Here is a 71,903-nt window from a genome sequence, read left to right on the forward strand (position 1 = left end):
AATTCGAAAATCTAGTAAAAAAAAAAATTGGACCATTAACCTGTAATATAGTCACTCACGTACATGGTGCCTGGGCTCTGGATCCGCCTGAACGTGTCCTTATTTTGTTTTCTCAGAAAGTTGAGACGTTGAATATAAAATATCTCCCTAAAAACAAAGAATCAAAGAAACAATACGATGTTATTGAAAAGGGGGATGTTGTAATGTTCCCTGCGCATGGAGTTGCAGTTGAAGAGATGATGATTTTGAGTGAAAAAAATGTGCAAATAGTTGACACTACATGTCCGTGGGTTTGTTTCTAAGGTACCTTTGATTTCTACATATCTTACTTTTTGTTATACGTTGGGTGAAAATAGATCGGATTAACTCTTTTTTCAGTTTCTGGTAATTATCATACCTCCATAGTATGACATCCGGTCAGCAGAGTAAGTTATAGGCTCTGGGATCTACTATGGGGGTGATTGGTGCTAAATGTGCTGTTTACTTACAATGTTTTCAACCTATAAATCTTGCTATATTTGATTTGTAAGGTATGGACAACAGTTGAAAAGCACAAAAGCGGACAATACACGTTGATCATTCATGGAAATTATGATCACCAAGAGACAATAGGGACCAGATCTTTTGCTGAAAACTATGTAGTTGTTAGGAACATGGAAGAGGTGAGCCAATAAGCTCTTAAACATAAATAGTAATTATGATTTTTTCGTGATATATCATTCAACTTGTGGCTTGATCACAGTTTATATTTCAAATCCACAGGCAATGTATGTGTGTGATTACATTCTTGGCGGTCAACTTGATGAATCTAGCTCAACAAAAGAGGCATTTCTTGAGGTACGATTAATGTAGCAAAATAATTTTATGTAAATTAACCTTAGATTAATAAATATATGTTTCTGGTCACAGAAATTTAAAGATAAGGTTTCTGAGGGTTTTGATCCTGATAACCATCTGGTAAAAGTTGGAATTGCAAACCAAACAACAGTGTTGAAGGGAGTAACAGAGGAGATCAGTAGGTCATTGTTTCAATTTGAGTTTTATACTTTCTTCGACCATGGGTTAACATTGATCTGAAACAATTTTTTGAATCAGGAAAATTAGTTGAGCAAACCATGATGCAGAAACATGGGGTGGTGAACATCAACAACCACTTTATGAGTTTCAACACCATTTGCGACGCTACTCAAGTAAATCACTAGGAACTAGATAATAAGTTTTCTACCAATGTCGCCTTGAATAATTCTCAAATTTAATTTTTTGATGCTGCGTTCCAGGAAATATAAAATGTGTTTCTGGTATAATCATGCCTGTTCCTTGATGTAATGTTAAACTACAAAAATGTTAATACTTGCGATAAATATCTTAACAACCAAACTCTATCGAAGTTTGTCTTTTGAATTCAATAATGTCTTTTGCCTTCTTGAAGCATATTTATTGCTAGCTTGGAAGGCAATTTCATGTTGTTTGTTTATGCAAGGAACGACAAGATGCATTGGAAATATTGCTGGAGGAAAAGTTGGATGTAATGTTAGTGATCGGGGGCTGGAATTCTGATAATACTGGTCAGTTACAATTGATTTCTGAGAAAAGTAAGGCACCAGCCTACTGGGTGGACACTGAGGAGAGAATTGGTCCCGGAAACAGGATAACTTACAAGTTATCAGTAAGTTTTCAAATATTCTCCTCTTGACGAGGATCAGTTGATTTCCAGTTTTATTGTTCAAATCTTTCATACTGGAGTTTTACTGATTTCTAGTAACTTTTCAAAGCTTTTCTAGCACAAATCAAATCTTATTTTTGATATTTGTACAATAATGAGTTGGTTAAAATTTCCAAACTGGAGTTTTACACAAAAAATCCATGATTTTATTTTTTATTGTATTATGTAGCATGATGAATTGGTGGAGAAGGAAAGCTGGTTAGCTGATGGTCCCATAACTATAGGAGTGACTGCTGGTGCAAGTACCCCTGATAAGGTGATTTACTTATTTTCCTTTTCCTGGCGCGATTCATCATTTTTAATGATAGAGAAAACTTGAAGAACCAGGGTTTCATCCTTCTGAATATTACTACCAAAAGTGCATGAGCATAAATTTGAATATCTAAGCTAGAATTAATTCGATCTATTGTCATGGAAATGAACTTGATCAGGTTATAGAAGATGTCCTCTTCAAGGTATTTGCTATAAAGAACGGAAAGATATTGCAGCATGCCTAGTCTGCGCGCAAGTGCCAAACCAAATAACAGGACCCGGTACCTGGTTTGTATTTCAAGTAATTTATGGAAAGAAGAAGGATATTCAGCATCTTAGTCGGGTTTAATAAACTTGTGTTTATGAATAATGTACTGATGAATCATGATTAAAGTGTATGAACTATCACATATTTACATTACCTCTAAATGATTTGTGAATATGCATATGGAAGATTGCCTGTTCTTTTCCTGGCGTTTCTACAACATGCAAAGAGTGTTATAGAAGAAAGTACATAAGATACAAGAAACTAATTAAAGAGGATAAAATCTTTTCTGGAGAACCTTTTCCGGGAGAAATTTATCATTTAATTGTTACAGAATACAGAGCCTATTAAACATAACTATATAACCCAGTCGAATAACAGGAGTAACATCCTTAATAATGTTGGCCGAAGGAATTCAATGCAAATTGTTGCTCAGTTGCCTTCCACCTCGGTGTAGTTATTCTATATTAATCGGTAAATGGTAAATAATGTTGGAAGGCACTCAGGAGTGTTCTTCTCGGGGAATAGTGAAGTCTGAATCAATTATTTTCAACTGTCATACCAGGTTGATGAGCCAATAATATTATTATTAGACTATAGTTTTAGGAGATGATCTTTTTTGCTTAATTAGCCAACCCCTTCAAATGGGATTGTTGTCTTTTATTTATACTAAGTTCCAAATGGGCTCAAACCTTACAATGTGGGTCTTCTTGGGCTTTACATAATGTATTGTAATTATTCTAACTATAATTTCTTTGGGCCGTCTTGTCCTGGTCCAACATTAGTCCCCCTCCTTGTTTTGCGCAATATCTTTAGATTTGCGTTTTCGTGCTTTTCACCCTTGCGTTTTGAATTCCGAGATTTTTGTCTTGATACCTGAATAAAGTTAGTGACCGGACAAGATAATAAAATGAAGGGAAAAATCAGTGAAAAAACGAACAAATGAAGCAAAAGAAAAATAAGAAATAACTGTTAATTCGAGATAGGAGTCAACTGTGTGTGCCCGAAAAAAGAAAGGAATTAAACGCAATGCTTTTTTGTCTTGTTGTTTTTCTCTCTCCTTTCTTTTTCTTTTTTTTTTTTGGAAGGTATATATCCGTTCATGTGTGTTTTTGAATTTGTTTTTCCAGGTTTTTTTTTTGCAGATTTCCGGGCTAACCTGTTCGACTTCCTCTCCAGGCATCTAAAAGGGGATTGTTGCGCGTCCTTGGCTTGCATTGTAAGTCGTTTACTCTCTCTCTCTCTCTACCTTTTTCTTTTTATCTGCGGGTCGGTCGTGTTTATCTGTAGTTTACCAATTTATAATGGCCGACTTTCCTTCGTCGTCGTCGTCGCATAGTGCCACCAATCGGGACCCCGGGAAGCGACCGTTAGAGGAGGGTGACGAGGAGTCCGTTTTTAACTTGGATAATCTGGAGATCCCGGACCTAGGTCAGTGTGGATCTTTTGATTTCTTAGGGAGCGATGAGTTTTTGAAGGGGGTGCCTCCAGGTCCTATGCCCTCTCCACCCCTAAGTCCTCGTACCCTGGAACTTAGGAATAGAACGGTCGAGGAAAGTCTTCGGCTAGGTAGGATCGAATTTGAGAGCAAACCTAGTCTAAACTATCTTAGTTATTACATCACCGTCGATCCCCCTGCGAGTAAGTTGGAGAAGTACATCGACTTGTCTAATGGCTACCGGTATCGAGTGCCGACAACAGATGAGAGGGTTTGGATGATGCCCGAGTTCGGGATGCATGGGGTTGCGATGATAATGTTTCAGTTTGGTCTTCGTTTGCCGATGCATCCGTTCTTCCTGACGATGTATGAGGCTATCGGTTGCGGTCTAGGGCAGCTGACACCGAATTCTGTTGCTCAGTTAAGTGGTTTTGTGGCGCTGTGTTGTGATAAGGGTCGATCACCGACTCTGAAATTGTTTTTCTCTATTTATGGTGTGCGGTATTATGGTGGTCAAGTATATTTCGACTCCCGACATCGAAGGATGAAGATTGTTAGTGTTAGGTCATCGAACTCCGGTTATCACTCGCAATGGCTGTACGTTGGGGGTCCTGACTTGGAATTTGTAAAGCCTTGCGGGAAAGTCAGTCAGGGCACGATTGATTATTTAAATAACATGGAGAAGCACGATACTGCCTACCTCGATGAGTTTCATGGGTCGAGGACATGGTATACGCACTTAGATTTGAAGGACACTGGTTTTCTAGGGATGCACGATTGTAAGGGGGATGTATTACTTGTTATTGCCCTTATTTTGTTCATGCACTTAGTTTTTGTACTTGTCATTGTCGGCTCTTGCTTATTTTAATTTTCGTAAGTGCCTATATATAGGATGGCTGACTTGTTATTTTGTTTGTTTCTTTGTAGTGGAAGGTGTTTCATTTAAAAAGGTTTTAGACGGTGGGATTCGAGGAGGAATGGACAAGGCAATGATATTGTTGCTGCAGCGTGCCGCGAGGAAGCCTGCTGATGCGGCCAAGGCTGGACCGTCGGGGGTTCCTCATTCAGTTTCAATTGAGTTGCTCGATGACCAGGGAAATAAGGTAATTGAAGATAATGAGAGGGTTATTTTAGATCTCGTCCGCGTGGAAGGTAACCCCCGAAAGCGGTTTCGGAGGGAGAATGATGAGGTAGTTGTTGGAGGACGGGGGGGCGGGGTCGAGGTTGTGAACAAAACTGTGGCTATTGCAGGGGAAAGGGTTTATGGAAAGACCGTCGACCCTCGATCGAAGAAAGAGGTGATGAGGGTCGAGATTCAGCCCACGGAGCGATGGATGGGGGGATCAACCGTGCCCTTGAGAGCACTTAATCTCTTTAACTTACCTCAGGATTTGGTTGCTTATGATGGGAGGAAGCGTGAGGACCTTGTTGATCGATGTAAGAGCCGGGCTGGGCGGGTACGTGCATTCCCTTCTCTTTCTTTTCTATGTGCATGTTTCTTTGTTTTCATGTTCGGTCATAGTCGTTTATAGTCATAGTTGACGACCCTGTTTTCATGTCCCCCCTTTTTTTTGCAGTTTATTTCCGATTTTATGCATATACTGGAGGATTACCAAGCTGATGCTGATGGTGAGGCTTGTTCCAAGCTCGAAGCTGAAGTTGTTGCCTTGAAGGGGGAAAAGAAGAAGATTGCGGTGGGTTTTGCGGAACTCGAGCATAGGGTGGCTGATTTGTCTAAGGCAAATTCCGCATTGTCGAAAAAGGTTGCTGAGATGGAGGCTGTTGAGCAGGTGTCGAGTGGGCGGATACGAGAACTCGAGGGTCGACTGCTCGAGGTGGAAAGGGAGCTTGAAGAGGAAAGAAGCAAGCGCCAAGGCTTGGACCGACAGGTCGATGGAATGGATGGCTCCTACAAGTTGATCGTGAAGGAAAATGAAGATTTGAAGAAAGAAGTAGAGAAAGCTATTGAAAATATCGCTGGTGCTTTGGGCGACGGTTATGGACGATGTCTCCGACGGATGGAAGAGGCTGGTATTGCCGTCGAGGGTCATGCATTTGATGACTATCTTCGTGACTTGGCATCGAAGGGTGATAACGCATGAAGGCAGGGTATGCCCTGTGGTTTTTTGTAATCGAATTTGAATATTTTTATGTGTTTAAGAATTTTATTGAAAACACCGGATGATGGATTTGTAGGAAGTTTAAGGTATGCGATCCATTGTTTAAGTTTATTTCCATGTTGTAAGCAGTTACATATTGGCTGGTTTTAACATCTATTTGTCTCGAGTTTGAAATATTAAGCCGTTTATCAAGTTCGTGGTCGAGTGTTTACATTATGAGAGAGATTTTATTGCCCAGACCGTCGACGTGAAGAGGCTGTATAAACATTTGCCTAGAAATGAATGATTTTCGAGTCTCCGATTATTTGAGTTATATATATATATATATATTTAGTAAGGAGCGAAGAAAGTGAAAGTCTGTGCTTTTTCCAAATTAAAGGAATTTGTTCATCATAACCTAAACACCCCTCGGTGGGAGCCTCGTAACGACCCCCATTACATCGAGGGTTTGTCTTTGAAATGACATTTACTGCCTCAAGATAACAAGTTACAACTGAGATTAAATTACTGATAGAACTTTTTGAGGTGAATTCCATTCCAGGCATTTTTGATGGGCTTCCCGTCGAGGTGAGCAAGCTCATAGGTCCCCGTACTTACAAGTCTCGAGATCCGATAAGGGCCTTTCCATGCTGGTTTGAATTTTCCTGAGACAGTGGGTTGTGATGCTGCGGAATCTCTTAAGACAAGGTCGTTGACCTTGAAGTCTTTGGGTTTGACTTTTTTGTTGAAGTACCTTGCAGTTTTTTCTTGTTGGGCGATCACCCGCATCCGGGCTTCTTCCCTTGTTTCTTCTAACAGATCATTGTGAAGGCGAAGTCCGACGAGAGATAGAGCAGGATCGAATACGTCGACCCGTGGTGAGGTGAGACTTATCTCGACAGGTATGACGGCGTCGACTCCGTATGCAAGTCGGAAGGGAGTTTCGCCTGTCGCACTTCGGGGAGTCGTCCTATACGACCACAATACATTCGGGAGTTCGTCGACCCAACATCGGGGTATTTCTTCAATTCTTTTCTTCAGGCCTTGTAGGATGGTTCTATTTGTTACCTCTGCTAGTCCATTCGCTTGGGGGTATGCTACAGATGCTTTGATGTGCTGGACTTTTAATTCAAGCAGGGTCTCCTCAAATTGTTTTCCTATAAATTGAGTGCCATTATCAGAGACTAAGATTCTGGGGATCCCAAAGCGAAAGACAATGTATTCCATAAAGAATTCTATCATCTCTTTTTCTCGAATTTTAGCAAGGGGTTTTGCTTCGACCCATTTGGTTGCGTAATCCACAGCGACTACGATGTATTTGCACTGATTTTTGGATCTTGGAAAGGGACCCACAATATCTATTCCCCATTGGAAAAAGGGGCACGGGCTGAGAATAGAGTTTAGCTCAGTCGTGGGTCGACGGTTTACATTTCCATGCAGCTGACATGCTTGACATTTCTTGACGTAATCTTCACAATCTTTCCGGATTGTAGGCCAGAACAGGCCTTGTCGGATAACTTTGAGGGCTAATGTTTTCCCTCCTAGGTGCTCATCACAGATTCCCGTATGTATTTCTACGATCGCTTGGAGGGCCTCTTCTGGAGACAAGCAACGGAGTAGAGGCTCAGAGAGGGCACGTCGATATAACTCCGAACCCACAACACAGTAGTTCCTGGATTTGAACATGAGAGCGCGGGCTTCGGACTTATGCTCAGGCAACTTGTTGTCAATAATGTACTCAAGGAAGGGTTGGCGCCAATCGAGCCTAGCCTGGATTCGATTGACTGATACTTCGTCGATAGAGGGGGTCTCCAAAATGTCGACGTATGTTGGGCTGAGATTAGTGGGGAGGTTGGAAGAGGCTAGTTTGGCTAGAGAGTCGGCCCACTGGTTCTCCTCCCTGTCGACGTTTGACATTTTCCATGAAGGGAACTTGCTAAGAAGTTCTTGTGCTCTTGTTAAATATCGGGCCATCCTTTCATTATGCGTCTTAAATTCGCCACTTATCTGTTTGTAAACCAACTGAGAATCCCCAAATATGTCAATGACCTCTGCTTCGAGATCGGATGCGAGCTTTAGCCCGGCAATGAGTGCCTCGTACTCGGCCACGTTGTTTGTGGCGGAGAACCCGAACTTGAGAGCCTGCTGAATTTTGAATCCTCCTGGGCTGATTAATATGACCCCTGCTCCTCCAGAGCTGGATGTCGAGGAACCATCAACAAACAGAAGCCACGGACGAGACTGATCCTCTTCAGGTTTGTGTGTCTTGGGTTGGAACTGGCATTCGGCGATGAAATCTGAGAGAACTTGGGCCTTGATCGCCGTTCGAGGTTTATACTCGATGTAGAACTGGCTTAACTCGATGGTCCAAGCTGCGAGCCTGCCTGTTATGTCGGGCTTGTGCAGGATTCTTTTCAGAGGAAGATTGGTCAGAACATGGATTTCTCTCGCTTGAAAATAATGGCGTAGCTTACGACTCGCGACAACGAGAGCGTATACGAGTTTCTCGACTTGAGGGTATCTTGTTTCCGCGTCTCGAAGTGAGTGACTGATGTAATATACAGGAATATCTTTTCCCTCATCGACACGGACTAATACTGCCGCGACAGTTTCGTCGGAAGCTGAGAGATATACCCGTAGCGGCTCACCTGTTAAGGGTCGTGTTAAAACTGGAGGATTTGTCAAAAACATCTTTAACTCCGTGAAATTTTTTTCACAGTCTTCGTTCCATTCGAACTGCGATGATCTGGAAGCTTTTTTTATTGCAGAGAAAAATGGGAGGCATCTCTTTGAAGATTGAGGAATGAACCTTCGAAGCGCGGCTATACACCCTGTGAGCTTTTGTAAGTCTTTAATGGATCTTGGTTTGCTCATTTCTAGAATAGCTTTTGTCTGAGCTGGATCGGCCTCGATGCCTTTCTGGGTAACCAGGAACCCCAAAAATTTACCTGCAGTAAGGCCGAATGAACACTTTGCCGGGTTCAGTCGCATGTTATTTGCCCTTGCGTTGGTGAACGTTTCTCGAAGGTCTGTCACGTGGTCGGAGGTAGCTTTTGACTTTGTGATCATGTCATCGACGTATATTAGCATGTTTCTTCCTATCTGCGAGGAGAATATTTTATCCATTGTCTGCTGAAAAGTAGCGCCCGCATTGATTAATCCGAAGGACATTACTTTGTATCCAAAGACTCCCCTGTGAGTGATGAAAGCAGTTTGTTGCCAGTCATGGGAATCCATTTTAATTTGATTATACCCCGAAAAGGCGTCCATAAAGGACAGGAGTTCATTTTCCGCTGTGGCGTCGATGAGTTGGTCGATATTGGGCAAAGGGTAAAAATCTTTAGGGCACGCCCTATTCACATCTGAATAATCAATGCACATTCTCCACTTCCCATTGTTTTTTTAACCAGAACAACGTTCGATATCCATGTGGGGAATTGCACAGGCTCGATGAAGCCGGCGTCGAGGAGTCTGTCGACCTCTTGGTCGATGGCTGCTCTTTTCTCGGCCGAGAATATGCGTTGTTTCTGTCGCACAGGCCTGGTGTCCTTACTGATGTGCAGCGAATGTCGAGCAATGGTCTCTGGGATGCCACGCATGTCCCTCGGGACCCAAGCAAAAATATCGTAGAATTCCCGGATGAGGTTCGTGATTTCTTTTTTGAGATCTGATGAGAGGTTTTTGCCAATTCTTGTTGTTTTATCAGGGTTTCCTTCAAATACTTCTATATCTTTTGTTTCCTCGAGAGGGGAGCATGAATTGCTTGTGGATGAGTCGATCAATTCTCTTGGGTCGATGTCTAGCACTTGATTGACTTCTAACTCTTCCTCTGTCTTTTTTCTTGGAGAAACGATGGTTAGGTAGCATTGTCTTGCTGTTACTTGATCCCCAACCATTTCTCCCACGCCGAACTCTGTGGGAAACTTCATTTTCAAGTGGGAGATAGATGTTACCGCTCGGAGCGCGGTGATCGTTGTTCGTCCCAAAATGGCGTTGAAGCTAGAGGAAGCGCTAATCACATGGAATTTGACCATTTTCCAAATCTAACAGGGTGGGGAACCGAAAAGCACTGGCATATCGATAGTTCCTACAATGTGAACCTCATTGCCTGTGAACCCGTATAGCGGGGTTCGGGAGTTTTCGAGTCTTCGATTTCCTATGTCCATTCGGGACAAAGCATGGTGATATAACACGTCGACAGAGCTTCCATTATCGACCAACATTTTCTTAACCGTGTTGTTTCCCACACGTGTTGTGATGACGAGAGCATCTTGATGGCCTTCGATGAGACCGGGACGATAATCGTCATCATAGAAAGATATGACGGGGGAGGGATTCGCTCGAGGGCGTTTAGCTGTCGAGGGATTGACATTAAAGACTTCTCGAGCATAAACTTTGCGAGAGTTGTGAGAGAGGCCCCCGGCGGCTGCACCACCAAAAATAACGTCGATTACACGATCGTCTTCGCCTCGATGGTGACGTCTGGGTTCATCATCGTGCTGCACATAGTGGACAAGTTGCCCTCGACGAATTTTTCCTTCGATGAGATTGCTAAGTTGAAAATATTGCTCTGTTGTATGACCGGTGTCTTCATGATATTCATAATATCTGGAGCTTGGGGGTCTTCCTGGTTTCATGGGTCTTGGAGGGCGATAATCCGGTTCCGTTTTTAACACCGCCAAAATTGTTGTTTTCTCGGTGTTGAGTTTAGTGAACTCTTTTTCAGATCGATTGTGGGGCTGCCAATCTCTTTCTCTTCTATCCCTCGGGGGAAGGTCCGATGTGCGAGGCGGGGGCGACCTACGACGCTCTCGGCGCCTTTCCCTCGCAGGGGATCGTGGACTGTAGCTTCGGCGTCGCTCATATTTTGACGACCTCCGCGGAGATTGTATACAGCTTACCGCTTCTTGAAGCATCATGCGGTGTTCTATAATCTGGAACGCGGCCTGTAGGGTTTTTGGCCTTTTTCAAAGATCTCTTCTAAAAGGAGGCCATGCCTAGACTTATCAATACCCGCTGTCAGGAAATTGACAGCCATCTGTTCTATTAAGTCTGGAATTTCTGCTATCTCTTCTCTGAACCGGGTTAGAAAACTCCTGAGACTTTCGCCGGAGCGTTTGTAAGAACCCTGATTTTTGAAATATTTTAAAACTTCTGTGAATAGTAACTTGAGCTAATTAAGTAATACGTATGGGGATCATCATTAAATGAATAGTGGAATTTTGAGAATCCGAGATCATATTCTTGTTTATCGAGGAAAATAAGTGAATGTAAAAGCCGACGGAATTCGAAGATTCACAATTATACTACGTGTTTTCGTATCCGTAAAGAATGGCGTAGAACCGGGAATACTACGTAAAATAAATAATATATCAAGGTATTTCTATGATCAAGAGAAGGAATGGAATTGGTTATAGGATTATAAGCGATAAAAGAAATCGCTACGAAACAAGTCGTTATACGTGGAAACTATCGGAATGGAACGACGATTGCATTTACGATAAATAAACGAATGAGAAATTAAATCCCATGCAAGTTGGCCATGCATAACCAAGTCCTAACTAGTAGTTAGGAGTGTAACTAGATAATTAGAAGCTAACTAGAATAGTTAGTGGAATAGTGTTGAATAGTGATAGGAGACAAACAAGTACACAAGCCATACTTCTCCCTTTTCTCACTTCACCACACAATCAAACCAACCCATACCTTTGCCAAATTATTGTCAAATCTGCTGCATACATCCCATATATTCATTATACACTCCCACACTTTAGCCACAAAAGAAAACAACCACTTTTCCCTCACTTAAAGCTCTCCCATTTTTTATTCCAGCAGTTCGGATTTTCTGAGAAAGGGAGAAAGAAAAATTCATAACTCAAAATATACTCATTCAAATATCATGAAATTTTTACCATAGCTTCTCTATATCATGGGTAAGCTTCGTACCAAATTTCAGCCTCAAATTAATTTTTTGTAATTTTATAAAAATGTTTGAATGAGGTGCAGAAAGGTTACTCCGAAATTTTAACTTGTTTCTTGGTTTTGTTTCTTAAGGATCTAGCCCTTCTAAGTGTTTTCTAAGAAAACCAAGCCTCAATCATCCTATAACTAACCTTCCTAGTGTCCAAGAAGGTATAACTTTCAACCCTTTAAGGTTTTATGGTTGGATTTAAGAGTTATGTTTGTTGTAGTGTTAAGATCCAAAGGATTGTGTTTGTTTGAGTTTGTATTGATTATGTTCTTGCTAAAGGCTTGAGATGTTAAGTTTTAATCCATGTATGTGGTACTAGATAGAGCATATAAGGTTCATGTGGGTGGATCTTGAGAAGTACTTGTGTTTATGATGGTTATAGGTAGTGATTGTGTTAAGATCAAGTAGTAGAAATTGAGTTTGGGCATTCTTGCACTTGATCTGTTTTCTGCAGGACATTCGGCCATGAAAATGGTTAAAATTTGAAAACTACTGACCATGAATAGATAGATATTGTTTTTTAGTTTCTATACATGTGTAGATCATCATGAGGAGATTTACGGTTTAGGAGTTATGGTCATTTTAGTGTAAAATATTTCTGCGATTAGCCAACTGCACTTAAGTCCACTTGCATGGTGATTTTGAAGGACTTAAAATAATTCTGAGATTCTGGAAAAATTATAAAAAATGGATATGACAGTAGAGAAGACTGTACAAAAAGAATTTTGAGAAAATATTAATTTTTCGATTTTATAAAAATGTTTTGGTAAAGTGAGCGCAAGCGAGAAACGCATAAAAACCTAGTTTTGACGCGCGTTTTCTCACGTTCGAACTTAAAACTCGAAATGGACTTTCTAAAGCGAACGATCGATTTCAAAACTCGACCATGTTATAAAGTGAGAATATAAGTGTTGAGAATGTGACGATCGAAGATTCGTTATACTTGAGTAGTTGCGAAAGTTGCTTAATAAAAGCGAGACGTTAATCGCGTACTAACTTAGACCGTTGGTTCTTGTTTATAGATCGCCAACCAAACACCAGAGACCATACCACTTCGATTACTCGAGGCAAGTTTTCGAAACCCTATCTCATACTATCCATGCTATATATATACTGTTGTGATATTGATGCCATGATTTACAGTTCAAATATATATATATGCTTGTCTATGATATCAATGCATACGAATTATGCGATTGTTTACGAAAACAAATTTCATTTTACACGAGTATGAGAAGTTGAAACGTATTTCAAATATAATATATGATAATGGGAGTTGAAGATATTTTAATAACGATTTAATTCCGGAGAGAGCCGGACACGAAAGATTTCTATTTCGATAAACAAAGTACATTCGCGTAATATATATATCAAGCGAACGATTGAGATTTTGACTTAAACTTCGAGAAATATTGGTTTATTCATTTAAGGGACACCCTTACTTGATTGATTATTTTATAAAGCGATATTTAAGGGATTATTAAATATCCAGAAAGTATTTAAAAATATACTGAATAGTTTATAAATAATTTCACGTTATTTAATAAAGATTTAACTATTCAAAGAGCAATTATAGGATACCAAATCATGTTTTTGATTATTTGATTAAGGTGTCTCCATTCGTTGGACCTTATTCACAAAATATTTTGTATTTAAGGTTTTTATTAATTCATTGAACCTTAATTAGAAATACTTTGTACTTAAGATTTTATCAATTCATTAAATCCCTCTTATATAATTATGAGACCTTAGATATTTAATATCTTCGGACTTCTAAAAACTTATTTAAAAATAGACATAATTCCCAAAGGTACTTTCTAAATTATTCAAAACTCTTGAAAGAGATTAATTATTTGAAACGTATCAAAACCTTAGGGAACTTAGTCTTGAAGCATAAGAGTTTTGCTTCCTCGTTCAATAAAGAACAAGTGAGTAATATACGTGTCACCCTACTACAGATAAGGATTTGAAAATGATTTTAAATTCAAAAATCCTACAACTCCCAAAGATCAATTGAGTTAAAAGTGATGAATAAAACATCTTATTTACAGGTCAACTTTTAACGACCTATTCCTTCGAAAAAGGATTTTGAGCAAAAGATATAACTGTTTTGGGACTGGAATGTGGCCTGCCCGGCACAGAGTGGTATCGGGCAGTGACCAGGCGCGGAGTGGCGCATTATGCAAGCGCGGAGTGGCGCATTGTACGGTTATATGGTCTATGTGACCATTGACTTTCAGACTTGCACGACAATGGGCAACCACCGTGTAGTGTCTTGATGAGCCCAAAGGCGGCTAGGTTTGTATTCCTTCTACTAGTAGAGAAAATTTCGTATTCGGCTGATCACCGATACGTGGTTTATTCCAGTATAGTCCCTTTCTTCCATTTTGGAAAAACTGTTGTGAAATATACAACAGATAGCCGATAAGGCTGAGTTTTAAATAAGGATATTGATGAATATATATCAAATCCATTTGAGAAATCTGCTGATAAGGCTGAGTTTAAATAAGGATGTTGATGATTATATATCAAATCCATTTGAGAAATCTGCCAATAAGGCTGAGTTTTAAATTGGGATGTTGATGAATATATATCACACCCATTTGAGAATCTTGGTTCGAGTAACATCTTGAGATTTTGAAATAAAATGAGTACGAGTATAAAATGATTTTGAGAAAGAGATGAATACAAGTATTCAGTGGATATACTATTGTAGTTGATTTTGAGAATATTATAAATTTGATAAGCATATAAACTTTCAGAACGCTTTGGAGATACAAAGTATAATTATTGGTTTTATTTATCCTTACATACTTAATTATGGGGATATATACCTTGCTGAGCTTTAATGCTCACCCTTGCTTTTATATATCATATCACAACAGACTACCAGCATGGATCAGACCAGGACTGCTGTCCGTAGGCGGGTAAGGAACGCTCGTGAGTTCCGTAGGCTTTTTGTGCGCCAGCCCTGTCAGGTAGATAAGTGGAAATGATTTATTTGATAATGTTTCCAAGCATATAACCTGTGTGTATGTGAGTTTGAATAAAAGGTCGAGTAATATTGTGAAAAGAGAATTATTTAATTAATAAGTGATCGTAACGACCCGAATTCACGATCTTGGATTTGGGGGTGTTACAGAAATGGTATCAGAGCCAAAGGTTATAAGTCTTGGAAACAGTAAAAGTAAAATGGGTAGATTGAGGATCTAAAAGTTAACAAGAACTCTCATCGAGTTCGTAGTCGGATTACTATGGGGTAGTCGCGACGGTAGTACCCAAGGGGACCTTAGCCTTAAGAGTTGAGGCATTGGTTGAGTTATTAACAGTCGATTGAAAAACCAACATTAAGGGAAGAGAATGAGTTGTAGCACTCAGAGAAAAGATTGCTAAGAGTTATATGCGAAAGAGAGTCCATTGGTTGAGCCAATAGAGTTTGTTGATGGACTACCAGGAGTTATGTTGAAGTGTTTATGTGAAGTGTTATACGAAAATTGATGGAATCGTTTAAGATCGACATAATGAGGAAAGGAGAAAATTGTACATGATTTTTTTTATAATGTTGATATCGAAGTGGAGCTAAGTCTCCGGAGAAAGCGGGATGAAGACGATACCCCAATACCATAGGTTGATTGGAAAACCTGAGTCTTGCCACTCATAGCTCTTTATAGAGTGTCCTTGAGGAGACATATTAGGCAAGAATCAAGATGCTTAATTCTTTTACTATTAAGGTTATTACATTACCTGAATTGGTTGAAAGTATTGTTCCGATAATAAGGGTTCAATACATGACGAACAGCGATTCTACCAAGAAGGGTATTCGCTATACCATTGAGGAATCTATGTCCTATAAGGAAGATTTTAGCGTGTCCCAAGATGAGAATGCTATGCGATAATACGAAATCATTTCGTCCGTTAAGCCATTATGGTTCGACACGGAAAGCGAGAATCGACAGAATAATTTTTGAAAAGTTTCATGCTCCTGCAATCAACACAGCAAGCTCCGAACTACTAGAGGAGAAGACCAATAAGTCTGGTGCTGAATTCCAAGAGTGGGATGTCACTAGGAGCTACGTGTATATTCTCGACAGGATGTCGTCTTTTGTTAATGCATCAAATCAGGTGCGTGGGCACAACGTTGCGAGTAACTAAAGAGGAATGAAGAATGTATTTGTGACAAAGCGATTTATTAAGCGACTTTAACATAATGAGTAGAGACGTGAATAATGTTATATTGGTGATCTTTTATATTAGCATCAAGATGCCACCCCGACATATTTGGAAACTAGAGCAAACCCTGCTGAATTGGTAAACCAAAATAACCAAGAACACGAGGAAGTCGAATATAATGAATTCGGCTTAGAGTATGACAATGAAGAAGAAACTATGGATACTAACGAGGGGGAAGGCCAGAGAGGAAACCCCATGGACCAAATTATGAATCTTCTTCGAGAGAATTTAAATTGTCACCCTCAACCCAGGTGGATCATGTTCCAGTTACTAATGTCTTTAAGGCCTTTAAGTGGTTAAAACCCCCAGAAATTTCAAGGGACTGCTAACCTATTAAGGCCAGAGCTTGGCTGAAAGAAATGGAAAAAAAGCTTTGAGATAGTGCCCATAGAAGAGACGCAAAAGACTGTGTTCACCAATTATATGTTAAAAGGAGAAGCAAATTATTAGTGGGAACCTAAAGGAACCCTGGAGACTGATGTGATTATCACATGGGGAAAAGTATTTTCCAGGTTTATGGAGGCTCAGATGGAGTTGAAGTTTCTAGAGATTAAGTAAGATAAGATGTCAGTGGCTGTGTACAAAGCCAAATTTATTGAACTGTCGAGATTCGTGCCGGAGTTTGTGAACACGAAAGAGAAAAAGGCGAGGAGATTTCAGCAAGGGCTGAAACAATGGATTCAGGACCGAGTGTCATTACTTTAGATAACAGACTATGTGCAAAAAGGCCTCGATTGTAGAGGCAGAGAGTGAGCAAAGTCAAAAAGAGGAAGAGAGCAAGAAGAGAAGTTCGGAAGCCAAGGCGGCAGAGCGATAAACAGAAGTTTCCGATTAGGACTGAGAGGGGAGTGGTGTCCCAACCCGCAGTGGGTACCAGGTTCGCCACTACCGTAGCTGGCGGAAATAGCTTTAGCGAACCGGTAAGCAAGAGTATCGCCCAGGGAGGTGGTCAATATAAGACTACGTTTCATAACCAGTTTCGGTCACCCCTACAGGATCATAAGTCATGTGGGGAGAAACATCCCGGGGTATGTAATTGGGAAAAGAGCTACTGAGGTACTTTAATTGCAACCAACTAGGACATTATTCTAGCAACTTCCCCAACCTAGCTAGGGCGTGATAGCAGGTAACCTTTTACTCAATTTGGTAACTGCAAATATTCTGTTTAATTCTGAAGCAACTAAGTATTTTATATCGCGAGATTTTTGGCCAAGTTAAAACTTAATGTGATTCCAACGCGAGAATTATTGTGAATAAAAATAGTGAATCGAGAGGTTGTTCCAATTAATGAGATTCATCTAATCTGCAAGTGGGAACTAGGAGGGAAGGGCTTTAAGTTGGACTTAATTCCTTTCAGGCTGAGAGAATTTGGTGTGGTCTTAAAAATGGATTGGTTATCGAGCAATGGTGCTCAGATTGATTATAAAGGAAAGAAAGTTAAAATCTGAATGCCTAACGGCAAGAAAATTGTGATTAAGGGTCAGCGTCAGACCCAGAAATTTTTTAATATTGCTCAAGCAAAGCAATTATTAAGGAAAGATAGCAAAACGTATTTAGCATACGTGGCGGGTACCAAGAGAGAAGCCCCGATGTACGTGACATACCAGTTGTTAACCAGTTTGAGGATGTGTTTTCCAAAGACCTTTCAGGATTATCACCTGACTGAGAGATAGAGTTCGCTATCGAATTAGCATCAGGAACGGCATCAGTTTCAAAAAGCCCCATATAGGCTAGCCCCGGTTGAAATGAAAGAATTGACTTCACAGTTGCAAGAACTGTTGAATAAAGGAATGATGAGACCTAATGTGTCACCATGAGGCACACCAATGTTGTTTGTCAAAAAGAAGGACGGTAGTATGCGATTGTGCACATAGTATAGGGAACTGAATAAGCTGACTATTAAGAACAGATACCCTCTCTCTAGAATTGACGATTCGTTTGACCAACTTGAAGGAGTGGTACACTTTTTGAAAATCGATCTAAGAATGGGATATCACCAACTGAAGATTAAAACAGGGGACAAATACCGTATTTCGCACGAGGTATGGACATTATGAGTTCTTGGTGACGTCGTTCGGGCTAAAGAATGCCCCAGTAGCTTTCATGGACTTTGTGAATCGAGTGTTTAAAAAGTATTTGGACGTGTGCGTCATTATTTTTTTATTGATAATATTTTAGTCTATTCTAAAACGGAAGAAGAACATGCGGAATATCTGAGGATAGTGGTAGAAGCATTGAGAAGAGAAAAGTTGTTTTCCAAATTCTCAAGGTGCGAATTCTGGCAAAATGAAGTTCAGATCTTAGGACAATTGATGAGCAGCGAAGGAGTGTTAGTTGACCCTACCAATGTTGAGGCAGTATTCCAATGAGAAAAAAATAACCACACCTACGGAAGTAGGAACTTTTTGGGAATTAACTGGTTTTATGAGAGGTTCGTACGGGATTTTGTTAAGATATCAGGACCTTTGATTAGGCCTACTTGCAAAACGAAAAAGGTTGTGTGGAATGAAAAATGTGAGGAAAGTTTTCAGGAATTGAAAAGAAGTTTGGTAATATCCCTCGTGCTGGCATTGCCCGATGGAAAGGGTGATTTGTGATCTATAGTGATGCGTCACATAAAGGATTAGGATGCATGCTCATGCAGCATGGGAAAGTGGCTGCTTATGCCTCATGGCAGCTGTAGGAATATGAAGTAAGATATCCTACTCATGAATTAGAATTAGCAGCAATAGTTTTGCTTTGAAAAATTGGAGACAATATCCATACAGAGAAAATTATGAGATCTACACTAACCATAAGAGCCTTAAGTATATATTTACTCAGAAAGAACTCAACAGGAGACAGAGGAGATGGTTAGAGTTAATGAAAGACTATGTCGGTGAGATTTTATATCACCCAGGGAAGGCCAATGTGGTGGCCGATGCCCTTAGTAGTAAAGAGATACTCAAGATGTTGACAACGCCGGAGGAACTAGTGAGAGAACTCGAGGAGATGGAGATAGAGGTGAAGTCACTGGTAAAGGGACTGATGGACTAATTGAGATCAAATTAGAACTGGAATTGTTAGAAAAGATGGGACATTATCAGGAAGAGAAGATGAATGAAGAGTGAGAATCTTTGACTGAGAAGAAGTCAAATGTGAGAAAGATGAGAAGGGAATTATGAGGTATGCGAACCGGATTTGGATTCTGAATGTTCGAGAATTAAAAGATGAAATTTTACGCGAAGGACATAATTCTAGATATTCAATTCATCCTGGAGGTACCAAGATGTACCGAGATCCAAAGGAATATTATTGATGACCCAACATGAAAAGAGACGTGGCCAATTGGGTCAGTAAGTGTTTGACCTGTTAAAGAGTGAAGGTGGAACATCAGCGACCGAGGGGACTCCTACAACCCTTAGGAATTCCGATGTGAAAGTGGGAACAAATAGCCATGGATTCTGTGGTAGGATTTCCCCAAGCTAAGGCTAACCGTGATGCAATATGAGTAATTATATATCGACTGACCAAGTCAGCATACTTTCTTCCAATCAAGAAAACCTACATGGTGGATAGATTAGCAGAGCTATACATCAAGGAAATTGTGATAAGACATGGAGTCTCTGTAGCTATCGTATCTGACAGAGATCCCCGATTCAACTCCAGATTTTTTTGAGGAGCTTTCAGGAATGCTTATGAACCAAACTAAATGTGAGTACTGCATACCATCCCCAAACCGATGGACAAAGTGAGTGAATCATTCAGACATTGGAGTACATGTTGAGAAATTTTGTAATTGATTTTTAAGGTTATTGAGATGAACACCTATCTTTGATAGAGTTTGCCTACAATCATAGTTATCATGCGAGTATAGAAATGCCCCCACATGAGGCGCTGTATGGTCGGAGGTTCCATTCACCCTTGTACTGGGATGAAGTTGGTGAAAGAAAGTTACTAGGTCCCGACTTGGTGTAAAGAACGAGGGACATAGTTGAGTTGATCAGAGGATGACCGACAGCGTAAATATGCCGACTTAGCACGAAAAGACAGAGAGTATGAAGTGGGTGACCAGGTATTTTTGAAAGTGTCACCATGGGAAGGACTGATGAGATTTGGAAAGAAAGGGAAGTTGAGTTCCCGATATATGGGTCCTTTGAGATTTTGTGACAAATAGAACCGTGGCATACGAATTGGCTTTACCTCCAAACCTTCAACAGGTTCATAGTGTTTTTCATGTGCCAATGTTGAGAAAGTATAATGCGGATACCAAGAATATAGTGAAACATGAGTAAGTACTAGATCTGTCCTACATTGAGCAACCAGTTAAAATCATTGGTTGAAAAGAGCAAGTACTCAGGGACAAGAGTGTCAAGCTATTCAGATTCTTATTGAGACATCCCAAGCTTGAGGAGTCGACTTGGGAATTAGAGAGCCACCTGCGAGAAAGGTACCCCCATCTATTTGTGAGTTGATTCCGGGACGGAATCCTTTTAAGGGGGGGAGACTGTAAGAACCCTGATTTTTGTAATATTTTAAAACTTCTGTGAATAGTAACTTGAGCTAATTAAGTAATACGTATGAGGATCATCATTAAATGAATAGTGGAATTTTGAGAATCCGAGATCATATTCTTGTTTATCGAGGAAAATAAGTGAATGTAAAAGCCGACGGAATTCGAAGATTCACAATTATACTACGTGTTTTCGTATCCGTAAAGAATGGCGTAGAACCGGGAATACTACGTAAAATAAATAATATATCAAGGTATTTCTATGATCAAGAGAAGGAATGGAATTGGTTATAGGATTATAAGCGATAAAAGAAATCGCTACGAAACAAGTCGTTATACGTGGAAACTATCAGAATGGAACGACGATTGCATTTACAATAAATAAACGAATGAGAAATTAAATCCCATGCAAGTTGGCCATGCATAACCAAGTCCTAACTAGTAGTTAGGAGTGTAACTAGATGATTAGAAGCTAACTAGAATAGTTAGTGGAATAGTGTTGAATAGTGATGGGAGACAAACAAGTACACAAGCCATACTTCTCCCTTTTCTCACTTCACCACACAATCAAACCAACCCATACCTTTGCCAAATTATTGTCAAATCTGCTGCATACATCCCATATATTCATTATACACTCCCACACTTTAGCCACAAAGAAAACAACCACTTTTCCCTCACTTAAAGCTCTCCCATTTTTCATTCCAGCAGTTCGGATTTTCTGAGCAAGGGAGAAAGAAAAATTCATAACTCAAAATATACTCATTCAAATATCATGAAATTTTTATCATAGCTTCTCTATATCATGGGTAAGCTTCGTACCAAATTTCAGCCTCAAATTAATTTTTTTTAATTTTATAAAAATGTTTGAATGAGGTGCAGAAAGGTTACTCCGAAATTTTAACTTGTTTCTTGGTTTTGTTTCTTAAGGATCTAGCCCTTCTAAGTGTTTTCTAAGAAAACCAAGCCTCAATCATCCTAGAACTAACCTTCCTAGTGTCCAAGAAGGTATAACTTTCAACCCTTTAAGGTTTTATGGTTGGATTTAAGAGTTATGTTTGTTGTAGTGTTAAGATCCAAAGGATTGTGTTTGTTTGAGTTTGTATTGATTATGTTCTTGCTAAAGGCTTGAGATGTTGAGTTGTAATCCATGTATGTGGTACTAGATAGAGCATATAAGGTTCATGTGGGTGGATCTTGAGAAGTACTTGTGTTTATGATGGTTATAGGTAGTGATTGTGTTAAGATCAAGTAGTAGAAATTGAGTTTGGGCATTCTTGCACTTGATCTGTTTTCTGCAGGACATTCGGCCATGAAAATGGTTAAAATTTGAAAACCACTGACCATGAATAGATAGATATTGTTTTTTAGTTTCTATACATGTGTAGATCATCATGAGGAGATTTACGGTTTAGGAGTTATGGTCGTTTTAGTGTAAAACATTTCTGCGATTAGCCAACTGCACTTAAGTCCACTTGCATGGTGATTTTGAAGGACTTAAAATAATTCTGAGATTCTGGAAAACTTATAAAAAATGGATATGACAGTAGAGAAGACTGTACAAAAATAATTTTGAGAAAATATTAATTTTTCGATTTTATAAAAATGTTTTGGTAAAGTGAGCGCAAGCGAGAAACGCATAAAAACCTAGTTTTGACGCGCGTTTTCTCACGTTCGAGCTTAAAACTCGAAATGGACTTTCTAAAGCGAACGATCGATTTCAAAACTCGACCATGTTATAAAGTGAGAATATAAGTGTTGAGAATGTGACGATCGAAGATTCGTTATACTTGAGTAGTTGCGAAAGTTGCTTAATAAAAGCGAGACGTTAATCGCGTACTAACTTAGACCGTTGGTTCTTGTTTATAGATCGCCAACCAAACACCAGAGACCATACCACTTCGATTACTCGAGGCAAGTTTTCGAAACCCTATCTCATACTATCCATGCTATATATATACTGTTGTGATATTGATGCCATGATTTACAGTTCAAATATATATATGCTTGTCTATGATATCAATGCATACGAATTATGCGATTGTTTACGAAAACAAATTTCATTTTACACGAGTATGAGAAGTTGAAACGTATTTCAAATATAATATATGATAATGGGAGTTGAAGATATTTTAATAACGATTTAATTCCGGAGAGAGCCGGACGCGAAAGATTTCTATTTCGATAAACAAAGTACGTTCGCGTAATATATATATCAAGCGAACGATTGAGATTTTGACTTAAACTTCGAGAAATATTGGTTTATTCATTTAAGGGACACCCTTACTTGATTGATTATTTTATAAAGCGATATTTAAGGGATTATTAAATATCCAGAAAGTATTTAAAAATATACTGAATAGTTTATAAATAATTTCACGTTATTTAATAAAGATTTAACTATTCAAAGAGCAATTATAGGATACCAAATCATGTTTTGATTATTTGATTAAGGTGTCTCCATTCGTTGGACCTTATTCACAAAATATTTTGTATTTAAGGTTTTTATTAATTCATTGAACCTTAATTAGAAATACTTTGTACTTAAGATTTTATCAATTCATTAAATCCCTCTTATATAATTATGAGACCTTAGATATTTAATATCTTCGGACTTCTAAAAACTTATTTAAAAATAGACATAATTCCCAAAGGTACTTTCTAAATTATTCAAAACTCTTGAAAGAGATTAATCATTTGAAACGTATCAAAACCTTAGGGAACTTAGTCTTGAAGCATAAGAGTTTTGCTTCCTCGTTCAATAAAGAACAAGTGAGTAATATACGTGTCACCCTACTACAGATAGGGATTTGAAAATGATTTTAAATTCAAAAATCCGACAACTCCCAAAGATCAATTGAGTTAAAAGTGATGAATAAAACATCTTATTTACAGGTCAACTTTTAACGACCTATTCCTTCGAAAAAGGATTTTGAGCAAAAGATATAACTGTTTTGGGACTGGAATGTGGCCTGCCCGGCACAGAGTGGTATCGGGCAGTGACCAGGCGCGGAGTGGCGCATTATGCAAGCGCGGAGTGGCGCATTGTACGGTTATATGGTCTATGTGACCATTGACTTTCGGACTTGCACGGCAATGGGCAACCACCGTGTAGTGTCTTGATGAGCCCAAAGGCGGCTAGGTTTGTATTCCTTCTACTAGTAGAGAAAATTTCGTATTCGGCTGATCACCGATACGTGGTTTATTCCAGTATAGTCCCTTTCTTCCATTTTGGAAAAACTGTTGTGAAATATACAACAGATAGCCGATAAGGCTGAGTTTTAAATAAGGATATTGATGAATATATATCAAATCCATTTGAGAAATCTGCTGATAAGGCTGAGTTTAAATAAGGATTTTGATGATTATATATCAAATCCATTTGAGAAATCTGCCAATAAGGCTGAGTTTTAAATTGGGATGTTAATGAATATATATCACACCCATTTGAGAATCTTGGTTCGAGTAACATCTTGAGATTTTGAAATAAAATGAGTACGAATATAAAATGATTTTGAGAAAGAGATGAATACAAGTATTCAGTGGATATACTATTGTAGTTGATTTTGAGAATATTATAAATTTGATAAGCATATAAACTTTCAGAACGCTTTGGAGATACAAAGTATAATTATTGGTTTTATTTATCCTTACATACTTAATTATGGGGATATATACCTTGCTGAGCTTTAATGCTCACCCTTGCTTTTATATATCATATCACAACAGACTACCAGCATGGATCAGACCAGGACTGCTGTCCGTAGGCGGGTAAGGAACGCTCGTGAGTTCCGTAGGCTTTTTGTGCGCCAGCCCTGTCAGGTAGATAAGTGGAAATGATTTATTTGATAATGTTTCCAAGCATATAACCTGTGTGTATGTGAGTTTGAATAAAAGGTCGAGTAATATTGTGAAAAGAGAATTATTTAATTAATAAGTGATCGTAACGACCCGAATTCACGATCTTGGATTTGGGGGTGTTACAGCGTTGATGCATTGTCATCAAGGATGCAGTAACTTTGATTCCTTTGTAGTTGCTGGAAAATCGGGCTTGAAACTTGCTTTTCAGGGTTGTCCACGAGTCGATTGACCGAGGTGGCAAGTTACTGTACCATCGGAGAGCCGTGCCTTGAAGGCAAGTGGAGAAGAACTGACACCTAGCGATCTCCGAGTGGCCGAAGAAAGCCATGCGACCATCAAATGTATTTAAAAATGCCAACGGGTCCGAGGATCCGTCAAAATGGTCGAGAGCAGGCGTTTTCAACGTCCTGTCGATGCGCGCCTTCTCAAGCACTAATGATAGGGGGCTCTCGGAAACGGTTTCAAACCCTGCCAGATTTCTCATCAAGGTACGTATCTGGGCGATTTCCTCCTGCATTTTAGCGAACTCCTTGTGAGATATAGATTCTGTGGATTCTGTCTGATGCGAGACATCGGCAGATGACACCGTCCTCTGTCGACGTTCGCGAGGTTGCGAATATGTTGACTCCGCCGACGGTTCATATTCGTACTCCGCATCATCCTCGTCATAAAATTCATCGTCTTGTCCTTCATTTTGAAATGTAGTTTGTTGGAGCTCTTGACGGAAACGGTGAATCTCGCGTTTTCGCTCAAGTTTAGCCTGCAATCTCTGAGCTTCGCGCTCTAGAAACTCGAGTTCTTCATCTGAATCAAGCGAATCTTTTGGATTTCCTTGATTTTGGGCTTTTAGCCTTTCTTTCTTTTCCAAATGCAGCCGAACGTCGCTCGAGAGAACTTTTTTTCCTTTAGATGTTTGAACTCTAAAACGCTGACCTGACACAGTTTTTCTTTTTCTGTCCCTTTGGAGTGAATCCTTCAATCCCAGAAACTGATCTTCTGGAGGAGCTTCAGGTGGAGGGAACAAACACTTCGGCTTCAATGCCGGTTGTTTAGGAAGCTCGCGATCGCCGTGGGTCGAGGGGTCGGCGGCAACTTCTGCCGTCAACTCCTTTACCTGAGTCGGTCCGGCGGTTCCCGGATCAAGTTCTTCTACAATCAACTTCTGGTTGGATCTTTTTAAAGCAAAGCTCCTTCTAGCGCCAAATGATGAGCCAATAATATTATTATTAGACTATAGTTTTAGGAGATGATCTTCTTTGCTTAATTAGCTAACCCCTTCAAATGAGATTGTTGTCTTTTATTTATACTAAGTCCCAAATGGGCTCAAACCTTACAATGTGGGCCTTCTTGGGCTTTACATAATGTATTGTAATTATTCTAACTATAATTCTTTTGGGCCGTCCTGTCCTGGTCCAACACAGGTGTAACCTCTTATGAGTTCCTATATTATACATAAAATGAAACAGTTGAAGCATTGAACTTCTGTTGCTACTCCATGTTGATAGCTACCATTAGCAAAAGCTACGTCATTGGCATCTTATTGAACCTAGAATATACGAAAATGGTACGTGACAAGTTCTTTCTATCTAATTTGTTTTTACTGTTAAGAAATTTTGTGAATCAGACTGATGAAGATTATTATAAAATTAGTAGATGCCAAAGGACAGTGCTCAAGCTGCATCACTAATATTCACTACTTTCTCCTTTCGGTTAAAAGGTTGACAATTTATTTTTCAAGCAAGGATCCTCTTAAAAAATGTGCTTGAAATAAAAACCAACATATATTTGAGTTTACAAATAGAAAAGCTTATCACCCGAGTACAAATCTGGAATGTCAATGTGTAAAACAGATATATTATTTTGGTCCCTTCTCTTAAAAAAAATGCAGAAATGTGAAATCTCCGGGGGGTTGAGCTAGAGATAACATAAATGTGTAATATGTAAAGGCCAAACTACCATACCTTAACTATCAAGTATACCTAAAGATAAAAAGACAAAAGCTGAATCTTCTTTTGCCTCATTGAGGCATCTTTGTCACTGGTGTGTAAAAGCAATTCTTGGATTGTTTTTTTTTTTTTGAACAAGGTACGGCAAGATGCATTGGGCTAAGATTACTGGAGAATCAGTTGGATATGATGCTAGTAGTCGGGGCTGGAATTCCTATAATACTAGTCACTTGCAAATGATTTCCGAGAAAAGTAGCATACCAGCGTACTGGATTGACAGTGAGGAGAGAATCGGTCCTGGAAACAGAATAACCTACAAATTATCAGTAAGTTCTGCAAATTATTCTAATCTTATTGAATAATTAGTATTCAATGATTAATTATAGAAGGCGGTATTCTGTTTTATATAGTATTCCTAACATTCATGAGTTACAGGTGCTATTAAAATCTTAGTATTTGATGCACACATTGGACTTTTACATTTACATTTGTACATTAACTAGGTCACTGAAATCCTAAATTCCAATTTAGCATACGATATTTATCCGTGTTGACATATTGTGACATGCAGTACAGTGAGTTGGGTAAGAAAAGAAGACTGGTTAGTTGATATAGGGATAACTGCTGGTGGAAGTACCCCTAATAAAGTGATGTTGCAATTCACAGACTTTACGAATTAGGTCTATGGATATGTAATGTATGAGGAATAGGAAGACTAAGAAATATATTAAATACTTTCAACTCAGATGTAGTTTCTGAAATGGCATGAATGTTAATTTCGATAAACATTTCAAAATCACAAAATGTGCTAAATTTCGTTTCCACATTGCGAGAAAAATACAAAGATTTATCTTGCTGCAGGTATATAAAAATGCAGCATTAGTCCTTGCATATTCTGTGATATATAGACTTTACATATTCGAGTATCATACACAGAAATGTAAACTTACACAAAAAATAAACTTTAACAAGATAATTCTTGAAACACCATGATGAAGGCTGCAGATGTTTTCAGTTTGCATGTTGCATATTTTACAGATGAGGTAAGAAAAGATCAACTCTTCATGACCTTGTGTTAAGAGTCATCATCAGACTTTTTAAATTCCCATGGAGGTAGGCAGCCTTTATAGTGGGAATGTAGAAACAATGAAGTAATTGATACTTCCCTCTCCTTATGATACATGGAAATTGATGTGAAGCAATTAAAGGCATTACTCAGACTCTTCTTTTCATTAGTAGAGAATTGGAAATCTGGTTCAGTTCTCTTAGCAGAAGTTTTAAGGGCCTCTGGGAGTACAGAGTTGCATAGTGAACCTACAGAAAGTTAAATGAACGAAACATGAGGCCAGAAGCTTCTAACCATTGCTAAATATCAGATGACATTGCCGTAACTGGATTAGCGCTCAAGGTGACTCTAAAAAACTTAGTAACATATAATATCATGTATATGGTTAAAGCAACATATAATATCAGGTCTTAAAGCTGCACTTGTCAAAGCTATGCTACAAAATATACAGTACCCCATGTCCAAGTAAATACTAGTTTCAGTGAGAGGAGCCTGGTTAAACAATTACCTATATTGGCTAATCGATTCACCCATTTTGGAATCCGGTTTCCAGTTAGCTGGTAACATATATCCTCACAGAAGTGGTTGCAGTTTTTTGCAACCAAATTATATGAATTGCCATTGTAGTGTGCGGATTGGTGCTCAATGAATTCTCTAACTTGGATAGGATCCATGTAAGTTGACCCCATATAAATTGATTTTCTGAACTTGAAGCCAGGGCATTGCCGAGGTTCAATCTCAAAGACACCACTAGCGGCAAGTTCATGGGCTCCGTAAGCATATTCTACTCCATCAACTGTAAGCATTAAAAATTGCATGCCAATAAAAGAATTTAACTTTAGACAAGAACAGAACAACCAGCATTTTATTTAAACAAGACGAAACCCAGACCTTCCAAACCAGAGTGGAAGACACCGAGGCCTGCCCAATAGACGTAGCCATTGATGGCTGTCAAGTCATACACATTTAGATACACAGGTGTCTCGCAGGGGCTATAGCTTGCTGACTGTACTTTAAACATGCAAAAACGATTACTAGGCTTGGCTCGTAGATAGTGAGGTACTAATGACCGCCACCCACGCTTTCGTTCTATCTTCATGCAATTAAGTGTAATCAACCAGTTATTGAATCGAATCCTACTTCTTTTCCTGTAATATAGGTAACATCACATTCAACTTCAAGGACACGTTATAAGATTAACATATAAAATACAAACATAAGGATCCACAAATACCTCTAAATATAGTTGCAAGCAAGTAGGTAAAACTTCTGTTATCCTATTTCCTTTCAACTCTACTACAGCAAACTAACAATCAAACTTCATGTCAGGATGAAACACATGGGTTAACTTGGCTGGTTAAGCACTGAAACTACTTGCAAGTTGCAACCTTCTACTATAGGTGATAGGTCTCAGCAGTAATCCACCGGCAGACCACAAAATTACAATTTTTATCTCCAATATATTTCCCGAGTATAGCTCAGCAGGATCCCCGTAAAACATACTCCCTCTGTCCCTCCCATTTGTTTACACTTTCCTTTTTTGGATGTCCCTTCCAATTGTTTACATTTCAAAACTTTCCAAAAATGGTAAGGTTTTTATAATTTTTAAAATAACTACATCCACTACTTCTCTCCACTATACCCACTTTATACATATAATATTAATCGGTCCCACTACTTTACTCACTTTTTTAACTTTTCTCCACTATTTTATCATTTTTTTTAAACTCCGCGCCCCACCCAAATGTAAACATTTGGGAGGGACGGAGGGAGTATAATGTAAAGAACTAAATCAGTAGCTCCCTATGTTTGTCTCCAAAATAAGCTCCCAAACCCCTAAAAAATTTGGCACAACCCTTGATTAGGAAACACACTTCCACTAGTCAACTCGGAATTCTAATTAAACCATTGAAAATATTTAAAAAAAATCAAGATTCATGAGCCATATCTTATCTCATAGACCGAATCACATAAAAGATAAAGAAATGAACTTTGCATAAGTATCACATTGTCCCTGCATTCATTCCATTGTACTCGCTCAGTTCCAATTTATTTGTCCACTTTTTGTGGTTAAATTGACCTAATTTTGACCGAAAATTTCATAAAATATATAATCAAAAAAAATTATAAAAGTCAAACAAGTCAGATTGATTGGGACGGAGGAATATCCAGGTGTTTTCATCATCCCTCTAACTCTTGATTCTAGTAATCGAGTCAGTTACCCCCTTCTAACTAAACAAAAACAACCAAATAACAGAGTACCATCAACATAGCAGATGGCTTCCTGGAACTATTTGGAAAATAAATGAATATGTGTAAGTGTTAGGATCAAGCAAGAATATAACATTGAATAGGACCTGTGCAGAAAATGAAAGACACACACTGCTACTATAGTAAACTACAGAAAAATAACACTAAACTTTGCACGAGATAAGAATAACACTAGCATTGCAAGAACTCACTCAGAATAGCAAAAAAAAGGTCAACCAGAGAAGTTATACATAAATTTATACAAATATGTGAAATCAGTTCAAACCCATGAAACACATTTAACAACTACAAATGAAAAAAGAGAGATTGAACATATTTTTTAAGTTTTTACCTAAAAGAAAACAACACCAGTCAGAGCTTTGGACTGCAATTTCTCCTTCATAATCTAAGCATTGTTTTGCTGCAGAACTGGGTGCAAAATAATGTATAGCCCCACCCTATTGTTGTGGCAAAATTTTCAAACTGATATCTGAGGAGAGTACATGAACTAGTGTCCTTTAAATGCTTAAAGAACAAAAAAGGAAATCTTTAAAGCCAAGAAAAAAATCTAACACTGTTACAAGTTGATTTGACTTATTGTTTGTACATAAGCTGACAGAGTGACATATGCAATGAAACTATAGTCTTGAGTTTTTGTTTTGGTTTCTTGTATTTGTAACATTTACTTGTATGATGGCATCTAGTGAACAACCTTTTCCTTGTCAAAAAGAAAATAGAAACAACCATTTTTCTCTTCTTTTATATTTTTCAGGTTGGGATGGTGAGAAAGGATTGTTTGAAAGTATGTATTTTGATTCCCGCTAGAACCGACTGCGTTGTTTTTTTTTGTATTTTGTGTATATTCACATTGTATTTTGTACTAAAATGTTCCAAATTACTTGTACACTTAATTTTCATATGTATTTTAAGGTATATTGACTGCATATTTTTATTATTTTTTTAAAAAAAATTAAAAAAATTTATTTACAAGAAAAAAAATAACAGTTATATATTTAAATGGACAAGTAAAATAAAAATAGATGTTGTAAAATTATACATTTAACAAATTTAAATTGTGTTTGGTAACAGAAAGAGAAAAAAAAATCACAGAGCATTTGTGTCTTGGGCTTCATACATATATGTATTGGGCTTCAGACTGTTTTCTTCTGGAGATTGGACTGCTTTGAGAAGGGAAAATAGTGGAGTTATATTTTGTACCATCAGAAAACCAACCGCACTATTTTTGTACCATCAAAACCAAACACCCCATATTATTTGCCATCTGTCTCGTGTCAAACAGATACTAATAATTATTATTATTTCACTCTGATTTCACATGTAACAATTATTTTATATATTGCCTTCATCAAAATTACTCCAAAATATACAAGAGATCAAGCCATACAATGTCGTAAAACTCGGTGATTGTGGAACAACGTGGGGGCGATCAATCAAAATAATGATAAGATCTATTTTAGTTGTTTAAAAATATACATAATTAATTGAATTTTAAAAACTCAATTAACCAAAAATGTTATAATTCTCAAATTAGCAGACAAATCGAGAATTTTTAAAATACTCAACGTATGAAAATGAGTCATGTCATGTTCACTGTACAATATTGATGTACAAGTCATCACTCCGTGTAGTTATCTTTTAAAAATCCAGTGACATGCAATAATAAACAATACAAATAATGAGAGCTATCACAAAAAGAATAAAGTAAAATAAATTTGTATGGCCCTTAACTAGCAAGGGGACCTCCATTTTCTTTATAAGATTCTTTCTCATTAAAGCAATTTGAAAAGACCCAAATGAAGGCCCATTAAAAATTAATTGTAACAGTTGCTAATCAAGGTGTAAATTTTGTGGCCATTTTGAAAACTTTATACAACGACAACTATGTGTCTATTTAAGTGTCCCTAACCATTTGAATTGTGTAGAGGGCATAAATTTAAGAAAGAAACACATTAAAGCCTTGTTTATTGTTGCATCTATTTAGTGTGATCATTTTAACTATACAATTGTTACACGATTTCTAACTCATTTTTTCCTCAATTTTATTGATATTCTCATGGTTTAGTCAAACTTGTTTCTATCATTTTCGTTTTGCTACTTTTAAAACAATATTTAAAGTTTAGAAAGAAATGATAGAATGATGAGTATGGGGCTGAGTTGTTTCATATATATATTCTAAAGTGTGATTCAAAATAGTTGCCTTGCTTATTGTATCGAAAAGGAGTTTCTTGAAAGAAAAAACAATGATATATGAAATATTTTGTTCATTGTTATCAAAAATTCTATTTATACACAAATATTTCTGAATAATATTGGAAAGAGTTCTAAAAAAAAGGGTTAATATTACCAAACAAGTTGTTAATATTGATTTTTTTCCTATTAATTAGAAATTCATTTTTTGGCTGACTATTCACATTGTAATATGATTTTATGTGTTGACAGAGGATGCAGCTGGTTAGCTATCACTAAACTTAGTGGGGTTGAAATCTATCAATTTGTTTTCTAAATGCAGATACTTTCTCAACTTGTACTCAAAACAAAATTCGAAAATGGAAACCACAAATAATATAAGGCCTAAACTGAAGTACAAAATTTTGAAAATTCAAATCCACGTGGAAGAGACTTTTATTCAAGTAAATCAATTTTCAGTGTTCGACTGCCATTGTTTTACGTACGTAGTTTCATGTCCATTCGGTTTACGATAACACAATTATCACCATGAACTAGATTTGTTGCAATTATCTAAATACTATTGAGGATGAAAAGCAAAGAGGCATAGGTGTATCTTATGGTTTGGTTCATAGTTAATTATAATGTATCATAAACGAAAATCTAATTTCTCATTTCTCATTATAATTTCATTCATATCAGTTTGTCTAGTAGGTGCTCATGGACCCACTCTATATACTAAATTTCATTCACTTTTCATAATTTGGCTCATTGTGATTTGTGATGATTTTTCTGCATACAGAGGTACATCATTATTAATAAGAATGAGTCAATCAAATTTTGTCACATAACTTATTAATATATACTCTTGGGCACATACTAAAAAACCCGTTATGATAATATTAAAATAAGATGTGGAAAAGAATCATCATATAATACCTTGAACTATTAAAAAAACAGGTAATTTCGTACAAAGCTCATATTGACGAGAGTACTTAAATTTGACTCCTTATCATTCCTAATATTTTAATGATTCACAAAAGACAAAGTTATATCTTGAAATCGGCATCTTCGTCTAATAACGTAAAATTTTAGAGAGACCCGTACTTTAACACATAAATCCGATTCTAGTTGCGGAGATTATGAGGTATAGGAAACCAAAAAATATTTTATATATCTAAATTGCGAGCCTAAAAAAGAACGGTGTAAAGTGACTAAGGCCCTGTTTTAAAATTAGCTTTTTGGTAAAAGAATACCTTCTTAAATCAAATTAAAGTTTTGACCAAATTAAACATTTAATATTTGTATTTGTTAGTTATTTTTTTCAAATAATTTTTTCCTCAAAAAACTAAATTCGAAAAAGTTACTTTTTTGAGGTATAGAATACAAAAAGCTAATTAAGACAATTATTTACTAAATAGTTTCAAAACAGATAAATTCAATCAATGAATCAAAACAAAGAACTCAATCAGCTAGTTAAAGACCATTACAGTTAATAGTAACAGTTAATTGTCCAACAAGGCCTAAATTGATTTCATGAGGAGAACATGAATTTTCAATCATGTATATTATTAACTCATAATTGTTTACGTGTCTGTTTGGGAAATCTTAAAATAAGTAATTTATTACTTAAAATCAATAAGTAACTTAAAAATGATAAGTAGATGAATATTTATAAGTTATATAAGCGTTTGAATAATTTTATTTATAAGTCAATTTTTTTACTTAAATAAATTAAAATAAATAATTTCTTAATATAATTATCTCAATTCTTGAATTTTAAGTTAAATTAACATTTAACTATATATATATATATATTTAAACTTAAGTTAATAAAAAAGCGAAAAATCAAAATAAATTAAAAAAAAATACGTATTTACCAACATTCAACTTATTAACTTATAAGTTGTAAATTAAACTTATAAATTAAGACGACAAACACTCATCGAAAAGTTATTGCAAGCTTATTATAAGTCATAAGGTGACTTATAAATTTTTGCCAAACAGGCCCCGTAATCTGCCAAAAAAATTGTATGGATGTTAACTTGAGGCAGAACATAAGTGCCTATTTTCATCATTTTCATTTTTCATGAAGTGACTTAACACAATAAATGATCTCTCTCCTAATGACATGGAAGTCAAATTACAAGTTGAAGGTTTTGCATTTACGTAACAAAATAGTAAACCAAGCCGACACAATCTTTTATGCTTTCCAGCACACTACCGAAGTACAAAACAGAATAGATGTTCTTTTTGCTCCAAATCATTAAATTTAAAATTTTATGAAAATTTACAAACGAAATGTTACACCACAAAACAGAAATATAGCATTTCCCAACATTTTATTGATAAAGATTTTCAGAATTTTAGTTGAGATTGGTTCCAAATTAATGTTCGAATTTTAGTATGGGATTGATGTTATGGAATGTTATGTTAACACTCTTTAGAATGAGTGGAATCGATGTATGAATCAGGCGTAAACTGTTCGGGATACCTTCTCAAAAGAAAAAAAGGAAGAAGGAAGATTTTGAGATCACTACACGAGAGGTTAATTACCGATTCTATTGATGTACGTGACTAGCATGCTCACTTGTTTAGTTGCATAACAAAAGGCTCACACTCTTTAGCATGTTAGTGTAGCTTGATTCTAGGGGGCGTTGGGATTAGCGTGGGAATGCGATCGGTAATGAAAATGAAGGTCATAGAAATGAGGGTAAATAAAAATGGAAATGATATAAAATTTGAAGGGATGAGAGATTTATGATTTACCTTCTTAAGAGGATAATGTTCTCATTTTATATGTCAAATTACTAATCCAAACAATAATACTTTAATTTCTCTTAACCGGACACATTAAGCATCACAAAATGGCTCCTTAATTTCGTTGGAACACCTGCAGATCCCTCGTATGATTGAGAATTCAGATCGCTAATGACAAAGTAAGGTAAGCCCCTCAATAGTGCAATAATGTAGAATGTGACACCACCACCTTAAAAATCATAACTTGGCTCAGATTCAGAAAATGACACCACCCAAGTCGGAAATAAAAATGGACTTCAAAATCCAATAACGTGTCCAAATTCTAAATCATCAGCTAGCTCTTGCCAACCACTCTTGAATCTTGACCTTAAGTTTATGGTCTTTTTAATTATCAGTATCACATAAAATGATTTTGATAATTTCATACGGTATAATCACTGCATCCGTTGACTTGATTGCTTGCATTATTAAGAGGTTAGTAAGTTGCAATCTTTGTTTGTGGATACTGTTAGGGAATCATAAGGTCCTGCTTAAATTATGAGAGTTTGGGCTGTTTAATGAAGATAAAATTAAAAAATTATGTGAAAAACGTAGTGTATCTTATTCTTATTTTCGTTAATCAAGCTCGTATAAATATTTTCGGAACTTATTAAAAATGACGATTAACCGGGGAAAGAAAGAATGGATATGATATACTAGAAGTGGAAAGAGAGAGCATCAATCATCAGATGAACAATTACGATAAAACTCTCAAAGCCCTATTCACTAAAGGTTATCTTTAATACAAGTTGGTATTGTACTTTTGTATGACTGATTGACATAATGTAACAGCAATTAGCAAATGATTATAAGCATATAAGAACTAAGGAGTATGATAATTGAATCGAAAGGGTTAATAACACTTTGATTAGACTCTGATGGGCTATTTGCAGACGTGATAATATAGCTAGAATATAGTAGTCCCTCACGAGTTAGTCAAAATTACATGTTTAAAAAAATACGTTTTATAACTAATAATACATATAGCTCCGGCAAGGATTTGACCCGCACTCCTAACTCAGTCTAGTTACGCACACTACTAGTACTAACTGACCCAATCTCGCAATTCCAATATTGGAAAATCACAGCACGTGAGGCACTTGCATGAGCACATGATAGGGACAACTGTTACCCATCAATCATGGAAATAATCAGGGCACGTGTCAGAGGATGCTCAGAATATTCGCCGCCCAGTCCCGCGCTGACACGTGTAAAGCATCCACTTCAGCCAGGTGTCCTCCGCTCCTAGAACCAATGGCTACGATTTAAAGGTACTAACCCCAAAACCCTATCCTCGGACTATAAGGTAAGGTTTTGGGGTTAATCACTCTCTCACACTCATATACACACACAACCATCTTTTATTCATATATATCTTCATCTTTCCCAAAAGCGAGTTCTTACTCTCACACCAGAAGCGCCGCGGGACCCAAGCCCCCCTTCCGGTGTTGTTTTGTAGGAGCCCCACCACAACTATACCTCCACAGCGTCGAAGGATCCAGGCACGGCGTCGAAGGAGCAGCCTCGCCACCAGGAGTTATCATTTGGCGCTAGAAGGAGGGGCTCTCCATCCTTGGGTCTCAGTGCCCCTGGATTCACCTTCATCAGCAAGCTCTTGAAAGAGTCCATTTATTTGACTTGTAAGAACCCAAACAATCAAACTCTTCCATAAACATGAATGTCGTATTTAAGCCACGTTTGTGTGTGCTCGTTATTTTAGACCACGTTTGTGTGAGCCCTGTTTTGTTGATTTAAGCCACATTCGTGTGTGCTATTGTTAGTTTTGATCATTTTAGAACCCCGATTTTGTTCTAGTTTGAATATTGCCTTTGTGTTCTAAAACCCCACTACGCTTATTCTAACACATTGTTGAGTAGTCCCAGAAGATTGTTTAAAGTAGTCCCAGAAAGCTGTTTGTTGCTGCTTGTTATTTTTTGGGATAATTTTTGCGATTTTCGTGAAGCAACCTTGGATCCATATTGTTAGTGGGAAATCTTTGTTAGTTGTTGTTGGTATTTTTCAGATAATGGCAAGACCAGGAAATCACACTTCTGGGAGACCATCTGCTAGTACTCATGTCCAGGAGCAGAACCACTCCGAGGCACTTGACCCCGGAGCCGACAGAGAAGCGTTCCAGGAGCAACCATTGCAACACACTCCCGTTGTGGAGAGAATTGTAAACACCCGGGACTCCAGGAGCCTTATTGAGCTGAACCAATACAAATATACTAATGTCCCGGTGGCCGAAGAGCACATGACCAACCTTACAAGTGATGAACTAGCAGAAGCAATCCGACTCTACAGGCAGGAGCAAACCCGGCTCCAGGAAGAAGCCGAACTTGAGGAATAACCGGAGGAGTCCAGGGACTCCCAGCAATTTAAGAGATCTGTCTTTGACCGAATTGGAGCTAAGGGAAAGAAAAGAAAAAAGGATCAGGATAATAAGAAAGAAGCAGAAGCTGCTAAGCGGAAAAGGTTGGAAGAGATGCGGGAGCAAATCAGAAAAGAGGAAAAAGCAAAGCTCGAGCTGAAGATCCAAAAAAGAATGCAGTTAGAAGAAGAAAAGCTACTGGCCAAGTCCAGGACCAAAAGAGCCCAGAGAGATCCCACTCTGGAGCTGATTTCTGATGACGAAGAAGAGGAGAAGCAGAAAGACCCAAAAGATATGATCTATGAATTGTAAAGGAAGATGGACAGAAACTCGGGAGTAGAAATTGGAGAAACATTAACTCCTTTTAGCCACTCCTTGGAGGCTATTCCCCGGCAGCGGGACCTGAAGCGCTACAATTTCGATTCTTTTGATAGTCTGGGAGACCCGGAAGAACACTTGAACTATTTTGAGAAGATCGCGCAAATATATTACTACAGTGACTTGACAAAATCAAGGTTATTCGCGTCAACTCTTAAGGGAGGGGCCTAGAGATGGTTCAGCAGGATCCCCTCCCGCAGCATCCATAGTTGAAAGGAATTTCGCGCATCTTTTCTATGAAGATTTCGAGCAAACAAGACACATAAAATGCATATGTGTCACCTGGAAACCATTCGGAAGCATGACAATGAGTCCCTCTCAGCCTATATGCGCCGGTTCCAGGAAGCAATTAACAAGGTCTCGAGCTTGGACGAACGCGAAACTTTAAGCATCTTTAGGAGAAACTTGGATTCGAAGCACAATGATAGATATTTTATCAAACTGATCAATAAGGAGTCACAAAGTCTGGCAGTAGCTTACTCCATGGCTGCCAGATTCATAAAGGAAACTGATGTACTCGAGGCAATGAGGATGGTCTCAAACAAAGAACAAGCAAAAATCGAAGCTGCAGTTCAAATAGAAGAAATCCAGATTGATGAAAGCAGTCCTAAAAAAAGGTGAAAGTTGGGTCAGGACTCGAAGAGTCCTTCAAAGAAAGACTAGTGTCCTTGCTCCGGGAGTACAAAGATATTTTTTCCTGAGTCCAAGAGACATGCCCGGACTACATGAGTCCATAGCAATGCACAGTTTGGACATCAACCCCAACAGAAAACCCGTCAAGCAGAAGCGAAGAAACTTCGCCCCGAAGTGGAAAAAGGCAATAGACGAAGAAGTGGACAAACTACTTAAAGCAGGAATCATCAAAGAAATCAAATACCCGGAGTGGCTAGCTAATGTTGTCATGGTGAAGAAGTCCAACGACAAATAGAGAATGTGTGTAGACTATACTGATTTGAATGATGCATGCCTGAAGGACCCATACCCCCTCCCCAATATTGATCAATTGATAGATATTACATCCGGACACATCATGCTAAGTTTCATGGACGCCTTCTCCGGATACAACCAGATCAAGATGAACCCGAAGGACATACCCAAGACAACATTCATAACTCACAGAGCAGTCTATGCTTATGTGATGTTACCATTCGGACTGACAAGCGCAGGATCCACTTACCAAAGAGCCATGAACAAGATATTCAAGTCTCAAATCGGAAGAAACTTGGAGTGCTATATCGACGATATGATTTCCAAATCATCAACCATACCAGGACATGTGGAAGATCTGAATGAGAGCTTTGACAACCTGAGGAAGAACCAACTTAAACTGAATCCTGAGAAATATACATTTGGAGTAGGAGTAGGCAAGTTCTTAGGATTCATGATCATCAACAGAGGAATATAAGCTAATCTGGAGAAGATAAAAGCAATCCAGGAGATGAGGACTCCCAGGACCCAAAAAGATGTGCAGAAGCTAGCAGGATCCCTAGCAGAACTCAGGAGATTTGTCTCAAAGCTAGCAAATAGGTGCTTACCATTCTTCGATTTGCTCAAAGGAGCAAGCAACAAGAAAGAATTAAACTGGAGTCCGGAGTGCCAAAAGGCATTTGAGAAAATCAAGTCCTACCTCACTCAGCCACCAGTCCTAACTAAAGCTCAACCAGAAGAGTCTCTCTACTTATACTTATCAGCAGAAGCACAAGCAGTAGGAGCAGCCCTAATCAGGGAAGAGAATGGAAGACAGGAACCAGTCTACTACGCCAGCCAAGTTCTTAAAGATGCGAAAATTAGATACCCAAGACTGGAGAAGTTTGCCTTCGCCCTAGTCATAACTTCAAGAAAACTCAGGCACTACTTCCAAGGAAGAGAAATCAGAGTGGTCACAAATCAGCCTCTCAGAAAGATAATTCACAAGCCAGACCTCGGGAAGAATAGTAAATTGGGCTGTGGAATTAAGCCAGTTCAACTTAAGCTTCATTCCCAGGACAACCATTAAAGCTCAAGCACTTGCATATTTCATAATCGAATGCAACTATCTGGAAGAAGAACTAGAGCTAATGAACATAGATCCAGAGACAAACCAAGAGGCAAATCCGGGAGCCTGGACCTTGAAAGTAGATGGTTCTTCAACAAGCGAGAGGTGGGGAGCCGGACTTATACTAAAAAGTCCTGAGAGATTCAACATTCAAACAGCTATATCTTTCGGTTTTCCGGCAACAAACAACCAGGCGGAATATGAGGCATTGATTGCAGGACTAAAACTCTCCAGTATCCTGAGGCTCCAGGACTTAAAAATTTACAGCGACTCTCATATAGTGGTCAAGCAAACAAACGAAGAATACATAGCAAAGGACCCTTTTCTGGAAAAGTATCAGGCACTGGTTCAAAGTTACCTAGCTTCAATTCCAAAGTATCAAGTCCTGCAGATATGTAGAGAAGAAAATGAGGAAGCAGAAATTCTATCCAAATTAGTCCGGAACTCATCAGACCTGGACTACTCAGTTTACTTTTAAGCAATGTTCTAAAAATCGGTCTAGGCGGCCGCCTAGGCGCTAGGCGGTGGTAAAACGCCCCGACTCGGACCTAGGCGGTGATTTAGGCGTTTTTTCAAAAAACCGGGTCAAAATCGGGATTAGGCGGGCTAGACGGTCAAAAATTGGTCCTAGGCGGTCTAGGCGGAAAATAATTTAAAATATTTTTTTTATCTTTTTATAATTTATTTCATTAATTTCATAATTTCACACAATATCATGTCAATTTCTAATATAAAGTACTAGTAAGAAGTAACAACTAATCAAATATATTTACTTTCTCATTTAAAATATAAAATTTACATATTATAATTAATTTAAAAGTGTGAATTAAAATATAGTTAATATTGTAAACTCAATAATTAGTACATAACGCATGTCAAATGTGTAGATATTGTTTAATATCATTCTAATTTCTTTTTTCAAACAAATATTTGACATATTGATCATTATATAATTATAAAAATTAAAAATAATATTTATATTCTTCTGATTAATGTTTCGATTAATCGGCCCGATTAATCTCCGACTTGCCGATTAATCTCTCAAAGGTACCCTCACCGCCCTGGCACGCCTAGCGATTTCTGGAACACTGCTTTTAAGAACTCCACAAACCATCTATTGATTCCGGAGAAGTCCTGGAGATCGAAAGCAACCAGAACTGGATGAATCCTTTCATCAACTACTTAGAGAAAAGGGAGCTCCCAGAAGACAAAGAAAAAGCCCAAAGAATGAAAGCCAAAGCAGCCAAATTCTTCCTCGAAGAAGGACTACTTTACCGCAGGACTTTCTCATCTCCTATCCTAAAATGTGTTGGCCTAGATGAAGCAAAGTACTTTTTGAGGGAAGTACATGAAGGGATATGCGGAGATCACATATCTGCAAAGGCCCTAGCTCATAAGATCATAAGGCAAGGCTACTACTGGCCAACTATTCATCAGGATGCAATAGAGTTCGTGAAAAAATACAAGGAATGCCAACTCTTCAGCAATGTGTCCCGAATCAGCCCAGTCCTACCTTCATTAGTCCTATCACCAATCCCTTTTGCTGTCTGGGGTATTGACATAATGGGACCCTTTCCTCGGGCAAAAGGAGACCTCAGGTATTTGTTAGTTTCAATTGATTATATGACCAAATGGGTTGAAGCGAAAGCAATGAGGACCATAAACCAGCAGGACTGCATAAAGTTTATGGATAACATTTTGATGAGGTTCGGGATTCCACGAGTCCTAGTATCAGATAACGGACCATAGTTCATCAGATTAGAATTCGAGTCCTACCTTCAGGAGCGCGTGATCAAACACAAAAAATCATCAGTAGCATATACCCAAGGAAATGGGCAAGTAGAAGTCACCAACAGAATCCTTCTCCGTGGTATTGAAAAGAGACTCAAAGAAAGCAAGACCAAATGGCCAGATGAACTGCCAAGCGTACTATGGTCCTACAGGACAAGCCCCAGGACAAGCACCGGAGAGACTCCATTCAAACTAGCTTATGACACAGAAGCAATGCTTCCTATTGAGGTGGGATCTCCTTCTCACAGAGCCATGAACTTTGATGAAGAAGCCAACGAAGAAGGACTCAAAAAAAATATAGAGTTAATTGATGAGGTCCGGAGCTCAGCCAAATCAGATTTCAAGTCAGCAGCTTCCTTCTCGGCATTCTCAGCCCGGGTTGTAACATCACTAAGATGCTTATTCAGCCCAGATAGAGAAGTATCCTTAACAATAATTTAATCCCTTAATTGCCCAATCTATGTATCCTTGTCAGCAATTGTGGTCCGAGAGGTTTTCAATTTATTGTAGGCAAGAGAAGCAGCCCCGTCCATATACCCACCAAGCTACAAAGAAAAATTTACAAACATCAGAAATATTCACAAGGAAAAAAATAGAAGAAACGGAGAAAGCAAAAGAGCATTGCATACCTGGCCCCAGAGAAGAGTACATTCCTTCATCGTGGAATCGAAACCGGAGGCATTCATCTCCTTCCAGTCGACGGACGAGGGAATCTCATCCATGAAATGAGAAACTTTCAAATCAAGCCCCAGACTGGATCTCTCCGGACATTCCTCCGCCACATCCTTACCCTTGTCTACTCCAGACTCCGAACCAACATCAACCTTCCCACCCCAGGGAGGCTTGTAACCAACATTCTGGAGCCTCTTCCTCCTCCGAGTGACCTCCACCTCTGGAACCTCCCCAAGAGGCTCAAACTCTTCCAGGTTTTCAAAATTCGTCGCCAATTTCAACTTCAGCATTCTGCTCTAGGGCCCTTTCACGTTCCACAGACTCCGGAATCGATACAACATTGCTCTGAGATCCCTCCTCCGGGGGAGGATTAGATCCGGAGCCAGCAACAGAAGCCTTCTTCAAAACTTTGAAGGCAGTTCCCAGCCCTTTCAATGTGTCACTATAAGCAGAGGACGACATGTCCGGATTGAAGTAAGGCAAACCTACCAAACAAGCAGCAGGTAAAAATATAAGCACATATACATGACCAAAAAACAATACAAGCAAGCAAAAAGACATATTCCGGACAAAAACAAAACCTTACATCCTAACTGATTGATTGTTAGTCGCTAAACATGCGCTAATAATACACGCAAGTATACGAGTTTTCAAGTAGTATAGAATCTTTTCTAGTTCGTTCCTACAAAGACTGGATTTGGTTAACTAATTAATTTACGCACTTAAGCAACAATGTATGGTTATTATTCAATGCTAAGACGATAACAAATTGAGGTTGTTTATAACTAAGAATTAAACTAATAATTATAACTAAGAGAATAAGATTGACTGAATTAATATATATGATAAACATGGGATTCTAACTTCATTAAATACTTCATTCAATAGCCTTATTGTTCTTATCCTTAGCATGCAATTGTGATGACACTAATCAGATAACACGAAACTGCTAAACGCGTTCGTTGCACGAATAACATACTATCAGACATCCACAAAAGAGATAGAAGCTGAATAGACACCAATTATATTGAGACCCTATATGTCTATAGAATTTGACAACATAACGGTTTAAGCACAAGTTATCTATCTTGATTACATAGGAAAAGTAAGATGGTTAAAATTACCTACGAATCATGCAGAACAAATACATGAACCTATGCTAGTATGGAAAGTTCTAAATCCTTAAATTCACTTTCGCTTCATTAAAAATTAACACACTGTCTTATAAGTTTGCGACACTCATAAGACGAATACGCACAACCAATACTAGGTTATCATATAATCACCACATACTAAGGCATCGAACAAATTAACTAAATAAATCCGCTAGAACCCCACGATAACGATTAGCCCATAATCGGACTCATCATCAACGCGGGTTCCGATGAAAGCATGGTATAATAAACTTAGTCGTTATAACGAATAAATAAAACCAAGTACGAAATAAGAGTAAGATTCACAAATAAGAAAACTAACGTCCAAGTTACAACTTAGAACAAAGATTTACAAGTAAAAATAAGATCTTCTTCGTCTTCGCTGAATCGTGCTAACACGGTCTTCTTACAGCTCTCCTTGATAAGTCTCTGGCTTGATATCTTACTAAAATTGACTTAAAGTTATTTATATAGCAGCCCTGATCAGCAGAGAAGTATAGAAAGCAGTCTTCTATTCAAAATAGGATTCTTGAAACCCGATCTGGCACAGGCGCGTGCTTGATCAGCGCGGGCGCGCTGGCTCTCTGAAGTTCGGGTGTGGCCGCGCGCTTGATCAGCGCGGGCGCGCTAAGCTTTTGCCAAAACTCGACTCTTTTCTTTTCTTATAGATTTGAGCCGGTCTTCATGAGCTTTATTAGTTAGACACCAACCTAAGACCATATTAGCATCAAATCAATGCTAATTCACCTGATTCTCAGATTAATGCCTTAAATGCAAAAATAATAGAAAATACATTAAAATACCAATAACTTGAGTACAAATACACCAATTCAAAGCATTACGGAACGTAATAAAGTGTCATAAATGCCACTCAACATATCCCCAAACTTGAATCGATGCTTGTCCTCAAGCATAAACAGACTCAAAGAATAAGAAATAAAAATGCATGAATGCAACTAAATGAATGCAACGATCCCCATAGAATAACTAAACCAATCAACAAGTAACACCTCAGCAAATGCAGTTATTCATAAAAAGATCAATCAAATCTCATAAATCAACTTATAAACCAGAGACGTGCGTGTGTGCAACTGCTTACAGATATACTATCACAACTAGATCAACAATCATGACTCACTACTTATCAAAACAATTGCAAGTTTATAAATAGAATAAAAGCTAGACTCAAAATAATTTTTAACACTCCAATTCTTATATCGGAGTTTTATTCGGATTCACACTTTTATTCACAACAAAACAACACAAGTATGCTTATTTGATCGTGCAATGAGTGAGGTTCGCAAAAGACTTATACAATAGTACCGATGTAGCGAGCGTTAGGTTAGCGGATACCAGACTATAAAAGCCTTAGGTCACTAGGCATAAACTCCCCTAAAAACTTAATAACTCGAGTACTAAAGAGCCCACTCATGATCAATTATACATAACACTTATTCTTTTTTTTTCTTTTTTTCTTAAATTCTGAACGAGTGTGTTTCGCTCCATCTCGCTCAACCCTAGACTACTCATATAAATATGAGCCGGCTACTAGCCATTTGACACCTAGCCACACAACTAGCAATGAAATCTAATTTTCTCCAATTTCTAAATATCCATGTCTTTTATTATTAAGAGAATATTCTAAATTCTAAATATAAACAAGCGATTAAACCTCGATAAACCAACAAACCATGATCATGATCTAGCACTCTAGCAACCTATAAGACTTAGTGAAATATAATTGTCTTATAGCAAGCAATTTAATTCGCGAAGACTTAACATCACTAAATACGACATCACTACACTAGCATCAATATCACAAGTCAAATGGAAAAATCATCTAAGGGATCATGTTATAATGCATATGCATGAAACTAAATGAACAAAATATCATAAAACTACCAAAAATAAAAAAAAAACTACATGGCAAAATATGCAAACTATATGTACTAAACTATCATGAATATGTAACTATATGTGACTCACACAAAATATATTCCTTCAACTACTACCCCCAAACTTAAAATATTCACTGTCCTCAGTGAAGGTAATAGTAAGGAATTCAGACATACCTACTGTGAATCAGAATCCTCACCCTCAACAGGTGGAGTATCAGGCGTGTCTGGAGGCGGATACACGGAGTCCTCACCAAATATTGGCCACTGGATGTCAACACTGGTGGCTCTGAAAGCTGTCCCAAGTGCCTGGGTGAGATCATGTGCAAACCGACTATGGATGTCATGCATCGCATCCATCCTCCTCGCTAGACACCTATACTGCGTCGAACTCAAACTAGCTCAAACATCTGCTCCTGCTGCGACGAACCAGCCTCCTCTCCTAACTGAGCTCTCCAGGATGCCTTACTTGATTGCTGTGTTCCACCCGCATACATCTGATCGCGAGGCCTCCTACCTGGTAGATGGTCAAAAGAGTAACCATGCCCCTTCAAATCAGGCTTACCTCCTCCCCACTCCTGCATACTCAACAGTGTAGAACTGTTAATAGGAGCACTGGGAAGATGAAGTTGCTCATGTGCGGGCCAATAAACACCAACTTCCACGCACAACTTCGTCATAATGGACGCATACGGAATAACACCTGTAGTACCTCCTCTCTAGAATCTCAAAATCCTTTGATAAATAAACATCCCCAAATCAATGTAATCGCCCTGAAGAATACCCCATAGCAGACGAGCACGCTCCACATTAATCTCATACACATGCGAAGATGGCATGATGTTAGCACAAATAAACGAGTTCCATGCCCGTGCAAACCTGTTCATACATGACGCAGGGAATGTGGAGTAATCAGTAGTGCCCCTCTTGAACTTCCAGTGAGTCTTAGGCACACACAGAGTCGCAATGATCAGATCCAAATTGAAGTCCTCAGGAGTCTTATCATTCCAAGTGTCCTAACCGGGCTTCCTCGCGGGCTGCTCAATCACCCTCCTTATCGCATCAACACTGTACTCTAAAGTCATCCCCTAACCACCGTGAAGCCATTTTTCTCCGCCTTAGCGTTAGCATAGAACTCCCGCACAACACTTATGGGCACAGCAGCGGGAGCCACATAAAAATGAACCCATCCTATCTCAAGAATCATCTTCAACAGCTTACCATCCTTTCCTGATGGCAGAAAACTCGCTCCTAATAATAGGCTTCGAGAGAAGCCTCGTGTACTCTTCTTCAGCCTCAGGAGTAGAAAACCTTGGCCTCACACCACCCGCAGATGAAGAATCGGTGGTGCTTCTACCTACTTGCGTTCGTTGTCTCTTCGGTGCCATTGGGATTGAATAAGAGAAAATAAAAACTAAGTGTTTGAGAGAGATTTGTGTTTGAGAATTTGTGAAGTGGTGGATAAATTTTGTATAAGTGTGTGTATTTATAGGTGGAGAGGTAAGAATTTGATATGGAATAAAAGTGAGAATTAATTATGGGAATCGTGAGAATACTGGTTTTAATTGGGAGAGGGAATTAAGGGATGTGGAAGAGTAAAAATCGGTTGGTAATTGATTTTGGAGTAAAAGTCCCGATTTTTCTCTTTATTCTGCTGATATAAGTTTTTTTTCGAACAGGACCCGGCACGACCGCGCGCTTGGACGGCGCGGGCGCGCTCACCTTCTGGAGAACCGGCACGGGCGCGCGCTTGGTTACTGGAAAAACAGCGCGGCCGCGCGCTTGATCAGCACGGGCGCGCTCAGCTACTGAAGTTGGCCCTGGATTTTTTTCTTTTTCTGATTTTTTTATGTTTTTCTCCTTTCTTCTTGCTTCCTCTACCTACTAATAAAGAACAAACTTGGGTTGCCTCCCAAGAAGCGCTTCTTTTACGTCGCTAGATCGACGTAGAACCTCGAACTCAAATGGACAATAGAACGACACTAACCACCTCGCGGTTTGCCGTGTCACCATAGTCATGCTTCAACCTCTGACCATTTACCTTGAATGGTTGGCCCGGATCATTCTCAAAAATTTCCACCGCTCCATGTAGGAACACGGTTTTGATTATGAAGGGCCCTGACCACCTTGACTTCAACTTTCCAGGAAAAAAACGGAGACGAGAGTTGAACAAAAGAACTTGTTGCCCCGGGACAAATGATTTGAGCATTATACTCCGATCATGCCACCTCTTGAATTTCTCCTTGTACATTTTGTTGTTCTTATAAGCTTGAAGTCGAAACTCGTCGAGTTCATTCAATTGAAGCATCCTCTTCTTTCCAACAGCATCCATGTCAAGATTCAATTTCTTTAAATCCCAATATGCCTTATGCTCGAGCTCCACAGGAAAATGACACCCCTTACCATAAACCAACTGAAATGGCGACATTCCCAATGGAGTCTTAAATGCTATTTTATACGCCCAAACAACTTCATCAAGCTTTAAAGACCAATATTTCCTTGATGGACACACAACTTTCTATAAGATACGCTTGATCTCTCTGTTAGACACCTCAGCTTGACCATTTGTCTGAGGATGATAAGCCGTGGCAATGCGATGATTCACATTATACCTTCGCATCATAGCAGTGAACTTGCGATTACAAAAATGCGACCCCTCATCACTGATTATGACTCTTGGAGTTCCAAACCTTGTGAATATCTGCTTGTAAAGAAAATTAAGCACCACTTTCACATCGTTCGTTGACAACGCCTTAACTTCAACCCATTTCAACACGTAATCAACTACCAACAAAATATATTGATTGTTACAAGATAAGACAAATGTCCCCATGAAGTCAACTCCCCAAACATCGAAGACCTCAACCTCTAGAAGCAAATTAAGAGGCATATCATCCCTCTTAGACATATTACCCACACGTTGACATCGATCATATTTCAAAATGAACCGGTGAACATCTTTAAACAAGGTTGGCCAAAAGAAACCTGCTTGAAGAATACGAGCTGCTGTCTTTTCTCCATCATAATGTCCTCCATAAGCCGTTGAGTGGCAATCTCGCAAGATCCCCCCCCCACCATTTCGCTGTAAGGAATACATCGCCTGATGATTTGGTCAGCTCCTTGTCGAAAAAGAAACGGCTCATCCCACATATACCACTTTACTTCATGTAGAAACTTCTTCTCTTAAGCATAAGATAAGTCGCAAGGCATGATATTACTCACAAGGTAGTTCACAATGTCTGCAAACCACGGTTCTTATTCTTGCACTCCAAACAGCTGCTCGTCGGGAAAAAACTCATTTATCATGTCTTATCCAATGAAGTAGCATCAGGATTCTCTAAACGCGAGAGATGATCAGCGACTTGATTTTCAGTTCCTTTTATGTCCTTGATCTCTAGTTCAAATTCTTGAAGTAAAAGAACCCATCTAATCAATCTAGGCTTCGAGTCCTTCTTTGAGATGAGATATCGAATTGCAGCATGATCAGTGAAAACTGTCACCTTAGTCCCAAGTAGATAAGATCGAAATTTCTCAAAACCATAGATAATAGCCAAAAGTTCTTTCTCCGTAGTAGTATAATTCAGTTGAGCGCCATTTAGGTTCTTGCCAGCATAGTAGACCATATAAAATATGTTGTTCTTCCTCTGCCCAAGAATTAATCCAACTGCATAGTCACTTGCATCACATATCATCTCAAAAGGTTCATTCCAATCAGGTGCAGTTATGACCGGTGCTGTGATTAAATTCTTTTTCAATGTCTCAAAAGCTGCAAGGCACTCATCATCAAACTTTAAAGGGACATCTTTCTCTAGCAAACTACACAATGGGTTTGAAATCTTAGAGAAGTCTTTGATGAAACGCCTATAGAAACCCGCATGACCAAGAAAACTGTGAATTCCTTTAACAGGAATAGGTGGAGGAAGATTCTCAATGACCCCCACCTTGGCTTTGTCCACCTCAAGACCCTTACTAGAAACCTTGTGCCCGAGAATAATGCCCTGTCGCACCATAAAGTGACATTTCTCCAAATTGAGAACCAGATTGGTCTCAACACACCTTTTAAGAACGTGTCCAAGATTTTGCAAGCATTCATCAAAAGAATCGCCAAATACATAGAATTTATCCATGAATACCTCCACATTCTGGCCAATCATATCAGAAAAGATGGCCATCATACATCTCTAAAATGTGGATGGCGCACCACACAGACCAAAAGAAACTCGTCTGAAGGCGAAAGTACCAAATGGACAAGTGAAGGTAGTCTTTTCCTGATCTTCTGGAGCGATACAAATCTGATCGTAACCCGAATAACCATCTAGAAGACAGTAATACTCATGACCGGCCAATCTATCAAGCATCTGATCAATGAAGGGCAAAGGGAAGTGATCCTTCCTAGTGGCTTTGTTGAGCTTCCTGTAGTCCATGCAAACTCTCCACACCATGACTGTTCTAGTAGGAATAAGCTCATTCTTCTCATTTGCTACCTTAGTAATTTCACCTCTCTTTGGCACACATTGAATCGGCCTTAACCATGAACTATCAGAAATAGGATAGATGATCCCTGCATCTAGCCACTTAAGAATTTCTTTTTTCACTACTTCCTTCATGATTGGATTAAGTCTTCTTTGCTGCTCGACCATAGGCTTTCTACCTTCCTCTAGCAGAAATTTATGCATGCAGTAAGAAGGGCTGATTCCCTTGATATCTGTTATAGTCCAGCCAATTTCTGATTTAAACTCTCTCAGATGCCTCAGAAGCTTTTCCTCGTCACTACCTGAAAGGTCAGATGCAATAATAAGATGCAAAGTAGATGCATCACCTAAAAATGCATACCTCAAATGCTCAGGTAAAGGCTTAAGCTCAAAAGTGGAAGCTTTCTCAATAGATGGCTTGAGGCGTTTAGGAGCTTTGTTCAATTCTTCCATTCCAAGAGATTCAAAAGGCATATCAATTTTCCTCTTCCAGGGAGAAGCATTCAAATATTGCAATTGTTCTTCACCATCGTCATCTTCACTATCTGAATTTCCCAATAAGGTTTTTTCTAAGGCATCGGACCTTAGCAATTGATCAAGTTCTGAAGTAACCACAGAATCGACCAACTCCACCTTTAAGCACTCCTCATTTTGCGTAGGAAATTCCATAGCATTGAACATATTAAAAGTTACATCCTGATCTAGCACGCGTATTGTGAGCTCACCCTTCTGCACATCTATCAAGGTTCGGCCAGTTGCCAAGAAAGGTCTTCCCATGATTATAAGAATCTTCTTATCCTCCTCGAAATCAAGAATTACGAAATCAGCAGGGAAGATGAGTTTATCAACCTTGACCAAGACATCCTTCACAATACCCCTCAGATAAGTAATAGAATGGTCGGCCAACTGCAAGATCATATAAGTCGATTTTGGATCAGGTAAGTGCAACTGCTTGAAGATTGACAATGATTCAGATTGATGCTAGCTCCCAAGTCACATAAGCATCTTTCAATAGACACTTTTTCAATAGTACACGGAATAGTGAAACTTCCTGAATCTTTAAGTTTCGGAGGCAACTTCTTTGCAGCATAGCACTGCATTCCTCCGTGAGAGCGACGGTCTCTAAATCATCTAGCTTCACTTTCCGAGAGAGAATACCTTTCATAAACTTTGCATAACTAGGCATCTAATCAAGAGCCTCAGCGAAAGGTATGTTGATATGAAGTTTCTTGAACACCTCCAGAAACTTCTCAAATTGCTTGTCCAGCTTTTTCTTCTGCATCCGCTTAGGAAAAGGCGGTGGAGGATAGATCTGTTTATCCCCTGTATTACACTTAGATAGATTTGTTTCTCCCCTGTATTACCCTCAAGAGGAGTGTGCTCAACAGTAGTCTTCCTTGGTTCCACTTCTACTTCCTGCTGGTCTACTTCTTTCTCAGCCCCAGCTTCTTCAGTCAACGCTTGAGTTTGTTCGGGATTCGCAACCTTTCCAGACCTCAAAGTGATTGCATTTACCTGCTCCTTAGCTTCCCTCTTTCCTGACACTTCAGTGTCACTAGGTAGTGTGCCAAGCTGACAATTTGGCAAGGCATTGACAATTTGCCCGATTTGATTTTCCAAGGTCTTGATCACATAAGCTTCAACTCCTCTAATTCAGATTTTTCATTAGCTTGTTGCAGCTGGAGTTATTGTCTTGGTGCATATTATGGTTGCTGAAAACCAGGGGTTGTACTACTTAGATGGATACTGTTGATAAGGCTGTTGAACCACATTCTGAGCGTTGCTCCAACTGAAATTAGGATGATTGTGGTTGTTGGGATGATAAGTGGTTGGCACAGGTTGCTGCGAATGCTGAAAGTTGCTCACGAACTGAGCTAATTCACTAGAAATTGTGCACTGATCAGTCTCATGGGCACCAGCACAAAGCTCACGGACACTAGTGATTTTATTAACTCCATAATTAGCTAAAGTGTCCACCTTGATCGTCAAAGCCTTAAGTTGGGAAGCTATAGCAGTTGCTACATCCAACTCCAGAATTTCTGCCACCTTTCCCTGAGTCAGTCTCTGGGAAGGATTCTGGTACTCATTAGCAGCCATCAATTCAATAAGTTCATAAGCTTCATCGTAGCTCTTAGCCCACAAGGCTCCTCCTGATGCTGCATCAAATATGGGTCTAGAAGTAACACCCAATCCATTATAGAAACAGTTAATAATCATCCAATCAGGCATGTCATGGTGTGGGAACTTCATTAGCATCTCCTTATATCAATCTCAAGCCTCACACAGAGATTCTCAGTTTGCTGAGCAAACTGAGTAAGAGCATTCATGATTGCAGCAGTCTTCGCCATAAGGAAGAATTTAGTAAGAAACTTTTGAGCAAGATCTTCCCAAGTGGTGATAGACCCTGCTGGTAGAGAATGTAACCAGCACTTAGCCTTGTCCCTCAAAGAGAACGGGAAGAGTCACAACTTGATAGCATCTTCAGTCACATCATTGAACTTGAAAGTGTCGCAGATCTCGATGAAATCCCTGATGTGCATGTTGGGATCTTCAGTAGGAGAACCCCCAAACTGAACTGAGTTTTGTATCATATAATTCGTGCTTGACTTGATCTCAAAAGTGTTAGCCCTGATGGCTGGCCTGATGATGCTAGACTGAATATCATTGATCTTAGGCTGAGAATAGTCCATCAAAGCTTTAGGATTTTCTGTTTGATCACCCATCTCTACTAAAGCTGGTTCCTCGAATTTTTCTTCTTCTTCTACCTTATTTTCTTCTTCAAAAACTTCCTTTCGAACTACCACAACTTCTTTCTCGGCTTTATCCAGTGTTCTCTTATGAGTACGCGAACACGTATGCATACACCCTCGCTAGAATACCTGAAAAATGCAAGGAAATGAATAAGTAACAATGTCCGAGTCAATGAACTTTAACGACCACTGATGGGAAGAACATAAACTATAAATTAACATTGCAGTCCCCGGAAGCGGCATAAAACTTGTTAGTCGCTAAACACGTGCTAATAATACATGCAAGTATACGAGTTCGCAAATTGTATAGAATCTTTTCTAGTTTGTTACCACAGAGACTGGCTTTGGTTAACTAATTAATTTACGCACTTAAACAACAATGTATGGTTATTATTCAATGCTAAGACGATAACAAATTGAGGTTGTTTATAACTAAGAATTAAACTAATAATTATAACTAAGAGAATAGATTGACTGAATTAATATATATGACAAAAATGAGATTCTAACTTCATTAAATACTTCATTCAATAGCCTTATTGTTCTTATCCATAGCATGCAATAGTGATGACACTAATCACATAACACGAAACTGCTAAACACCAATTTTCGTTGCACGAATAACATACTACCAGACATCCACAAAAGAGATAGAAGCTGAATATACACCAATTATATTGAGACCCTATATGTCTATAGAATTTAACAACATAACGGTTTAAGCACAAGTTATCTATCTTGATTACATAGGGCAAGTAAGATGGTTAAAATTACCTATGAATCATGCAGAACAAATACATGAACCTATGCTAGCATGGCAAGTTCTAAATCCTTAAATTCACTTTCGCTTCATTAAGAATTAACACACTATCTTATAAGTTCGCGACGCTCATAACACGAATACGCACAACCAATACTAGGTTATCATACAATCACCACATACTAAGGCACTGAACAAATTAACTAAATATATTCATAAATAAATCCGCTAGAACACCACGATAATGATTAGCCCATAATCGGACTCATCATCAACGTGGGTTCCGATGAAAGCATGGTATAATAAACATAATCTTTATAATGAATAAATAAAACCAATTACGAAACAAGAATAAAGTTCACAAATAAGAAAACTAGCATCCAAGTTACAACTTAGAACAAAGATTCACAAGTAAAAATAAGATCTTTTTCGTCTTCGTTGAATCGTGCTAACACAGTCTTCTTACAGCTCTCCTTGATAAGTCTCCGGCTTGATATCTTATTAAAAACAACGTAAAGTTATTTATATAGCAGCCCTGGTCAGCAAAGAAGTCCAGAAAATAGTCTTCTATTCAAAACAGGATTCTTGAAACCCGACCTGGCGCGACCGCGCGCTTGATCAGCGCGGGCGCGCTGGCTCTCTGAAGTTCGGGCGCGGGCGCGCTGGGCTTCTGCCAAAACTTGACTTCTTTCTTTTTCTTACAGATTTGAGCCGGTCTTCGCGAGCTTTATTCCTTAGACATAAACCTAACTCCATATTAGCATCAAATCAATGCTAATTCACCTGATTCTCAGATTAATGCCTGAAATACAAAAATACTAGAAAACTGATTAAGATACCAATAAATTGAGTACAAATACACCAATTCAAAGCTTTAAGGAATGTAATAAAGTGTCATAAATACCACTCAACACCGATGCATAGTCTTATGGATAAGGTGTTTCGGGTCAGCTGAATACCCAAACACTCACAAAAAGTAAAAACCAACCGGATTTCATCTTCCCAGAGAGTTTCTCGAGGGAACCTGGTCCGGGCTCCCTCATGAGCGATATGCGGGAGATATTACAAATCCAGGCCCCTCAATATTATCAACTCCCCATTCCAGTGCTTCAGGGACGACTGCTGAATTACTGGCTTATAAGAAAAACCGTAGCCACACTGCGCGGCCCGGAATTGAATCTCATACAAGGGTATTTGGCTAGACCGGACTAAACTAAAAATGTGATGCCACAACTTAAAGGTTGGCTGAACCTTAAACTGGTGGCAGCAGGCTATGAACCAGGTCATCCACTTTATCCCATTTGGGGTTATCTGCATTGGAGACAACCGGTTCTCATATTTACTGTTAGGTCACACACACTGTAGAGGGGGTGAATACAGTGTAAATTACAATCAAATCGCACTTTAATATCTCAAGTAACAGAAAACAAACTTTATTGAAACAATAAACTCTGTTACAGTATGAAACTGTTACCTCTCAGTGATGAACAAATATCACGAGAGCTGCTAGGGTTACAATGAATAATCTTCTCGAATATGATAACACTTATAGTGTAAACCCTATGTCTGTGTTTATATACTACACAGTTACAAGATAATCGCTAATTGATATGGAACATAATTCTGCTTCCTAAAATATATCAATCAGATATCTTTTCTTCCAAGTATTCCATTCTTCACGGAACTCCTTCTTCATGCATATCTCTTCTTATGTTTATCTTGATCTTCTTTCCTTTAATCAGCTACTTTCCTTATCTGAACGTCCTTCAGCACTTAAGTTCTGATATCTAACTTCTGATGATTATCTCCTGATAATATAAGTACTGATATCCTTGAGTCCTGACTTCCAGTATAAATACTGATTCTTAGTTAAGTACTGATTTATCCTGTTAAGTAAGATCTGAAAACTAAACATAAATCATATTAGCCATGACATTATCAAATATATCTAACAATCTCCCCCAACTTGTAAATTAGCATAATATACAAGTTTAACAGATATTTGATGATGTCAAAAACATTAAGTACAAATGCATGAGAATTAGACTAGATAACTACAACTTACAGTCCTTAAAGCTTTACCAATATTTAACTTCTGATAACAACTTCAGTCTGTACAAATATCAGAATTTAAGCAGTTGTAGATCTTTGACTTGGCTTCATCTTCTGATCTCTCTGATGTTAGGAGTTGTTCTGAGATAGTTCTTCAACAAACATCTCTCAGCATATCTAAGTTCATCAATCATTCTCCTTTTGGCAACTTTAAGCTCTGCAGTATCTTCACCAATTTGAAAGATTGCAGCCCTGAGATCATTAATCTTTGCTTTTTTTATATCCTGATCCAGTCTGATCAAATATGCTTTATCAGACTCAAGATTGAATTCCACAGCCCTGTACCCTAGAAAGGTAGTTATAATTTGAGCAGAATTGGGCTTCATTTCAACTATATTACCCTTGTGATATCTGTACTTTGGAACATATATGTTGTCAGACTTAACAGAATAAAGCCTTTTCTGTCTCTGAATCTGATCCCTCAAATAGTTTGCAGCAGTTCCTGTTATTCTGTCATCCACTTGAAGTAAGAATAGTACATGCTCCAATTCTTCAAAATACTTCAATGGAATGGCATTTTGTCTTATATGATAAACCCTACCATCTGTCATGAAATACAACAAGATGTATTCTTTCAAGTAGGTATGGTAAACCATATGTACAGATTCCAGTTGATTCAATCTCTCAGGAGTTGCTCCAATACCTGGTTCACTCAAGGAAGTTGGATCATTGGTAGTGTTATGTATTCTTCTTTCATCAGCACTTCCCAATCCAGTTTTATCTCTTGCTTCCTTTCCAGTAACTACTCTAGCTTCAAAACCACTTGCAGCAGTTTTTAAAGGTTGAGTCTGTTTTGCTTTAGTGAATCCTGGTAGGAGTGTCTTTGGTCTATCTTCTGATATCAAGTTAACTTGAGCTATATCAGAGGTTACTTGCTTCTTCAAAATATCAGAACTTACAATTTCTTGACTCTGGACAACTTGAGCCATGTCAGAGGTTGTTTTAAGAACTTTTCTTGTAGTCAGAGCAAGATCATCTTTTCCATCAGTAATTTCTTCTTCCTCAGGAGGTACATAAGGCTTGATAGGTTCACCAACCTTTTCTTTACCCTTGGATCTTGGATCTATCTGTGGTTGTGATCTAGCCAATGTTGCTTCAGAATGTGTCCTTTCTTTGATCACAATGCCTTTGAGTTTTGGAAGTGGCTTTTTACCAGAAGCTTCAGATTTAGATGTGACTTTCTCTGATTTAAGTCTGGCTTCTTCCTCCATTAAACTCTCCAAGTCCATTCCTGGATTTTCTTGAAGAAATAACTGTCTTGACATTTCCTCATCAAGATCTAAAAGTTCATCAAAACTTATCCTTTTACCAGTAGCAGAACTTATTCTTTTTCCAGTATCAGAACTTGTCCTGTGACTTGTGATTTCAAGTTTTCTTGATGTGAAACCTCTACCTTGACTATGACCTCTACCCATTCCAGAGCTTTCTTGATCATCTTTTCCATCATCCTTCCCTTTCAGTGTCTTGTCAGTCTTGTATTTGGACTTAATTACTTTCTCCCCCTTTTTGGCATCAACAGATAATAGTAGAGAGACAAGCAATTCCACTGAGGATTGGATTTGAGTAAGTTGAGATTGCTGAGAAGCTTGATTTGTCAAAATATCATTAATCTGAGCTTGTTGTTTGTCTTGAGTCTTCTCAATATCAGCAATCCTGTCAAAGGTAGGTTGGAAGAACCTTTTCTTGTCAAGTTTCCAAACTTCTCCTTGCTTAATAAATTCATCCTGAATCTTGTGTAGCTCTGCATGAGTAGTTGAATGAAGACCTTGTAGATATTTAGTACTCAATGCAGTGACTAGAAGCTGGGTTTTGAAATCATCAGAATTTAACATTTCATCAGCTTTAGTCAAGTGCTCGGCAAGATGCATTGCATTTGGAACACAGGAAACTGAGTTCCATTCCTTAGTCCACTCCTGTCCTGCAGGAATTTCACTCCAAGGCACTGGTGCTTCTCTGGTAACAAACTTCTTAACAAGTTCAGACTTAAGAGTAGTTTGTTGAGGAGTATGTCCTAAAGGACCTACTGCATCAGCATCTGTATTTGGAGCAGCAGCACCAGTATCTCCAGCATTTGCAGCATCAGAACTTACAGAATCAGTATCTTCTGATAAAACAACAGTGTGAGTAGCAATGGAGGCTTCAGTATCCTCTAATTGCTGATCTGGTTCTAAGTTCTGATCAACAGCCATATCCTGATGCTCACCTAAAGTCTGATCATCAGCATCTTGATGCAGAGAAGGTGTTGTAGATAACTCTGGAGTTTGAACAGCATCAGTAACAGGTGTTGTTGAAGGATTAGTTGCTGTTGGAGCTTCTAAGAGAATTACTTCAGGCACAACCAAGTTTTGAACATCAATATCAGCACTTGTGCCTGGATCAACAGGAGATACAGAGGATGTGTTGACCTTTTCAGAAACAGCTTCCTTAGATGGAATTTATGGAGAAGAAGTGACTTTAGCAAATTCCTTTTCTTGTGAGATCAGAGATTTCTGATCCCCTTTCTTAGCTGCTTCCTCTTCATCATCTGAAACTGGCCTATTTGCCCTCTGTTTCTTATATCTCTTTGTAGATTTGGATTCCTTGGGAGTTTCAGAAACTGTCATTCTTCTAAGCCTCTTAAGAAACCTAGATCCCCCAATTCTAGAATCCTTCTGAGAAGTCACTTTCTCAGCTTCTTTAACAACAGGTTCTGAAGAAGGAACCTGTTCCTCAGTATCAGATTCATCTCTCAAGGCAATCCTCCTTCTCTTTTGAGGTGTTTGAGGAACAGTCTTTGTCCTCTTAGGTTTGGAAGATGAAGACTTCACAGTAGATACTGAGGGATGAGGTTCTGATGGTTGAACATCAGGATAAAGTGCAGTATACTTAACAGGGTCATAGGTGATTAAGGCTTGTTTGACAGATAAAGGTATTAAGAGGGGTCTTAACACAGCCTTCTTATTATCAGTATATAATAAATCAGTGAAAGCTCTTTTAGCTATTCTAAAGGATGGAATTAAATCACCAAAACTTTGGGGCTGATTACAACAGAACCTATGAATAAGCTGACAAAATCTGGCAAAATATACAGTATTTCGATCTTCTGTGATCCTATCCCCAATAAAACCTAAGACAACACTTGCATAATCAAAATCAGTTTGATTTATAAGAGCATACCCGATTTGTTGGCTGAATATGGGAATTGCATCGAAATTTGAGCATTTGTTAGCAAAAGCCTTGGTAATGCAGTCAAAGAAGAAACTCCATTCCCTCCTTATGAAAGATCTCTTCAACTTGCCAAGCTTTGCCAATGTTCCCTCATATCCTAGACTGGCCATCATGTTCTGAAGAACCGGTTCGTCAACAGTAGAATAAACACAGTTCTCAGGTAGCTGCAGTGCTTGTCGAACCGTAGACAAAGTCACAACATACTCATTGTCCCCTGATGAAAAGATAATACTCGGGGACCCTTGAGCACCACCATCATCATATACTCCACTCCTCCAGAACTCCAGTACTTGAACTCTAGAGACTGATTCAGGCTCAGTTAGAGCGTACCCAATATCAGAACTAGTGAGAAAATCCTGAATGAAATGAAGTTCAGAGGGTGCCTCTGATGTGTAAAGTATAGCAGAGAAGTTATTAGGAACAAACTTTGCTCCATTGAAGATTATGTCCTTGGGTGCCATGTGAAAAGTTGAGATTGAAGAGTGCCTGTTAGGTGTTTGATAAAATGTCTGTATGAAAAACCAACGTGAGAAGAAGAGAGAGAGAAAGAGAGTAAAAGCAAGTAGAGAGAAAAAGTATGAAAGGAAATAAAAGATTAAAAAATCCTCTCTCTATCGTACTTATACTCTGAAAAAAAATTGTTACCGTTGGACACCTGTCAGACATGCAGTAATAATGGATAGTTACTGAGCGCGAGAAAACAGTAATCATTACTTACCCACTTGCAGTTTTTCAAGGAAAAACCGTTCCACTTACCCAGATATTCCATTAATCAAGGTGAAACAGTTTTAATTCAAAATTGAAACCGTTCCCACTGATTTAATTATTTTTCACTGCATCATTAATATTCTGAAAATCAAGTGAAAATGACCAAGATAAATCAGATGAGTAAGTACTGATAAAGGAAAATCAGAACTTAAATTAAAACAGAATTTATATGGTCATCAGAATATGAATCTTTATCAGGATTTATCAATGCATTACAAAATAACTTAGAGACAAAATCTTGAAACAAAAACAAATTTCATTAATATATCAAGTGAATACATTCATGAAATTGAAATTATATCAGAATTTATACAAGATTTCCCTAAGCTGCTAAACCTAACATCAACAGCCTTAGTCCTAGCTCAAGAAGCAGGGCAAGGCTGATGATGAAGAAAAATAGGAAGAAGAAAATAAATCATTTCTTCTTCTTACTCTCGACAAACAGAATGGCGAGTCGAATGATTCGCTCTTGCTGGCGGAGAGCTTCCAGCCTTTCCTCCTCCAATCGCTCCAGATGGTGATGGTAGTCCATATAGAAGAACAGGAGGTGGGTGAGTACCTCCTGTGGGACAGAGTCCCATATCTCATCAGGAATGGCAGTGACATGCCATTCCTGCTGCCAATCGACACAGCTTAGCTCCATATTGAAAGTTTCGTAGTTCAAAAATATGTTGTATCTGACCATGGTGTTTTTGAAAGAAAAAGTATGAAGGTAAGGTGATGTTGAGAGAAAAGATTTGATGGGAAGGCTGATGTGAAGTGGTTACTTATATAGGCAATAGAATGCCAGGAGACGCAAAGGAATTTAATGTTGACAGGTAGAATGAATTCTACCTCGTCTCCCCAGACTTGGAAAAAGAAAAACATTCATTGGAAAGAGAAATTATGGTTTAATGCGAACAAGAAGCAAGTAAAAGTTGATTGTTCAAGTACGAATACCATTAACCCTAACCATAGTGACTATTAATCTTCCACTTCAACATATTCTAGTTTGAACCGAGACTGTTATCAAATTTTATCCACAAATAAGTCAAGTAAAGAATTAGACTGGAATAGAAGAACTTAGACTTATATCAGAACTGAACAGTCATCAGAACATAATTTCTTAACTCGAAAAAGGAATCCCTATCTAAGTAAGTCCTCATACAAGTTCTGAGTTATATTCTTCAGAACTTAATCATCAGAACATGCAACCAGAACTTGTCCTCAGAATTTGTGCAAAATGACACAATGACTGTTTATCTAAAACAACATAGACCACCATAGTAATTTTCATCATTCATATGGAGTGATTAGTGTGTGCATTGAGCTAAATGTCAGACAAAGAGTAAAGTCTAATTCACTTCAGTACATCTTAGAAATAAGGCATAACTAAAACTTTGCTAAAGAGCTGTCATTATTCTATAACCTACTGTTGAATGAGTTCATGCTAGAGTCCACCTCAATTATTGTGTGCTAATTTTATGCATCTTTTTGAATTCCATTTTACAGTGGCTTCTTAGTGTAAGTGAGTCACGACTGCTTATCAGAATTTATGCTATTATCAGAGTATTTCTCCAGTAATCATAGAGTGTGAAAAGTCACCAAGAAAATATTTTGCTTTTCTAATGCATATTTACTTAATACCAGCAATGCACTTGGGTCGTCCCTTCCATATTTTTACTCTAGATCTCAAAGGAGTACTTGATTTTATTCTTTGATCCTTTTGCTTTTTCTTTGTGATAGATGAGGTTTATCAGCACTTAATGCATTCGGCAGATTTACTAGTATCAGAACTTAACAGATGAGTAGCATTATTCTAATTTGTGACTTAGTAATAAAATAAACAAAGTAAACTCAACTTAGCTCTATTATCAGAATTTGCTTGTGTCAATAGATTTCCACAAAAATAACTACTTCTTACATGAGATCATTTGTTTGTTGAAGACTACTAGGTCAGCATCTAGCACAGTTATCCTCATAGGATTGAATAGTTACTTTAACAGACATATCACTTATCAGAGTTTAGAAACATATATCAGACAACAGTCAGTACTTAAACACATTTATCACTTAATCACAGAATACACAAAGAGATAAAATTCTGTAAATACTGATCATAAAGTCTGATAAAATAGAACAAGACTAGGCAGATTTAGAGAAAGAACCTGAAATCATTCCAAGTTCATTTACCAATCTTGTAAAAGTGGCTTCACACAATGGTTTTGTGAAGATATCTGCTAGTTGTTGATCTGTTGGAACAAAGTGCAATTCCACTGTACCTTCATCCACATGTTCCCTTATGAAGTGGTACCTGATGCTGATGTGCTTTGTCATAGAGTGTTGAACTGGATTACCTGTCATAGCAATAGCACTTTAATTATCACAGTAAATAGGGATTTTGAAATATGTTAACCCATAATCCAGTAACTGATTCTTCATCCAAAGAATCTGTGCACAACAGCTTCCTGCAGCAATATACTCTGCTTCTGCAGTTGATGTGGAAATTGACTTTTGTTTCTTGCTGAACCAAGAAACCAATCTGCCTCCAAGAAATTGGCAGCTTCCACTTGTGCTTTTCCTGTCAATTTTGCAACCTGCAAAATCTGCATATGAGTAACCTATTAGTTTAAAATCTGATTCTCTAGGATACCACAATCCCAGATCAGTTGTTCCTTTAAGATACTTGAAAATTCTTTTCACAGCTATTAAGTGAGGTTCTCTTGGATCTGCTTGAAATCTTGCACAAAGATAGGTAGCATACATGATATCAGGTCTACTAGCAGTTAGATAGAGTAGAGAGCCAATCATACCTCTGTAATCAGTAATATCTACTGATTTACCAGTATCCTTATCCAGTTTTGTTGCAGTGGCCATGGGAGTGGATGCACTTGAACAATCTTGCATTCCAAATTTCTTCAGCAAGTTTCTGGTGTACTTAGTTTGACAAATAAAAGTGCCTTCTTCATTCTGCTTGACTTGAAGGCCCAGAAAATAGCTAAGTTCCCCCATCATACTCATCTGATACCTTGACTGCATCAGTTTGGCAAACTTCTTGCAAAGTCTGTCATTTGTAGACCCAAAAATGATATCATCAACATAAATCTGGACTAGAAGTAAGTCATTTCCATGGTTGAGGTAGAACAGTGTTTTATCTATTGTTCCTCTGTTGAATCCACTTTCCAGAAGAAACTGAGCTAAAGTCTCATACCATGCTCTAGGAGCTTGCTTAAGTCCATAAAGTGCTTTATCAAGCCTGTAGACATAATCTGGATGTTTGGAGTCTACAAAGCCTGGAGGTTGTTCAACATATATTTCCTCCTCCAATTCTCTATTGAGAAAAGCACTTTTCACATCCATTTGAAAGACAGTAAACTTTTTGTGAGCAGCATAAGCCAAAAATATCCTTATGGCTTTTAACCTAACAACTGGTGCAAATGTTTCATCATAATCAATTCCCTCATGTTGAGAATATCCTTTTGCAACCAGCCTTGCCTTATTCCTTGTAATTATGCCATCACTGTCAGTTTTGTTTCTGAATACCCACTTTGTACCAACAACAGATCTATTCTTTGGTCTTGGCACTAGGGTCCAGACTTTGTTTCTTTCAAATTCATTTAACTCTTCCTGCATTGCTTGCACCCAATCAGCATCTTGAAGAGCTTCTTCCACTTTCTTTGGCTCAGTCTGAGAGAGAAAAGAATTGTAAAGACATTCGTTTGAAGTACCTGTTCTAGTTCTGACACCTGCATCAGGATTTCCAATTATCAAATCAGGTGTATGTGATTTTGTCCACTTCCTTGCAGATGGAAGGTTTTCTCTAGAACTAGATGCTCCCCCATGTTCCATGCTGTCTTCATTTTCATTTTCTGATGCTCCCCCTGAAACTATGCTCTCTGAGTTGGATTCTTCAGAATTTAGATTTTCAGCACTATCAGAACTTGGCTTATCAGAACTTGACGAATCAGAACTTGAAGAGCCAGATGTATGTTCTGATGTTTCTTGAGATGTGGTAAGATCTTGAGTATGCTCCCCCTGCATAGGTGCATCTTCCTTTGGCGTAGTCACCACAGTTTCAATAACATCAGAGTTTAATCCATCAGAGCTTACAGTATCAGGACTTAGACTGTTAGGATTTTCAGTATCAGAACTTCAGTCTTCATTTTCAAATCTCAGCTAATCATGATCAATAAAATCTTCAAGACCCGTAATCTTCTTTTCATCAAAGGAGACATTGATAGATTACATGACCACTTTTGTTCTCAAATTATAGACTCTGAAGGCTTTTGTGGAAAGTGGATATCCAACAAAGATTCCTTCATCAGCTTTTAGATCAAACTTGGATAGTTGTTCAGTATGAGTCTTGAGAACAAAACACTTGCATCCAAATACATGAAAGTACTTCAAATTTGGATTCTTTTTCTTCACCATCTCATATAGTGTTTTTCCATGCTTGTTAATGAGTGTTGCATTTTGAGTAAAACAAGCAGTCTACACAGCTTCAGCCCAGAAATAGGTTGGAAGCTTTGCTTCTTCAAGCATTGTACGTGCAGCTTCAATGAGAGTTCTATTCTTCCTTTCAACAACTCCATTTTGCTGTGGAGTTCCAGGAGCAGAAAATTCCTGCTTAATTCCATGGTTTTTGCAGAACTCTTCCATTATCAAATTCTTGAACTCAGTGCCATTATCACTCCTTAAGGTTTTCACAGAATCTTTGACCAATTTATCCAGATGTTTAACATGATCAATCAAGATAGATGCAGTTTCACTTTTTGTGTGCAAGAAATACACCCATGTGTATCTGGTGAACTCATCCACTATGACCAATGCATATTTCTTCTTTGCAATAGACATGACATTTACTGGACCAAATAGATCAACATGTAGTAGATGATAAGGCTCAAGAATTGATGATTTAGTTTTGCTCTTGAATGAAGATTTTCTTTGTTTGGCCTTCTGACAAGAATCACAAAGACCATAGGAGCAAATACTGACTTTGGCAGTCCTCTCACAAGATCTTTCTTGACTAGTTCATTTATATTGTTGAAATTTAAATGAGAGAGTTTCTTGTGCCAATTCCAGCTTTCTTCAATTGATGCCCTACTCATCAGACAGATTGCAGAACCATCAATACTTGTTGAAAGCTTAGCTTCATAAATGTTACCACGCCTGTATCCTTTCAGAACAACTTTGCCTTTAGATTTACTCACAATTTCACAGTGTTCTTCAAAGAAATCAACATGATAACCTCTATCACAGATTTGACTTATACTCAGCAGATTGTGTTTAAGTCCTGAGACCAGAGCTACTTCTTTAATGATGACATTCCCAAGATTGATATTGCCATATCCCAGAGTTTTTCCAATGTTGTCATCTCCATAAGAAACACTTGGGCCAGCTTTCTCCACAAAGTCTGATAGCAGGGCCTTATTTCCAGTCATATGTCCTGAACATCCACTGTCCAGAACTAGGATATTTTTCCTGTTGCCCTGCAATCACAAAGACCACTAATGATTAGTTTTAAGGACCCAGACTTGCTTGGATCCCTTGGCCTTATTAAGTTTGTTAACATTTACAGCGGATTTAGCATCAGAGTTTATCTTAACATTTTTCTTATCAGAACTTATATAGTCAGACTTTGAATCAGAATTTACACTAGAAGGAACAATGGAAACTTTCTTCAAAGAAGGTTTTAATTGATAATAATCATAGTACAAACTATGATATTCTTTACAAGTATAAATGGAATGCCATAAACTACCACACTGAAAACAAGGATTTTTATGGTTTATATCTAACAGACTGACTCTTAACTCCTGATTTTGAAGGTAAGGAGTTAATGTTCTTATTCTTCCTGCAAAAAGAAGCCAGATGGTTAGAACTTCCACAATTATGACATGTTTTCCTAGGAGCATCAGGAACAGGTTTATAATCATTGCTTTTATTCACACCTTCCTTTCCATTCCTATTTTTCCTAGGTGATTTTACCTTGTTTACATTCTTAACATCTTTCAGCTTATGCTTAAGCTGCTTCTTTGTAATTAAGCCTATGTTTACTTCAGCTGTCTTTTCCTGTTTTAGTTTGTCAGAAGTTAATTCCTCTTTAACTTCTGATTTCTCATTATCAGACTTTACAGTTACAAACTTAACATGTTTTAACTTTGGCTTTTGCTTAATAACAGGCTTAATTTCTTCAGTTCCTTTATCATTCTTATCCTCTCTATAACCTAAGCCCTCTTTCCAATTTTCACTACTTAGCAAATTTTGAGTTATTCTGCCAGAGTTAGTCCAAGTCCTGATTATCTCTCTTTTCTTTTCTAACTCAGTTTTTAGAGATTCATTCATTTTTAGCACTTCATCCCTAACATAAAAAGCATCATCTCTATCCTTCTGAGTTTGATGGAATATAACTAACTCTTTTTCTAAGAAATCATTTATTTTCTTAAAAGCAAGATTTTCAGAAGTTAATCTTTCACATGTTAAAGTTTGATCTCTATAACTAATAAACATGGTTTTAAGATATCTTCTCAACTCATTAATATCATCAGTATGAAAAGCATAAGTAGTCTGAGGTACCTTTGTTTCAGCAGCTTCAGAACTGCTCTCAGCACTTTCTTTATCAGCATTTGCCATCAATGCATAGTTCTCCTCACTTTCAGAGTCTGAGGTGTCTGTCCAGCTTTTCTTCTTTTTGACAAGAGCCTTGCCTTTGTCACCCTTCACTTTCTTGCAATCAGGAGATATGTGGCCTTTCTCACCACAGTTATAGCATTTAACATTGGTATAATCTCCTCTGTCAGACTTTCCTCCTCTGCCTTCAGATCTTCTGAAATTCTTCTTATCAGAACTTATGCCTTTCCTGGAAAACTTCTTTCCCTTCCTGAACTTCCTGTATGCAATCTTTGTGATCCCTTTCACCATAAGAGCACACAGCTTCATCATCTCCTCATCAGCATCAGTCTCAGGCAAGCTTTCAGAATCAGAGTCATCATCACTTTCAGAACTTGATGACTCAGTATCAGACTTTGTGAAAAGAGCTTTACCCTTGTCTTTCCTTGAGGAAGCTGCTTTGGGGGATTCTTCTTCATCCTTAAGAGCAACTGTCCTTGACTTTCCTCCTTTCCTCTTGCTTCTTTGTTCCATCTCAAGTTCATGAGTCTTGAGCATTCCATAAATTTCATCAAGAGTTGTTTCATCAAGACTGTAGTTGTCTCTTATTGTTGTTACCTTCAAATCCCAACATTCAGGAAGAGCTAACAGGAATTTAAGGTTTGAATCTTCAAGATTATACTCCTTATTAACCAGTAACAGATCATTCAAGAGTTTGACAAATCTATCATATAAATCAGTCAATGATTCATTAGCCTTTGAATCAAAGTGTTCATACTCTTGAGTGAGTATTGTCTTCCTGTTCTTTTTAATTGTGTCGGTTCCCTGACACCTTGTTTTCAGAGCATCCCATATCTCTTTAGCAGTCTTGCAGTTAATTACCTTGTTTGACATTACGTTATCAATGGCACTATGCAGTAAGTGTCGTACCTTAGCATCCTTAGCAATTGATGCGATATCTTCAGCAGTATAATCACTCTTTTCCTTTGGTACGGTTTTTGTTGCTTCACCTGCAACTGTAACAGCGAGCTTGGTTGGTTTGTGAGGCCCTTCCTTGATTCTATCAAGATATTCTGGATCTGTAGCTTCCAGAAACATGGTCATCCTCACCTTCCATATGGCATATTCAGATGGTCTCAGTATGGGAACTCTGATGGTTTCATACCGACTTTAAATTTGTGTCTTTGGAGGTTCTTCAGTTTTGGTAGGCTTAGTTGGAGTTTCTGTGTCAGACATGATTGTGTTTGGATCTTTAATTGTATGTGTGTTAACAGATATGCTCTGATACCACTTGTTAGGTCACACACACTGTAGAGGGGGTGAATACAGTGTAAATTACAATCAAATCGAACTTTAATATCTCAAGTAACAGAAAACAAACTTTATTGAAACAATAAACTCTGTTACAGTATGAAACTGTTACCTCTCAGTGATGAACAAATATCACGAGAGCTGCTAGGGTTACAATGAATAATCTTCTTGAATATGATAACACTTATAGTGTAAACCCTATGTCTGTGTTTATATACTACACAGTTACAAGATAATCACTAATTGATATGGAATATAATTCTGCTTCCTAAAATATATCAATCAGATATCTTTTCTTCCAAGTATTCCATTCTTCACGGAACTCCTTCTTCATGCATATCTCTTCTTATGTTTATCTTGATCTTCTTTCCTTTAATCAGCTACTTTCCTTATCTGAACGTCCTTCAGCACTTAAGTTCTGATATCTAACTTCTGATGATTATCTCCTGATAATATAAGTACTGATATCCTTAAGTCCTGACTTCCAGTATAAGTACTGATTCTTAGTTAAGTACTGATTTGTCCTGTTAAGTAAGATCTGAAAACTAAACATAAATCATATTATCCATGACATTATCAAATATATCTAACATTTACACAGATGCTTCAAAAAGAGGTGCCGGTGAGGATTCCACCCGGAGAGCAGATGCTCCAACCACACAAGAACGAATACATCAGCCGGTCTATGATAGATCCTCTCTCCGGGCTCAGGCCACCTCCACTCAACCCGGGGATCTAACTGGAAGGCAGCCCGGATTGACGGGTCTTGTGCCGCATGATCCAAGGCAGCGTACTCATCTTTCAACTCATAAGGATCCTTAGCCACAATACTATCAGAAAACCTCCTATCAAACTCCTCACGTTCATACGGCCCCGGACCAGCATTAGGCTGCCTCGCATACCCGGACCTTATACTCCTAAAGTACCATCTGTTTTCTATCTCCTCGCTCCTTGTAATAAAATAATTGGGCACTTTCCGCGGGAAGATCCTACTAACAGTCAGTTTGGTGATCGATCTGGAGTCCGAAGTGCTAGCCTTCTTTCCCATCTCAATGCGCTCAGAATCAGAAGATGACTCTGAATCCGACGGGCCCGGTTAGCAAGAGATGTAAACCTTTGCCCGAGCTTTAGTCCGGACCATAAACCTAAATCAAATTATAAAAGTTAGTCTAAATCCCTATAGTTTATTTATCTTAAATACTACATGGTCCGGACTACCCTATGTTCAATTTTACTTGAAATCAACCAATCCGGAAACCCGGACTACAAAGGCCAATATAAACCCATAAACCAAACACATAAAAACACCCCAACATACATCCGGACTACAAGAACCTTACAAAAAGCATCTTGGTCCGGACTCTGCAGTCAAGTCCGGACACCGGTAAAAACCCTAATCCCAGAAACATGTCAAGACAAAATCAAAACCCCAAAAAACCCACACAAACAGAGATATACAGTCATAGATACAAGTATGCATACAAGCAATATAACACAAAACCAAAAACATAAACTCGAAACACAAAAGAAGAGATCCATGGCACAACGGTTTAAGAGGAAATGTAAACAAAATAATGAAGCAAGAGCGACTTACAAGAGCAGATAATATGGAGCGATTAGGGACGACCAAACAACGATCTCAAAGACCTAAAACTCCTGTAAATAAAGCTGAGAAGAAAAATGGAAGAGTAAGAGAACGAGAAGAAGAAAGAAAGTGAAAAATTGAAGAAGAGTAAAAATAAAAAGAGAGGAGAGGGGCCTTTTTATAGGCACACTGAATCCCAATTGGCCACGACACATGGCCTGATCCTGACCTCCCATCACAACAAAAATAAACACACAACAATATATTTATACACGGTGATTAATGAGAGTCATTATTACAGCACGTCTTTTGAAAAAAAGACAACTGTAACAATTCAAATCATTTGTGGAAAAATCCCCAAAACCGTTCCATCTTCTAGTCCGGAGCCCCAGAACTCAACGCAATCCGGACTGGAGGGCAAACAAAGCTCAAATTCTTCTAAAGACAACCAACCTTAGTCCTGATTGGCTGAACTCAACGCAATCCGGGCTAAGGGGAAAGAAAAGCTCAAATTCTTCTAAAGACAACTAATATTAGCCCTGATTGGCTGAACTCAACGCAATCCAGATTAGAGGGCAAGCAAAGCTCAAACTCTTCTAAAGACAACCACCCTTAGTCCTGATTGGTTGAACTCAACGCAATCCGGACTGGAGAGCAAACAAAGCCCAAATTCTTCTAAAAACAACCAACCTTAGTCCTGATTGGCTGAACTCAACGAAATCCGGACTAGAGGGCAAGCAAAGTCCAAACTATTCTAAAGACAACCACTCTTAGGCCTGATTGGCTGAACTCAACGCAATCCGGACTGGAGGATAAAAAATGCTAAAACTCTTCTAAAGACAACAACCCTTAGTCCTGATTGGATGAACTCAACGCAATCTGGACTGGAAGGCAAGCAAAGCTCAAAATCTTCTAAAGACAACCACCATTAGTCCTGATTGGCTGAACTTAATGCAATCCGGACTAGAGAACAAACAAAGCTCAAATTCTTCTAAAAACAACCAACCTAGTCCTGATTGGCTGAACTCAACGCAATCCGGACTGGAGGGAAAACAAAGCTCAAACTCTTCTAAAGATAACAACCCTTAGTCCCTGATTGGCTGAACTCAATGCAATCTGGACTGGAGGGCAAGCAAAGCTCAAAATCTTCTAAAGACAACCACCCTTAATCCTGATTTGCTGAACTCAACGCAATCCGGACTGGGATGGGCAAACTAAGCTCAAATTCTTCTAAAGACAACCAACCTTAGTCCTGATTGGCTGAACTCCACGCAATCTGGGCTGGGGCAAGAAAAGCTCAAATTCTTCTAAAGACAACTAACATTAGCCCTGATTGGCCGAACTCAGCGCAATCCGGACTGGGGCAATCAAAAGCTCATGTTCTTCAAGCAAAGCCAACCTTACTCCCCCATCCAGAAAATCTGCATAATGGAGTGGGGGCACATGATAATATATGTAGGTCCTACAAGGACTAGGCCTGGACTCCTAATTCAGTCCAGTCCCGCACACTACTAGTCTTAACTAACCCAGTCCTGCAATCCAAATCTTGGGAAATCCCAGCACGTGAGGCACTTTCCTAAGCACATGATAGGACAACTGTCACCCATCAATTATGGGAATAATCAGGGCACGTGTCAGAGGATCCTCAGAATATTCCTCACGCAGTCCCGCGCTGACACGTGTAAAACATCCACTCCCAGCCAGATGTCCTCCGCTCCTAGAACCAATGGCTACGATTCAAAGGTATCACCTCAAAACCCTATCCTTAGGCTATAAATAGCCCAATAAGGTAAGGTTTCGGGGTTAATCACTCTCTCACACTCATATACACACACAACCACCTTGTATTCATATATATCTTCATCTTCCCCAAAAGCGAGTTTTTACTCTCACACCGAGGCGCTGTGGAATCAAAACCCCCATTCCGGAATTGTTTTGTAGGAGTCCCACCCACAGCTACACCTTCACAGCGGGCGAAGGATCCAGGCACGGCGTCGAAGGAGCAGCCCCGCCACCAGAGCTATCATAACATATATGTTTATAGTTACACAAATGAAATGAATGAAACATGTGTTATACTCTTAAATTAATATTAAAATAGATTTATTATTTTGGAACACCATAAAAAAAAGTGATGCACGTAAAATAGATGGGACCGATGTAGTTTCTTCTTTTGTACAAACACAATTTATTCAATTTTAAAATAATCCCTCTTTTCTTGTATGCGTAATCCAAGAACTCCAAAAAAGAAAATGAATATGTAGAAATTTAGTCACCAATTGTATGGTGACCAAATTGAAAACCAGTAATAGTTCGATGGCCAAATAAAATATAACTTTTATTATTGTGCCCATGCCAAGTCTATTTAAATCGGTCCCAACTCCCAACTTGTAGCAATTTCTATCACACTCCATGTTCATGTGCCACATTGTACCCTAAAACAGTACTTAGCTCTTCATCTCTCTTAAAGATGGCTGGAGCTTTCAATGTTTCCGGTGACGATTCCGGCGGCTCTAAAGATGTAGGATCACCTGTAATATTTGATGCTGTCAAGAAACCTAAACGAAATAAATATGCTTTTGGTTGCGCTATTTTAGCTTCCATGACTTCCGTTTTGCTTGGTTATGGTAAACTCCCTCCTTCAATCTTTCTCTTCATTATAAATGCGTGTGCTTTCTTTTCTACAATAACCTGGTAGCACAAAATATATGATATGATTAACTTAATTAGTTTAGATTATCTACTAACATGTTGATGTTTTTAGAAGAGTAAACAAGTTGCAGTGCATGCTGTCATAGTGATGCACTTCGAAACAGAGTTTCGAGTGACAAAGATTCTTATATATATAACTTCAATATGACTCGTTGAGATATCTTATAAGTGACTTATACGTTAAAAATGTACATATTTTTTACTTATAAGCGGCATATAAATTCTCCATTATATAATAATGAACTTTTATAGTTGTGCAATGCAAGTTTTTTGTGTTATTATTTATTGTTAAAATAATGGAAATTCAAAATATAATAATAGTGAAATTTTATGTTTTATGCATTTTGCGTCCGAAGATATTGGAGTGATGAGTGGAGCAGCAATTTACATAAAAGATCAGCTCCATGTGTCGGACGTAAAACTGGAGATTGTTGTCGGAATAATTAACTTCTTTTCACTTGTTGGGTCTGCTCTTGCCGGAAGAACCTCCGACTGGATTGGCAGGCGTTACACAATGGTGCTAGCCGGTGCTATATTTTTTGTTGGAGCAATACTTATGGGATTTGCAACCAACTATTCATTTCTGATGTTTGGTCGATTCGTCGCCGGAATCGGAGTAGGTTATGCCCTCATGATTGCTCCGGTGTACACGGCCGAGGTTTCTCCAGCATCATCTCGTGGATTTCTTACTTCATTCCCGGAAGTTTTCATTAATATCGGTACGTCAAGTTATTGATAGTTTTTACTTCTTAAGTCATGTTTG

At 38.4% G+C, this 71,903-nt stretch overlaps 5 protein-coding genes, 2 long non-coding RNA genes and 1 other non-coding gene across 11 annotated transcripts in view; 6 read left to right on the forward strand and 2 right to left on the reverse strand.

The window, feature by feature from the left end:
* The first annotated feature begins 71 nt into the window (after positions 1–71).
* Positions 72–2,454, forward strand: LOC141721101 (4-hydroxy-3-methylbut-2-enyl diphosphate reductase, chloroplastic-like). Its single transcript, XM_074523851.1, has 8 exons — positions 72–303; positions 531–662; positions 763–837; positions 910–1,015; positions 1,096–1,190; positions 1,481–1,666; positions 1,893–1,979; positions 2,155–2,454. The coding sequence occupies exons 2-8, from the start codon at positions 654–656 to the stop codon at positions 2,218–2,220; spliced, it is 624 nt and encodes a 207-aa protein (XP_074379952.1). The 5' UTR covers positions 72–303; positions 531–653; the 3' UTR covers positions 2,221–2,454.
* Positions 2,455–9,820: 7,366 nt separating this feature from the next.
* Positions 9,821–10,696, reverse strand: LOC141707935 (uncharacterized). The gene has a single exon (XM_074511390.1). It carries the CDS (start codon positions 10,694–10,696, stop codon positions 9,821–9,823), a length of 876 nt encoding a protein of 291 aa, XP_074367491.1.
* Positions 10,697–11,582: 886 nt separating this feature from the next.
* Positions 11,583–12,816, forward strand: LOC141721105 (uncharacterized). The gene is made up of 3 exons (XR_012574655.1): positions 11,583–11,710; positions 11,832–11,909; positions 12,771–12,816. It is a non-coding gene; the product is annotated as an uncharacterized LOC141721105 (long non-coding RNA).
* Positions 12,817–18,694: 5,878 nt separating this feature from the next.
* LOC141667891 (uncharacterized) lies at positions 18,695–27,092 on the forward strand. Of its 4 annotated transcripts, XR_012552836.1 has the most exons (6): positions 18,695–21,279; positions 21,401–21,478; positions 22,340–22,384; positions 24,200–24,292; positions 24,540–25,895; positions 26,417–26,556. It is a non-coding gene; the product is annotated as an uncharacterized LOC141667891 (long non-coding RNA). The 4 variants fall into 4 exon arrangements; XR_012552835.1 differs by having other exon boundaries at positions 18,697–21,279; positions 24,200–25,895; XR_012552837.1 differs by adding an exon at positions 26,849–27,092 and having other exon boundaries at positions 18,698–21,279; positions 22,340–25,895; positions 26,417–26,603.
* A 9-nt stretch (positions 27,093–27,101) lies between these two features.
* Positions 27,102–30,097, reverse strand: LOC141667884 (deSI-like protein At4g17486). The gene is made up of 4 exons (XM_074474529.1): positions 29,946–30,097; positions 28,235–28,491; positions 27,852–28,139; positions 27,102–27,591 (listed from the first exon to the last, which is right to left on the reverse strand). Exons 2-4 carry the CDS (start codon positions 28,440–28,442, stop codon positions 27,353–27,355), a joined length of 735 nt encoding a protein of 244 aa, XP_074330630.1. The 5' UTR covers positions 28,443–28,491; positions 29,946–30,097; the 3' UTR covers positions 27,102–27,352.
* A 9,288-nt stretch (positions 30,098–39,385) lies between these two features.
* LOC141707943 (uncharacterized) lies at positions 39,386–39,841 on the forward strand. The gene has a single exon (XM_074511399.1). It carries the CDS (start codon positions 39,386–39,388, stop codon positions 39,839–39,841), a length of 456 nt encoding a protein of 151 aa, XP_074367500.1.
* An 11,733-nt stretch (positions 39,842–51,574) lies between these two features.
* LOC141680351 (small nucleolar RNA R71) lies at positions 51,575–51,680 on the forward strand. Its single transcript, XR_012558315.1, has one exon. It is a non-coding gene; the product is annotated as a small nucleolar RNA R71 (small nucleolar RNA).
* A 19,135-nt stretch (positions 51,681–70,815) lies between these two features.
* LOC141667904 (putative polyol transporter 1) overlaps positions 70,816–71,903 on the forward strand; it is a 3,566-nt gene continuing 2,478 nt past the window's right edge. The window contains exons 1-2 of the mRNA XM_074474551.1: positions 70,816–71,055; positions 71,497–71,859. Of these exons, the coding sequence (XP_074330652.1) occupies positions 70,899–71,055; positions 71,497–71,859 (520 nt within the window). The 5' untranslated portion in view covers positions 70,816–70,898. The remainder of the gene's footprint in view (positions 71,056–71,496; positions 71,860–71,903) is intronic.

Source organism: Apium graveolens, chromosome 1, assembly GCF_009905375.1.
Source record: "Apium graveolens cultivar Ventura chromosome 1, ASM990537v1, whole genome shotgun sequence".
NCBI classification, from domain to species: domain Eukaryota; kingdom Viridiplantae; phylum Streptophyta; class Magnoliopsida; order Apiales; family Apiaceae; genus Apium; species Apium graveolens.

What these genes read in the sequence shown, in the direction of transcription:
- LOC141721101 (XM_074523851.1), top strand. An exon ending in GGGAGTAACAGAGGAGATCA is followed by an intron (nt 1,016 to 1,095) that starts GTAGGTCATTGT and finishes TTTTTGAATCAG; the next exon opens with GAAAATTAGTTGAGCAAACC. An exon ending in GTGCAAGTACCCCTGATAAG is followed by an intron (nt 1,980 to 2,154) that starts GTGATTTACTTA and finishes GAACTTGATCAG; the next exon opens with GTTATAGAAGATGTCCTCTT.
- LOC141707935 (XM_074511390.1), bottom strand. Translation starts at nt 10,696, where the DNA reads ATGATGCTTCAAGAAGCGGTAAGCTGTATACAATCTCCGCGGAGGTCG.
- LOC141667884 (XM_074474529.1), bottom strand. Translation starts at nt 28,442, where the DNA reads ATGAAGATAGAACGAAAGCGTGGGTGGCGGTCATTAGTACCTCACTAT. An exon ending in CTTCCACTCTGGTTTGGAAG is followed by an intron (nt 28,140 to 28,234) that starts GTCTGGGTTTCG and finishes TAATGCTTACAG; the next exon opens with TTGATGGAGTAGAATATGCT. An exon ending in GAATCGATTAGCCAATATAG is followed by an intron (nt 27,592 to 27,851) that starts GTAATTGTTTAA and finishes AACTTTCTGTAG; the next exon opens with GTTCACTATGCAACTCTGTA.
- LOC141707943 (XM_074511399.1), top strand. Translation starts at nt 39,386, where the DNA reads ATGAACATAGATCCAGAGACAAACCAAGAGGCAAATCCGGGAGCCTGG.